This window comes from Herpailurus yagouaroundi, unplaced genomic scaffold (genome assembly GCF_014898765.1).
Source record: "Herpailurus yagouaroundi ecotype Mexico unplaced genomic scaffold, PumYag 141, whole genome shotgun sequence".
NCBI lineage: Eukaryota > Metazoa > Chordata > Mammalia > Carnivora > Felidae > Herpailurus > Herpailurus yagouaroundi.
Genome location: NW_024412396.1, coordinates 62,460,223 through 62,532,311, shown reverse-complemented (window position 1 = coordinate 62,532,311; position 72,089 = coordinate 62,460,223). Strand labels below are relative to the sequence as shown.

Sequence of the window (72,089 nt, the reverse complement as noted above, 5' to 3'; positions counted from 1 at the left end):
GGACGCCTTTGAAGCACACGGTACGCGAAGCGGTTGACTAAAGGGTTTCTGATCGCTGCATCAGTGCAGGCTTTCTCATGGGCCATTTCCCTTCATATAGCATCCCAGCCTCCCGCTTCTCAGCGGCCCCTTCTTCGTGCTCTCTCTTTTATCTGGCTTGTCATGCCCTTCCACCCCGAGGGTCCTCAGTTGTTCGTGCTGAGTTACACAGAACAGCTCAGCTCTCCTGAGTCTCTGCTCCACAAGTCAGTCCCTTTTGCATTTCAGAAACAAGCCAGCCGGAAGGCCTTTAATTTAGCTGGACCGACATTTCTGGAAAGCCGTTATTGTTGTTAACAGCATTTATTTTCCCCTCATACATCCGCAGGAGCCTTATTAATTCCTTTGAAAAGCCAGTTCTGAGATCAAAACTTATATACTCGTCTGCATCCGTGTCCTCATGTCTGGTGAAGAGCTACCACATAGCTGGATTCAAGTGCCCAGGCTTCGGCTCTCGGGCAGGGTAGACTCAGACGAGACAGGTGTCTGCCTCAGTTTCCAATGTCTTGCTCTATATCTGTCTCTGTATTGTTCAGCCCGACACTCAAGGGACTCCTTCCATCCGTGTTCTGCTCTGCAGTCTCATTTTCCAAAATTTGTCTCTCGCTTGGTCTCTCTTGTACCTAGTCAGTGTTCACAAAATGCGATTGGGCGTGGAGACCGTAACTGACTCTCGCTTACGGGTCCCTGAGGAGTGGTTCCTGGGGGCCTTCTGCGGTGTGTATTCTTTCTCTGGGTAGTTTCCAGACTCCATAAAAACAATGATGAGGTGCTCTCTTTCTTTGACCCCCACCCCCCACCCCAGCCCCCTCCCGGGAGGTAGTAGATATTTCATAATGTTGTCAACTCTTGCTCCAGATTCATTGGTTCCACAAATTCTTCCACCCTGCAGACATTTGTTGTCTCCCCTGGGCTGAGAGGTGGGGACACGGCCAGAAACCAGAGAAAGTTCTCCCCGTCCCTGAGTTCATTTCGAGTTGGTGGAGGATTTTAGCGCGACATGTTGTGCGGCTGACGAAGAGACGGCACCCTCGCCTCTCAGAACTAGAGGGAACTGTTGAGGGTGAATGCAGTGAACGGAAATGGTGCAACTTGGTACCTAATGACGTCTCCTCGTCTCAGTGCACACTACTTCTACCCACCAGCCATATCTGCCCTTCTGTCACGCCATGATTCAAGTGTGGGTGCTGTGAAACCTTCCCTCTTCAGAGTAATTCCGCCTGCAATGAAAAACAGTATATTTTAGCTTTTCTTTTTTTTTTTAATTTTTTTTTCAACGTTTTTTATTTATTTTTGGGACAGAGAGAGACAGAGCATGAACGGGGGAGGGGCAGAGAGAGACGGAGACACAGAATCGGAAACAGGCTCCAGGCTCCGAGCCATCAGCCCAGAGCCTGACGCGGGGCTCGAACTCACGGACCACGAGATCGTGACCTGGCTGAAGTCGGACGCTTAACCGACTGTGCCACCCAGGCGCCCCTATTTTAGCTTTTCAAATTATAGCTCTGAAATGTGAATTTCCTCTTCCCTCTCCTTGAGACAGCCAGCCCTCTCTTATATTATATTATATTATATTATATTATATTATATTATATTATATTATATTTACATATGTATATACGTGTGTGTGTGTGTGTGTATATATATATATATATATATATATATATATATATATAAAAGTATATGAGGAGGAGGAAAAGTCAGAAGATAGAAAGTATTGTACCATGTCTCATTACAAATATAAACATAACATTCCTCCATTCATTACGTGAATAAAATGCCACCACAGACCTTGTGAGTAAACATTTCCATTTTAACACTTCTTGGTTACACTATGTCCGTTTTCTGCTGGGAAGCTTTGGCAAACGCAGCGAGGAAAATAAGTTAATGTAATCACAATGAAGGTTGTTCACTGAGAAAAATCAGTTAAAGGGATTCCCTTTTCTGCAAGCATTCAGCATATGGGTAAGTGAATAAACACACCAAAAAAAAAATTATATATATATATATATATATATTTTTTTTTTTTTTTCTCGGAAGCAGTTTATCCTAAACATTACTTTTCTAGGTCGTCCTCTTAACTCACCCTCCGAGATTTATAGTGCAACCATACCAGTTCAGAGTGGAAAGAAAAAAGGCCAGTTATCTAATCCAATTCCTTGGGGGAAATACTTAGGCAATATTAAGAAATCTTCAATTATCTAATTTAATAAAAGTGATGGTTGCTATTCCATAGTCAGCCACATGTGATACTGATTATTTCTAATCCCTTAGAAGAGAGCTGACATTCTGCTTTTGGTCCTGTATAGCGTGAAATCATCATGTGTATGTTACCAAAAGGAGTCGCAAGTATAATGGCGTCTGCAGTCTGTAGTCATTTTATACTAACACACTGCAACATGGTTCTGCCCTGGGGCAGAGAAGTAGGGATTTTCTCTACTTCAAAAGAATGAAAAATTATCATCACTACCCAGAACCATTATAGACTTCAGAGACTTTGGCATGAAATATTCAGAAAGTTTATTTTAGAATTCAATATTTTAAAAGCCTGCTTTAAAACTATTACAGTGATTAGTGGCTCTGTTACTTGGGCCAGTCTTTGCTGTAAAACGCCCTCTGTCGTGGTGGATGTCAACAAAACGGACTTTGCATCAACTACAAATGCTCCACGTAAGGAATGTAATGCCTTGTTTTCGAATGCCATCCCCCCTGCCCCCAACCAGGAACTGTGACCACTACTCATCAGGTATCCTCTCAAACATACTTCTTAAATAAACGTTACTTGTCCCGGTAATGGTCGAAATGTGTCGCTAATGCCGTGCGATGTGAGTTCTCTTACCCTGTGGTGTGGACGCTATTTCTGTCCCTGTCGAGGGAGCGATGGTCCTGTCTCAGCAGTTCTAGGGACACACAGCTGAGGCCACCCACACTCTCAGCCAACCAGGCAGAAGCTCACATCTTCACGGCTTCTCATGGTCAGTCAGCAAAGCTTCCTAGGTGTTTGTGCGGATTTAACAGAACTTCCGAGGCCACAAGTGAAGCCAGTAGAAACATCGGCAGCTAGAGTTAGCCACGTGAAATTGCAACACAACCACTTTTCTCTGGAATATTCTATATAAGTAGAGAGGCAACGTGCAATAGAGTGCATAGAGAGCCTTGGTTTGGGAATGTAATGGTCTTTTTTTTTCTTAATGTTTGTTTATTTTTGAGAGAGAGACAGAGACAGAGCACAAGTGGGGGAGGGCAGAGAGAGAGGGAGTCACAGAATCCAAAGCAGACTCCAGGCTCCGAGCTGTCGGCATAAAGCCTGATGCAGGGCTTGAACCCACAAACCATGAGATCATGACCTGAGCCCAAGGTGGATGCCTAACCAACTGAGCCACCCAGGCGCCCCTGGAAATGCACCCGTCTTGATCTGAGGTCCGAGTCTGCTCCTTGAGTAGCAGTGTGGTCTTGTGAAACTGGTGTACCGCTCTCAGCTCAGTGTTTCTGTCTGTAAAGTGGACCCATCTGCATCATGCAGACATTCAATGAGACGAGGAGCGTAAAGGCAGTACAGGGCAGGTATCAATCACTCCCATTATCGCCGCTCGTTGGTTTTAATCAATACCTTTTCCTTTCCGTCCCACCTTAGGTATATCGATGTAGGAAAAAAACAAATAGGCATCACCTTTTGCCTTCAAGTAGGGGCCTCTCCCAAATAGACATGCAAAGCAATAAAGATTCTGGAGTGCTCTTGATGCGTAAGTTTGACAAAAATAACTTGTAAATAGCTAAATAACTTTGCATTTCATTTTCCAGGGAAGTAGATCAAGACTCAGACTATCTTGTGAGCTTTAAAGACTTTGAATATGCCATGAACTGTGGACGAAATGAAGCCTAACTATGGTGAACTGCGTTTGGCAACTTCTGGGGAGACAAAGAGATTGTAATGTATATTTCCATGTCAGGCTCCACCCCTCTGCTCTGCTAATGATGTAATAATAAGGTTGCATGCTTGTGATTAAACTCTTGGTCGTGGTTTGCAGATGCTGATACTGCTTGTTTTTTTGTTTTGGTTTGTTTTTTTAATGTTTTTATTTATTTTTGAGAGAGAGAGAGAGAGACAGAGCGTGAGTAGGGGAGGGGCAGAGAGAGAGAGGCACAGGATCTGAAGGAGGCTCCAGGCTCTGAGCTGTCAGCACGGAGCCTGACTTGGGGCTCGAACCTACGAACGGTGAGATCATGACCTGAGCCAAAGTCGAATGCTTAACCGACTGAGCCACCCAGGCGCCCCGATGCGGACACTACTTGTGTCTCAGAATCCTAGAGGGGGTCATGACAGATCATCTTCCATGCGGCCAGCAGCCCTGAGCCACCTTCCCCTTCACTCTCAACCCCCCACACCCACCCACACTACAGGCTCCACTCACTAGTCCTCCCCACTCCACACACGTGCTCCCTGATTCTCAGTGGTTCCTACTGTCTGGAGAGAGGTCACTTTTTTCTGCCAATGGTACCCATTTCCTTCACACATTCAGCTTTGGTCAAACAAGGAATAGCACCCGTGTGTACTGAGCACAAAGCATGGAGAAAACAAAGACTTAAGATTTCTTTAAGATCTTGTACCCGGTGTCAGAATCATCACTGCAAAGTGTCCCCAGTGGCACTCGCTGTACAAGATAAAAAAAAAACCAGATTGGGCTGACACAAGCAAGCCTTCTCCAGCTCTATGCAGAGGAAGACCAGAGTGTAGGAAGGAAGGATATTGGAGGCCAAAGGTTTATTTGCACAGCCCTCTCGGATGACTTGGGCCTGGGGTTCCTGCAGGGACCCAGCTGCCCCGTGCGGCACACTTCCCGGGTCTGGGTGGCTCTGCCTGCGTCAGGGGCCTTAGCCATCTGTGTTCACACACTCCGTCTCCGGCCCGTCCGTATGTGGGATCCGATAATTGCTGCACTGGAACAAAAACTGCGACACTGGACCTTCAGCGCTTTTAAATAAATACTGGTATCAGTGCCGGTATTTTGTCTGTAAGTGTTCAGAAATCATAGCATGAACGTTAGGAAAACATCGAATATAATTCCCAGTTTAAAAGTAGTACGTGTTTAAAGATCAAGTAAAACCGTACATTTGCAAAATAGAAACATTAAACACGCATCGATCTATCACACACTATTAGCAAATACACTTAACAACCGGGTCTTAAACTGTTATAAGTCAAAGGAGCCCAAGGAGACAAAACAATATAATGTGATGTTCTTGGAATAGAAAAAAAGGACATTAGGTAAACACTGATAATGAATGGACTTTCGTTAATAATAAGTACTATCTTCACAATTTTTCTGTGAAGCTAAAACTGTTCCACAATAAAAAGGTTGTTTAAAAAATCTTATTCTGGGGCACCTGGGTGGCTTAGTCCGTTAAGCATCCGACTTCAGCTCAGGTCATGATCTCGCGGCCTGTGAGTTCAAGCCCCGTGTCGGGCTCTGTGTTGACAGCTTGGAGCCTGGAGCCTGCTTCGGATTCTGTGTCTCCCTCTCTCTCTGCCCCTCCCCTAATCGCTCTCTGTCTGCCTCTCTCTCTCTCAAAAGTAAATAAACATTAAAAAAAAATAAAAGATCTTATTCAGAAATTAACAAACTAAACATTATCAAAAATGAAGAAAATTTTGAAAATCATTGAGAAGTACAAATGAAATGTTGTTTCAAAAACAAAGAGGATCCAGGGTATCTTCGAGTATTATGTGTGTTTTAATTTTTTTTTTTAATGTTTGTTGAGAGAGAGAGACAGAGAGAGAGAGAGAGCTTGCGTGGGGGAGGGACAGAGAGAGAGGGAGACACAGAATCCGAAGCAGGCTCCAGGCTCTGAGCCATCAGCACAGAGCCCGACGCGGGGCTTGAATTCATGAACCGTGAGATCATGACCTGAACTAAAGTCGGATGTTTAACCGACTCTGCCACCCAGGCACCCCTAGTATCGTGTGTTTTAGTACACATTGTTCCAGCTGATGGCAAGTCCTCTCTTGACTCTGGATAAGAGTTTTGTTCAGGAAGTCTTTTCATCATAACTTAAATGGTTGAGTCATTGGTCTTCATCTCCATATATAAGTGATACTGATTTTTAGATTTTTTCAATATCAAAATTAGAGTAACCCACCAACAAAGCACCAGTATTTCAGTAATTGTCAGAACACCACAACCTCGTATTGCAGTCTATTTGGACCTCATTTCTCCTGGGAAACATGACAACAGAAAGAGAGGATTCACTTTCTCCAGTTGCTTTGGGAGGCAAGAGGCCAGGCTGGGAATAGCTATCAGGCAACTCCCTTGACCCTGGATTAGTCCAGGCTTTTTTCGGTCTCAATGACAGAAACCTAGTCAAACTAGCTTAGATGGAAAGGGAACTTACTGGGAAATACTGGGCTAACTTAGGGAGGGCAGTGGTACAGCTGAGTTTCGAGATAACTAGAACCTGCAGTGCGAGTACCTCCGGACTCTGCCTCTGTGCCATAAGCACCGTCGGCTTCACACTGTTCCAAAAAGCAGTCGTCCCGTGATCTGGCCAGTTCCAAGTCCAAAGAGCTCAGAAAGGAGATCTGGTTGGCCTCTGGATCAGTCAACTCTGGTTCCTCTAGAGGGTATAGACATGGTCACTGGGCACTCCCAGGTGTACTGAGGGCTGGTCACAGGGAGCAGAAGTTGATAAAAGCTAGACAGCCATTGCATTTTCTTTCTTAGAAGAATTTGCACCTAGTCTAGGATGGAGAGCCCCCCCCCCCCCCCAAGGATTTGCTGCTTAGGAGGATCCAGGCTCTGGGAGCAAAGACCAAAAAGAAAGGGGAGGTGAGAAGCTGCTCATGTCACCTCCCCCTCCTTATCACCCCCCCTAGGCCCAATCCAAGTCATCCTGTAAGCTTTCCCCTCAGCTTCTCACTTCCAGGCCCCAGTCCTGACCCTCATCCCCAGGCCACAGGATGCTGTCTGTCTAGTGTGACCTTGTTGGTCTACCCTCCGTTGAATGGTCCAAGGGTGGGCATTTATGCAAGTTGATCAACTCTGTTCCTTCCCTTAGAAGACATCAAGAGCGAGAGTGAGTGATACATAGCTGTGCTCCTCTGAGTGGCTGAGCGGGTGGTTATGACTCAGGAGCAAATGGCAGACATGTTTTCCACCACGTGGCCTGGAAAACTGAGGCAGCTGGTTTGCAATGGGGGCAGAAAATGAACTAGTGAGAAGAGAACAAGAAAGAAGCTGGGGAAACCCTTTGATACTTGGTTTCTGGTGAAAGCTTGTGTGCAAAGCCCAGTCATAACCCTTTGGGTCCTGTGAGGTAACGCTGTATCCCTCCAATAAATCTTTCTCCTCAAGCCAGCTGGAGTTGCTTTCTGTTATTTGAAACCAAGAGAACCCTAACTGTTGTAAGCATAGAGCCAAGGACAGAGTCCTAGGTGACATCAACATTTACTGGGGCAGCAGAGAAAAGAGTCTTCTAAAGAGACTAGGAAGAAATAGTTGAAGATGGAAGAGGAAGCTGTTTGCACTTCTCTCTCCAACACCCAAGCCTCGACTTGACCTATCACCATAATCAGTTTCAGTCTTCCCCTGTGAGAACACTTCTCAAAGAGCTCACTGGTGATCTCCTAAAGGCCGAATCCACCGGCACCTCTCAGACCTCACTGTACTCGTCCCTTCTCCTGGGCCCCTCTCTCTTCAGTCTCCATGACATCACCCTCTTGTGGTAGCTCTGTGCCCATTTTTCCTACTGTCTTTTACTGATCCTTCTATGGCCTCCCGTAAGTGTTTATATTCTCCGTTCTCCTGTAATTGGCCAGTCTTCCTGACCAACATTCTCCAAGGATCATTTCATTTGCTCTCAAGACTTCAGCTAACACCGTGATGGCTGTGACTCCACAAACAAATCTTCATCATTAGTCTTGACCTCTGCTCAGCCCAGACCTGTGTTTTCATTTGCCTGTTGGACATTTCCACCTCAATTACAAACTCATTGAACTAAAACCAGACTTGTTGTTTCCTCTAATTTTCAAAATTGGTTTCTCACTCTGCTTTTTCTATTTCTGTTCATGGCAACCACCCGGCCACCCACCCGAGCTGTCATCCAAGCCAGCTGCCTCGGGGTTCTTTTCAAGTCTCCCCCATCTTCCTCCGCTCTGACACTCAGCCAGTCGCTGAACCCATCTGTGTCTGTGTCTGCAGTAACTCCATGCCATTGTCTCCTATCCCATCACGGTCTCCCCCACTGCGTTCTGATTCCCACCCCCATTCGTTGCTCTTGTCATCGGTATAAAGAAGAGTAAAGGATGTGCTGATAAGTAAGAAACAGACCCGGCTGTCAGGAAATTTTGTCTAGCATGTCCATTATCTTCCCAAAGCACAGACAATATTATTTTTTTCTCCTCTCAAAAGCTTTTAGTAGCCACCTTTTCTACTGGATAATGTCTCTACCTTTAATATGTCATCCAAAGCCCTCTATAGTCAGGTCTCAACTTACACATTCAGCTTCATCTTTCCCAATACCTCTATCCTCCCATCTCACAACTGGATGACTCGCACATGCATAGTCCCTTGGCCCCCAAACACCAAAATGGCCCCGAATAGGAAAGTAACAGATAGCCTTAGAATTAATCTCTGATGAGAATATAGGAAAATGCAACTATAAAATAATAAGATTCAGTTAAGGAAACATTGAGCCACCTTCATCCTAATGAGTATTTCTCCCTCACAGTTGTCACCTTCAGAAGAGGGATGGGGACTAATTATGCTAACTATATTGTATTTTTAAAAATTGTATTCCTGAAAATTTATTGAGATGGATATCAGTCATCTTCTTTTACAAATGAGGAAACAGTCTCTGAGAGTCTAAGTGACTTGACTCAGGCCAAGTGATGAGGGTAGGTGGAGGGTGTCAGGGTGACCATTCAAACCAGTCAGCCTGACTAAATGCAAATACCTTCCTACCATGCTTCATTGCCTCCAGTGGGAAAATCGTGACATTGGCCCATATTCTATATTTATATTTTGGTTTTGACCCAAACTGAGTCTATCCAGATTCACTGGCCACCCCAAGTCAAGCATCTAGCACATAATAGGTATTAAATATTAATTCCCATCTTACGCATCACCAGGCTCAACCCAAACTCCATTGGGTAATTAATCAAATGCACTTTCCATTGGGTTATTAATCAAAGATTTGCCACCAGAGACAATCTCTTTTAAAGTGTGCTGCAGGCTTTAAAGACAATTTTCAAAGAAGAGTTCTAGAAATGCTCTAAACAATGGAAACATTTTTAAAAATAGATGTGTAGTATGTTTCTCCAATCACCCTACTTGGTGTTCACACTTCACTTACAGAAGTATAATTCAGGATTAATAACAAAACATTGGTTACTTTACTTTTTCTTGTAACTTTTGAGAAATCTGTTTAGAACTGCCGAATTAATTAAAATAACACATGAATTGAAATTTAATGGCATGAGAGTAGCCACTCACAAAGTGACCTTTCTTACACACAAATTTAAATTGACTTAGCCCCATGGATTGAAAAGTGGCTTAAAGCAATTTAACACAAAACAGTTGAAGTGCTCAATCTAAATTCCTTAGATTACTAAATTGGTAAAATACTCAGAAATGTGAATCAAAAAGAACATTATTGTAACTTCACAGAAATTGCAGATTAATTTACATGAAAACATAAAGTGAAATACAAATCAACTATGGTATGTGACTTGAAGGTGAACAGTTTCAATAAATATTGGAAAACAGTTGACCAAGGGTCTAAAAACACATAGTGTCATAGGAACAGTAACAGGCACTGTAAAGTAGAAGGTCAGGTTTGGCCGTCATCTTCATTTCATCTTCATTTCAAAGAAAGAAGCTGACCTTGCTTTCGAATGTTTCGAAGGTCAAACATGGCAGCAATAGTCAATTTGTTTACTAAGCTTTCCCTACTGCTATCTGTATCGGACTGCTCATCAGATGAAGTTTGTTTATTCGTGTCTTTTTTCCTCTTTTTCCTTCCCTCTTCTTTCTTTTGTTTTTACTGTCCCTCTCACATTGATAAATAGAATTAAATACATCGGGCCATCCAAGATTCAATCTGACCTGCTTTTTTGGCTGATATGCAGACTTAGATCAACAGGTTTTTTTCCCCCTTATTGTAAATAGAAAACAAAATTCCAGGGTACTTTGTGTCTTTCATTAAATATGGAAACTTCTCGGGGCGCCTGGGTGGCTCAGTCGGTTGAGCGTCCGACTTCGCTCAGGTCACGATCTCACGGTCCATGAGTTCGAGCCCCGCATCGGGCTCTGTGCCGACGGCTCGGAGCCTGGAGCCTGCTTCAGATTCTGTGTCTCCCTCTCTCTCTGGCCCTCCCCCCATTCATGCTCTGTCTCTCTCTGTCTCAAAAATAAATAAATGTTAAAAAATAAATAAATAAATATGGAAACTTCTTGACCATTATCTCTTCAAATACATCTTTTACCACATTCTTGAAGAAATGTCCTCTCAGGCTCCAGTTATACATACATTATACTGATGATATTATCTGAAATGTCTCTCTGTTCTACTCCTTCCCCTTCCCTCCTCCTCCACCTTCTTCCCCTTTCTCCTCCTCCTCCTTCTTCTCCTCCTCCTTTTCCTGCTCTTCCTATCTCTCTTAGTTTCACTTTCCATTTAGTAATTTTTACTCTCATTTATTGCTGGTGGGAATGCACAATGGTACAGCCGCTTTGGAAGACAGTTTGACAGTTTCTTACAAAGCTAAGTGTAGTCTCACCATATGATCCAGGAATCATAATACTCCTACATATTTACTCAACTGACTTGAAAACTTCTCTCCACACAAAACCTTGCACAGGAGTGTTTATAGCAGCTTCCTTTATAGTCACCAAAAACTAGAAGCTACCAAGATGTCCTTCAGGAAGTGAATGGATAAACAAAATGTGGTACAGCCATGCAATGGAATTATTATCCAGATAGCAAGTACACAAATTGAGCTATCAAACCACAAAAAGACATAGATCTATCTTAAAATGCATGGCGAGTAAAAAAAGCCAGTGTGAAAAACTATGATACCAATAGGACATTCTGGAAAAGGCAAAACTATAGTGACGACTAAAAGGTCAGTGATTATCAGGGTTTTTGTCAGAGTGTCGGTATAATAAATGGAGCACAGGGAAGTTTTTTTTAGTGTGGCAGAAATACAAGATAAGCCTGGAGCATCTTGTTGTGCTAGAAAGTAAGGAAGTGCTCAAAAAGCAAACAAAAAAACCACATAAACAAGAGCCCCTTTGTTGACAGGGGGGATGACAAAGGTTTGTAGGCACCAACAGAAAGAGCTCCCAATGGCCACAGCTGGAATAATGTGAGCAACAACATTGATAAAGCGGTATTGAATTGCAATCCAAAGTATAAAATAAATGTCCATGAGGCCACACTGATTGAGTGAAGAAATACTGATAAACGATTGAGTCAAGAAATAAATAGAAGAGTAGAGACAAATCTCCTTTGCAGAAGAATTCCAAATAATCAATGTAAGTACTCAGCCCTCAAAGAGAGAGAGCATAACTCTCCATTCCTTAAGCGTGGACTGAATATAGTGACGTTCTCCCAAAGAGTACAGTACAGAAGCAGGGCGGGGGCTGGGGGGAGGGTGGGGGGGGGAGTGGCACAGAGTTAACAGTGGAGAAACCTGACAATCACTACCCCAGCCGGGTGATCAAGGTCAATATTAACAGTAATAAACCGTGCTGATACTATAAACCCTTACATAGGTGATGAAAATGGCATTTTACCTCTCTAGATTTTCTCCCCCAAACCCACAACCCCAGTCTAATCATGAGGAGAACATCAAACTTCAGCTTGGAGACATTCTACAAGATGCCTGACTAATAATACTCCTCAAAAATGTCGCGATCGTCAAAAACAAGGAATGCCTGAGAAACTGTCACAGCCAGGAGGAGACTAAGGAGATGTGACAACTAAATGTAACGTGATCTCCAGGATGGGATCCTGGCATAGGAAAAAGAAATTAGGTAAAAATTCAGTAAATCTGAGTAAAATAAGGACTTTAGTTAATATTTTTGTATCAATATTGTTTCATTCATTATAACGAGGTATAATAGGGTAAACTGGGTTTGAGATACTTGGGAACTCTGTACTATTTCATAATTTTTCTGTAAATTAAAACTTCTAAAATCAAAAGCTTATTTAAAAAATTTCATATTTTACTGTATGGCAGAAATTATATCCCATGCTACTGTCTAAATTCCTAATCAAAGTGTAGATAGATATCAATTAAAAATAGGCAAAGGAGGGATGCCTGTGTGGCTCATTAGATTGAGTGTCCGACTCCAGCTCAGGTCACGATCTCATGGTTCACGGGTTCAAGCCCCACGTCGGGTTCTGTGCTGACAGCTTAGAGTTGGGAGCCTGCCTCAGATTCTGTGTCTTCTTCTCTCTCTGTCCCTCTCCCACTTGTACTCTGTCTCTCTCACTCTCTCAAAAATAAATAAAACATTCGAAAAAACTTTTTTAATATGCAAAGGAATACATAACTTTTTGATATAATGTTATGGGATACATTAGCAAAAAACTTTGAAGACCACCACTCTATATGGTACCTTTAGAGGACTCTTTGAACTCTCAAGGGTCAAGCCTTTGCCATAGGGAAGTATATTCACAGCCTCTTATATGATCTGGGTTGGTTTCTGACAAAGAAGAGACCTCATGTAGTTTAAAGTACCTGCTTTTGAGTTGCATTTGGAGAACCTTCAAAAAAACTAAGAAAAAAGTCCCCAGCTTTCCTATTATATGACTTTCAATATACATTTCAAGGAAAGAAATCCCTTAGCTTTGGACCTATTGAAAAGAAAGCCCTTTATTCTTCTTTTGAACTTCATAATTCCTCACAACACTGAGAAAACTGTAAGGGGTCATCCCCCCACAAGATATGCCTGTGTCGTCTCAAAAGGCCTGTTAATATGGCCAACACATGGAAACAACTTCAATGTCCATTGATGGATTCATGGATAATATATATATGGGTAATATATTTTATAAATATAAATATATATATATATATAACAACTTCTGTATCCATGAATCCATCAATGGACTGCAAATATTACATATATATGTAATATTGTAGAATAATGGAATATTATTGTGTTTTATATACATAACATGCGTTTTATATATACATAACACACCTTCAAAAAAAATTTTTTTTAATGTTTATTTTTTGAGAGAGGGAGAGAGACGGAGCGTGAGCAGGGGGCGGGGATGCAGAGAGAGAGGGAGACAGAATAGGAAGCAGGCTCCAGGCTCTGAGCTGTCAGCACAGAGCCTGATGTGGGGCTCGATCCGACGAGCTGTGAGATCATGACCTGAGCCGAAGTCAGACACTTAACTGACTGAGCCACCCAGGTGCCCCCATAACATACCTTCTTTAACCATGACTCCATTAATGGATTAGATAGATAGATAGATATAGATATAGATATGTAGATATGTAATATTATGGAAGAGTGGAATATTATTATTCCACTGAATATTATTCAGCGATAAAAAAAAAAGAAAGAAATCTTGCCATTTGCGACAACAGGATGGACCTTGAGAGCATTATGTAAGTAAAATAAGTCAGAGAAGGCAAAAATCCTGTGTGATTTCAGTTATACATGGAATCTCAAAAAGCCAAATGCATAGAAACAGAAAATAGAAGAAGGGTGGTTGCCAGGGCCTGGGGACTGGGGAAAACGGAGAGGTGTTGGTCCAAGGGTACAAATTTCCAGTTATAAGAGGAATTCGTTCTGGGGATCTAATATAATGCATGGTGGCTAGAGATAACAATACTCTACTATATACTTGAAAGTCGCTAAGAAAGTTGATTCCGAACGTTCATACCACGACTTAAAAAAAAAAAAAAAGTAATTATGTCAGGTGATGGAGATATTAACCAACCCGATTGCGCTGGTGATCGTTTCACAGTATAGAAGCGTATCAGGTCCTCGCATTGTATACCTGAACCTTCCATAGTGTTATCTGTCAATTGTATCTCAGTAAAGCTGGGGGAAGCAGCCTGTTAACGGATGGAGCCCACCAGCACGTTGTGACCAGCTCTCCTTTGTGCTTCCCGAACTCTCGGCAGCTTGGCCTCAGCGTGGATGGCCGTTGCGAGATGACTCAGAGACAAGTTTGGTTTTACAAAGTTTGTATTTTCTTCATTCAAGGTGTAACGGTGTCTCCGTTCTGTTCAAGCTGCTGTAACAAGAAGACCATAGACTGGGTGGTTAATAACCAAAAATCGTTTCTTTCTCAGTTCTGGAAGCTGAAAGTCTGAGATGCTGGTGCTGGCAGACTGAGACTGGTGAGAGCCTACTTCCTCATAGCCGCTCATCTTCTGTTACCTTCCTTCCCTGAGGGCTCTCAGTCCCCGTTAAAAGGGCATTAATCCCCTTCATGATGGCTAAAGCCTCAAGACCTAATCACTTCCCGAAGGCCCCACCTCCTAGCAGCAACACCTGGGGGTTAGGATTTTAACACGTGAATGGGGGGTGGGTAACAAACTTTCAGACCAGAGCATTCTTTTTACAAGTGTCCAAATTTTTATTTATCACTTTAAGGTGGCTTTTATAATTCTCTTACATTTCCTTACGTTTTAACTGCTTGTATAAAATAACATATTGTTGTCTTTTCTTTTTTTTAATGTTTATTTATTTGTGAGAGAGAGAGAGAGAGAGAGAGACAGATCGTGAATGGGGGAGGAGCAGAGCAAGAGGGAGACACAGAATCCGAAGCAGGGTCCGTGCTCTGAGCCGTCAGCCCAGAGCCCGACGTGGGGCTCGAACCCACGAACCAGGAGATCATGCCCTGAGCTGAAGTCGGACGCTTCACCGACTGAGCCACCCAGGTACCCCAATGTCGTCTTTTCTTGATTGGTCTTTGTAGGTATTTATCAATTTTATTAATCTTATCAAACATCGACTTTCAGGTTTGTGTCTTTATTTTTGTTCCATTGCTTCTGTCCTTATTTTTTTTTCTCTTCTACCTTCCCATTTGCTTTTTCCCCCCTACCTACTTGAGAGGCTAAGATCATTGATTTTCAGCCTTTTGTCTTTTCTTATACTTACATTTAAAGCCACAAATGTCCTAAACCACTGCTTTTGCTACGTCTCACAAGTTTTACTGTGTCTTATCTTCCATATCCTTATCCTCAAAGTATTTGCTAATTTTTGTTGTGATTTCTCCTTTGGTACCTGGGCTCCTCAGAAACGATTTGCTAAATTTTCAAAAAGAATTCTGGTTTTCTAGCTTTCATTATTGATTTCTAGCTAATTGTATTGTGGGCAGAGGACTTCTTTTGAATATTTTCAATCCTTGAATCAATTCTCTTTTAAGTCCTTTAACTTTCCAATGAGCAAAGACATCGTTCCATGTATTTAAATAACTGTTTAAGTATAATTAATTAAACTCTATAATCTGATCAATCTTAATTTTCATGAATGTTCCAATACTACTTGTGAACCTGGACTTCAACATAAAATTACACATCTAAATCAACTTGTATTTTAACTTAGAAACACAGAGTGGATCTATTCGTCAGTCTAAAATTCTATCTAATGCAGCAGTCACCAGGAACAGGTGGCTACTTAAATTTAATTGTTAACTAATCAAAATTAGATAAAATTTGAAATTCGGTTCCTCATTGAATAGCTGTATTCAGGAGCCATATTACAAGTGTTCAATGGCTGCATATGATAAGCAGCTACCATATTGCACAGTGACAAATAGAACATTTTTCTATCATTGCTCGGAGTTCGATTGGGCAGTGCTCCCTACACACTCTTATAGGGTGCTGGCCAGCCTTTAGATTGGCAGCTCTGAGCCCTGATCCTGGTTCAATCAGGTGACAGTCATGTGGCACCAGCATGGTAATTTATGCAGAAATGACCCCCATATGAGAGACTCCTGTGAGAACTTAAAAAGCGATTGTGGGGGTGGGGAGGAGGTGCCGGGGTGGCTCAGTCTGACTCTTGGTTTCTGCTCAGGTCATGATCTCACCGTTTGTGAGTCTGAGCCTTGCATCGGGCCCCGCGCTGTCAGCTTGGGATTCTCTCTCTCCCTCTATCTCTGCCCCTGGTCCGTTCACTTTCTCTCTCTCTCTCAAATAAATAAACTTAAAACAAAGAAGAAGAAACTGATTGAGGGAAACATTCTGAGGCTAACTCCTGATCAAGTCCCACGACAGCACCACCTCCTGTATGCCAATTCTCCTTACTCCTTTAAAAGAAAGACTAGTCACACTTTCTTCTAGACGCACTGCAGTCTCTTCAGAGTTCTGCCTGTGTTGCGGTGTAATTGGTACATTTCATATCTGTCTCCAATTTTGGATTGTGAGCTTCCTGAAGCCAGGACTCTGTGTCTATTTTTTTTTTTTAATTTTTTTTTTCAACGTTTATTTATTTTTGGGACAGAGAGAGACAGAGCATGAACGGGGGAGGGGCAGAGAGAGAGGGAGACACAGAATCGGAAACAGGCTCCAGGCTCTGAGCCATCAGCCCAGAGCCCGACGCGGGGCTCGAACCCACGGACCGCGAGATCGTGACCTGGCTGAAGTCCGATGCTTAACCGACTGCGCCACCCAGGTGCCCCTATTTTTTTTTTAACGTTTATTTTATTATTTTTGAGAGTGGGGGAGGGGCAGAGACAGAGGAAGACACAGAATCCGAAGTAGGCTCCAGGCTCTGAGCTGTCAGCCCAGAGCCCGACGTGGGGCTCGAACTCACAAACCGCGAGATCCTGACCTGAGCCAAAGTCAGATGCTTAACCGACTGAGCCACCCAGGTGCCCCTGGACTATGTGTCTTTTTGACGTTTGTGTCCTTAGTGTTGACCAGGCCTGCTATATGACGGGATTGGGTACATTGAAGAATGGGGGCAATATCTCTGAGAGGCCGTGTGATTTGGAGCTAAGAATCAGAAGATCTGAATTCTACTCTCCACTCAGTGCATGTGCTCTCCGGCAAGTCAACCACTTTTCCCGGACCTGTTTCCTCTTTCTTATCAATTTTACTGTAAAGGTTGACTTAGATAAAGTTCCTCATTGCCCATTCTACCTAAGTAAGTGCTATATGAAACAAAGAGCGCTATGGCTAAGGAAGCTTGGGGATACTTGACCAAAGATGATACACAGGTATTCTTTTTACTGTAAGAGTCCCCCAAACTTTAAAATGCTAAGGTCCCTTTATGGCACTCCAAGAAACAGGTAGAATGCACAGAGTTTCTCAGACTCATTTGATGACATTGGAACTGTGTGCATGTGTGTGTCCAGAGAGAGAGAGAGAAAGCCATCTTCAAGGACTAATGTTCCACGGATCATACCTTGGGAAACGGTGGGTTAGTTGGTCTCTAAGGAATCTTCTTCCAGTTCCATAGCTTTATGGCTTTTACAAAGATGCTGCCCAGTTTCACTGTTCCTGATGCCCAACGTGGATAATGGTATGGCTGTGAACTCCCAGAACCCCACCCTTAATCTTCACTCCCAAAGCCCCAGCATCCTCAAGCTGTTGCAGCCCTTGACCTCCCCAGGAGAACAAACTGGAATGACTGTACTTGAAATGCCCGTCGGGAAGGCAGGGGCTGAGGTGCAGGCATTGAACTTTGGACCTCTGATCGTGAGGTAGTGTCAGTCCTCATCTAGAAGAGTAGCTGCTTTGCAAATTAAAGCGTAAGACAGAGAGAATGATTTTATTTTAATTTAAAATTGATTTTCCCAGTTCTACCACATTTTTTTCATATCACAGGTGTCGCTGTTTAATGTATCCAATTTGAGCCATAACTTAATATACCAGGCTTTCCTGCCCATGAATTCTTAGAGCAGCAACAGATTATGAATGTTATGTTAATAAGAAAGCAATAATGAAATATTATACAGAGTTCGTACTCCATATATTATTAATGAAGACCTTTGTGTTTTGGTGGGCCTGATACTTTACGATGTGGTTGCCGAATAGATTAGAAAATGTTTTGCCATCTCAGCAAAAAGGCCCCAAATCAGGTTACGTGACTAGAAAGTATTAGCGACAGGTAGCAAAAGGGGCTATGAGGCATTGTGGGATAGGAGGCAATGAACTTCTTTCAATCTGAGGTGCCAGGAATAGGAATATTCTTGTTACTCAGGAGTGAAATGAACTGTTCTATCAGCTGCCTTGGAAAAAAAAAAAATGGAAGAAAAAAAATAGAAAACAATAGGGCTACTGTTTAGTCCTGTGCTGTGCTAAATTGCCACATGCACTGAAACTTAGTAGCACTGATCGTGAAAAACAATGTTTATTGTATGCCGGCCCTGGGCTGACACTGTTCGAAGTACTTCTCTGTGTTGTCATATTGAATCCTTGTGGCAACTTTAAGAGGGGGGCATTATCTTTATTCTCATGACGGGGAATAAGCACAGAGATGTGAAAACAGTCTCTAGTAGTAAGTGGCAGACGTGGGATTTGAACCTGGACAGTCTGTCTGAGCCTATCCTCATAACCTCAGCGTGGAGAATGGAGACCTGTCCTGTCGGGTCTGAGCTCCGGGGAAGCACTGCGGGCCTCTGGCCTATCCAGAGGAGCTTCAAGTATGTCCAGTAACAGACTCCTTTGCCTGCATCTCAGAGGTCACTTCGGGTCTCACAGTGACCCCCCCCCCGCCCCCACCTGCCACAGGCCTGCTATTATGTTAGTATGGGGGTAGTGGTCCAGAAAGATCTTCCAATTGCATCGTGACGCTATACTAGAGATGTCCACAGTCACATGCTCACCTAAAAGGCCATTTTGTTCTTCACGAGACCAACATCACCAGGGGATGGGTGACCCATCAGAAATTACACACATACACCCCCCCCCACCTCCTCCCCACCTGCCCGGTGTGCCAGTCATATACTCAGGTGGGTGAGATGCACCCGGTCTCACCCCCCTCAGACCCTTAGGAGGAAGAGATTGCGTGACCCACAGATTCCCAAATCCCAACAACCCTGTCGCCATCTTGGCTTCTCCCCACCGCCACCAACCCCCCACCCTCATTGGGCTTTGCCAGACACATGGAAATTCTGAAAAGCAAAGTGCCGTTTTCTTCAATCATTTGATTTTGAAAATGGAAGAGATGATACAAAGTTGACTTAGCCAATGCCCTTTCTGTGCAGATACGAAGCCCATTGTAGCTGTGATTTAAATACTAATTATATGCCAGTTTTCATTTTAAGGGCTTTTTTTTGTTTGTTCCTTTACAGAAGCAGTCAGGGGAGTGACTAAAAGCTTATTCATTGGCAGGATTTTTCTTTTGGAAATGAACATGCTGGCACAATTTTAATTGGGTTTTAGTTGTTGTTGTTTTAATTCTCACAGTGATGGCTTGGCTATGTCTTTTGGGACTGCAGAGGGAAACTGGCATCTGGTGTTTGAGGATTCTGGGGATTTGCACCATATTTATGTGTAATAACTATACAGTAAATAAACAGAATGAATAATTAAGTGAATAATGAGTTTCGCGGAAAAGACGATTCTTCTGAAGACTTTGACAGAAATTCTCACGTGTGTCCCCCCCTCCCTCCTGTGTGGCGATTCCATGCTGCTTGCACTGTGTCACTGCCCCCACGGAAACCAGCAAGGACACTTTCCGAGCTGAAATCAAGCATGCCGTTAATCAACGTGGTTTGAGAGAAACAAGATATTTTCTTCCAATTGCAAGGATGTGGGATCTATGTCTCTTAGAATTATCTTTCTTACTCTAGAGAGAGATATTTGCCTCTTTAAAAATAAAATCCATGAGATTAAATTTCATTGAACAGTTTCTCTCGGAGGGACTAAAAACCTGAAATTCCAGGAATTCGCCGTATCTGGTGAAATTACCTAAATGCATGTTAATACCCATATTAGCCAATACAAGGTGCCCTTGCTTCTAGATGCATCCCAGGCCCAAAGTGAATCTTCCCAGAGGTAAAACCACTGTGTAATTACTGCTATTTCATGTGCATGTTCATGCATTCACTCGTTCAGAAGTTTTTACATTCATTCATTCATTCATTCATTCATTCATTCAGCAATCCATTCAGCAATCCATTCATTACTGAGCACCTATTACATGCCCGACACCGTGCAAGGCTCCGGGGACACCGTGGTGAGCAACACCAGACCTAGTTCTAGTCCTTAGGGAGCCTGCCTCCTTATCAGGGAGACGGAAATCAAATGACGAAACGAAAGGTAAGTTGCAACTACGACAGGTTCTACGAAGGAGGCTGCGTTCAGCACTCTCAGGCCCCCGTAACAAAATACCACCGACCTGTGGCCTAAACAGCAGGAACTTATTTTCTCACCGTTCTGGAAGCTGAAAGCCCAAGGTCGCAGAATCAGCAGATCTGGTTTCATCCGAGGCCTCTCTCCTTGGCTTGCCAATGGCCACCTTCTCTCCTATCGTCTTCCCCTCTGTGCACGTACAGATCTTTATCCAAATTTCCTCTTACAGATATTAGTCTGATTGGATTAGCACCCCCCCCCCCCTCGCCAATGGCCCTATCTCCAAATACAGTCGAATTCTGAGGTATTGGAGGTCAGGGATTCAACAGATGAATTTTGGAGGACACAATTCAGCCATAACAGAGAGGTATCCGGTGCGTATGGAGACATTAACAGGGACAGGTCAGATTCCCAAGCAGGGACATAGGGTGGGCTTGCTAAGGATTAAGGGGAGATCTCAGAGATGACGAGGAGGTAACTAAACAAAGAGGAGGAGAAGGGTATTTCGGGAAGAGGGAGGATCACGCGCCTAAGCCCTCCAAAGAGAGAGCATGGCAAGTAGCAGAGACCAAGGGGAGGCAGACCATGGTGGCTGAGGAGCCCTGAGGCAGGGCATGGGCCTTGGATAGTGCTGACATTATAGACGGGGGCTGAGCCATGCAGGGCCTTGTAGACCAGAGCAGTGACTTTTGTCCTTTTCCCAAGACCTGTGGGAAATCATTGAAGGCTTCTAAGCAAGGACAGAAGTGCCATGACCACATTTGCCCTTTGGAAGTGTCAGTCTGCCTGCAGTGTGGACGACAGATGGGAGAAGTTCTGGAGGGCATTCAGACAGGCACTGGCTACGGGAATACGCTGTAGGCATCCCAGCAAGAAATGAAAGTGGCTGGATCCAGGAGCTAGGGTAGGATCGGGAAGAAATGAGTGAGTTTGCAAGAGGCAGGGGGGCAGTGGATTAAACATGGTGAGGCACTGGGTGACAGGAATTGGTGACAGGTTACACACATGGGGCACGGGGGAGGAGGAAGATGACAGGTTGTCTCCTGCATTTCTGACTCCCATAACTAGGTAAACAAGGTACAAGCTAATGGAATCGAGAACACCTGGAGGAGGCCCATGTTCGAGTAGAGTTTTGATCGTATTGACATCAGCAGACACCTTGGCCATTTGTGTGCCTCAGTTACAGACACCCCTTTCCTCTACAAATGCTGCTCTCCCTGGAACATTCTTTCTTGCTTCTACTTTACCACGTAACCACTTCACCTCTCAGCCCAAGGGCCAACTTCCTCAGCAGTAAGGCCTTCCTGAATTCCTCAGATTAGGTTACGCGTCGCTTTCACACACTTCTAACCCCTGTATTTTACCTTCAAAGCAATGGTTAGAGCTAAAATTACATAGTTAGCTGCTTCACTTCTGTTCCTATCACTAGAACGGAAGGCCTCTGAAGACCAAAGTGATATCTGTGTAATTGATACAACAGACTGGTGGTTCGAGAACCAGACTTAATAGGTTTGAATCCTGACTTCCCTACTTCCTGGTGGTATGAATTGGGGCAAGGTCTTTAACCTTGCTGTGCCTCAGTTGCTTTATCTATGAAGTGTGGATTATGACAGCACATCCCTCACAGAGTTGTTGGGATGATTAAATGAGTTAATTAGCAAAAAAAGTGTTTATAACAATACTTGACATCTAATGAACACTAATAAATGTTAGCTATTCTTTTTCATCGCTGTATCCCTAAGTATTTGACTGACAGATGATCAGAAAAATGGGTGGACCAACGAATAGGCGGATTGAGGAACAGGTAAGGTGGCAAGAAATAAAACACGATCCATATTAAGCTATGGTGAATGAGCGCAGTGGAAAAGCAAGAAAGTCCAAATGGATATTGTAAAAAGAGGGGCTCACACTTCAAGACTTAGCTAACTCCCAAGATCTTGGGCCCCATCAAGGTAAACTTCTCCTGTATGCTCACTTTTTTAGGCAGGGCCTTAGGGAATCTCCATCAAGCATTCTTCAACAGTAAACCAACTTACTTGTTTCTTGACTTCAATCGATGGGGGGAAATCATCACAACCCAACCATCCCCTTCTTAATTAAATTGAATGCACATTTCCCAACTTCCCTGTGAATTTTTTTAAAAGATAAAATAAAAAAACAAGTACAATGATTTAAACAGTAAATTGAGGGGCACCTGGGTGGCTGAGTCAGTTAAGCGTCCGACTTCGGCTCAGGTCATGATCTCGAGGTCCGTGAGTTCGATCCCCATGTCGGGCTCTGTGCTGACAACTCGGAGCCTGGAGCCTGCTTCGGATTCTGTGTCTTCCTCTCTCTCTGCCCCTAACCCACTCATGGTGTCTCTCTCTCTCTCTCTCTCTGAAAAATAAACATTAAAAAAATATAAAAATATAAAAATAAACAATAAATTGAAGTCTTAATTCATTCTTGTGTTCCTCCCTCAAACATTTATGGAATTCCTATTACATGTCAAGCACTGTGATGGGTATGAGTTTGTTACCAAGTCAAATCAGATACTGTCCCTGTCCTTGAGAAGCTGGAGTCCTGATAAACTTTATAAAGAGATTTTAATTTTTCTTTTTAGTTTATTTATTGAGAGAGAGAGAGAGAGCACGTGGGAGGGGCAGAGAGACGGAGAGAGAGAATCCCACGCAGGCTCTACTCTGTCCGTTCGAGCCCAATGCAGGGCTCGAACCCATGAAACGTGGGACCATGACCTGAGCCGAAACCAAGGGTCAGACCTTGTAATTCTTGTTTACCCCCATCTACTGGGTCTCCAATGGCAAAGCCACCAGGTAGAAGAGCTGAGGCTACTTTGTCCCAGCCGGAAGGTATTTTCATTGCTGTCGCTCTGTTTATGAAAGCAACTCGTGTCTCGTGGCTTCTTTTTTGCCCAGAGGATTCTCTTTCTGTAATTTATTACAAAATTCGAGGCCATTTCATTAGGGGGAAATGCGCCATATCATTATTATAACAACTCTCCCTATTTTTGTTCAATTTTGAAACTGACAAGCTAAAGACTATTTTTAGCTCAGTCATGTGAGATTATTTGTTTCCTTCTGAGAAGTTTTTCCTTCGGACTAGTTAACATGAATTTTATGCTCACTTATTATGTCACATGCTCCAATTCAATTTATTTTAAAGCAGATTCTTTGGGGAAAACTGTAAAGCTAATTTGAATTGATTCTTCAGAGATTCCATTTTAAATGACGCGCTATAAAATTGGCAGACAAAGTGAAAAAATGGAATTGAATTTTCTTCTTCAGCTACTCATTGGATTCAGAAATCTTGCCTTTCGACACTGCCAAGGGTTTTGATATAATGTTTTATGCAATTTTCATAACATTTATCTTAAACTCAACCGCCTTTGGTTTGGTTGTTCAACTCAAAATGGTTTCCTGATATTTCCACGGAAAAAAAGCAGAGTTCTTGCTAAAGGAAGCACTTGGTGCTTTGCTACCAACTCCTGCCGTCCACAGCGGTGCCCGTCTATAAAACATCTGGTGTAATGCAGGTGTTTTCATTCTGGAATCGGTATGGAGCATTTGTGGGCAAGCTTGCCGAGGGAGGCGTGGAGAACAACAGCATCCCCCACTTTCTCCCACCTTGCACAATTTATATTTCTCCCTTTCATATTTGATGGATTTACAGTTTGAGGAAAGCGTGGGAATAATAGGCAACTGCCCGATGGCTTAATTTCCTGTCCCTCACGGACCCCGAGAGACGCCCATCGTTCACCAGGGCGGCGGGCTCCAGGCTAATCAGAAACAGCCGTCAGCGGGTGGGGAAAAGGACCCTGGGTTTGGTACATCTGATTCCACTCGATGATTTATATCCGATTATTAACAATCTAATGGAAAATACATGGAAAACACATGTCTACAATTTCACCTTGGGACACGCATGTTTTCTTTGATGTGTTTTTAAGAAGGAGTTTCATTTCACACTCCTCTTTCTCTCGAATTCCCCAAATCGCAACTATCGTTGCCGTGGACCCAGCCGGTAGACTCAAAAGGAGACCCACGGAGGGTCTTCCCCCAGTTTTGCTCTGCAGCGTGAAACACTTGGGGTTGTTTTCCTCAACTCAGGTGGGTCTTAAGAGAAGCAAATCGTTGCTGCCTGTGTTTTTGTTCCGATTACAAAGGAGGTAATTGTGTGAAGTGAGTGCACCTGTCAGTGTGTGAAGGAAAAAGCAGACCTGGGGCCCACGTACCCATGAGACACACGATGCTTAGGGCTCACGATACTTGTGGGCCCACCAAAGTTTTAATTAAAGTAAAACGCGTGTAATAACGAATAGATAATGAAGCCAGCCTAGATATTTGTTTTTATACTAAAAGAGCCTTAAAATATCAACTTTAATATATATATTTTTAATTTTTTTTAATGTGTATTTATTTTTGAGACAGAGAGAGACAGAGCATGAATGGGGGAGGGTCAGAGAGAGAGGGAGACACAGAATCTGAAACGGTCTCCAGGCTCTGAGCGGTCAGCACAGAGCCCGACGCGGGGCTCGAACTCACGGACTGTGAGATCATGACCTGAGCCAAAGTCGGACGCTTAACCGACGGAGCCGCTCAGGCGCCCCATATGTTTTTTTTTTAAGGGAGGAAGGGGGTCCATGAAAGCAAAGTATCTTGGGCCCACGAAAATCGTAACACACCCCTGAGCAGAACAGCTAAGAGGAGCAGGGAGGCAAGAGATTGATTATAGGGTCAGACCCTCTATGACTGTGGAAGGCTGGTGGAGAGGTCGGAGCAAGCCTGGGCAGGTCTCTACATGTGAAATTGTACCTGAACACACTGTCGGTCACAAGGTCAGCGTTTAGAAAGAAGAGCTGGCTGTGAAGGCGGGGTTCTTCTCAACCAGGGGTGACTCCCACCCCGCCCCCCCATTCAGAAGACTTTGGCAACGTCTGGAGGCAATCCGGCCTGTCACAACTAGGGGAAAGTTGGCTGCTGGTATCCAGGGGCGCCGCTAAACATCCCACAAGGCACAGGACAGCCCCCGCACAACAAAGAATCATCCAGAATTATCAAAAACAGCAGTAGTGCTGAGGTTGAGCCACCTCGAGGTTAACGGCAGCTGCAGGGCCCGTTAGAACCCATGTCTGTCTCTCTCCCACGACCACCAACTTTCATGCTGAGGGCAGGGCGACCTGCAGAGGGATCAGGCCCTTCGCCCCTGGAGCTAGGCTTGCACCCGGCCGAGGACTTGGAGAAGCCGAGGAAGGAGATCGGGCAGCTGGAGGCCTGTCCGCGGCCCGGAGCCACGAGGTGAGCCAGCCGCTGACCAGAAACGCCCTGGAGCTGCGGCAGTGGTCGCTCCTGCGTCAGCCTGCGGGGCCGCTGCTTCACTGCAGGTAAATTCCCAGAATCCCACGCTAATTTCCCTCGTGGCCGAGCCATGCAAGGAAGGGGACTCCAGGGAATGTGATCCCCGCTAAGGTGGCATGGCACACGGCCTCCCTGGTAGACCGCACAGAGTTCTGCTCCCGAGCGCTTTTCGCCAGCACAGCGGCTTTTTCCTCACCGCATTCCCAACCTTGCGAGCATTGACCTTGCCCGCGGGGCGGGGCGCCTGGGTGGTTCACTCGGTTTGGCGTTCTGCTTCGGCTCAGGGCCTGATCTCGCGGTTCACGAGTTCAACCCCCGCGTCGGGCTGTGTGCGGACAACGCAAAGCCTGGAGCCTGCTTCTGGTTGTGTCTCCCTCGCTCTCTGCCCCTCCCCCGCTCACACTCTGTCTCTCTCTCAAAAATAAATATCAAAAAAATTTTTTAATAAAAAGAAGTTGCATCTGGTGTAAAACCGACTTAATCTGGAGCACCTGCTGTGCATTAGGCTGATGGTAGAGTCCCGGCTGGAGACGCAGCTGCCCGGACAGACCACAAGTCCCAGCTTCCCCTGAAGTTAGATGTGGCCGTGTCACATGACGCTGAGGGCAAGCAGCTGTGCCCAGCTCCAGAGCTGGGCCTCCAGACACCAGCTGTGCCCCCCTCTGTGTGTTTCTTCCCCCTTCCCACTAGCTGGGACCCGGGCATGCAGGCGATCCTGCTTCAACCATACAGGGACAAACACAGCACAAGATGGGAAGATTCCGTGGTCCAGAGAATCCTCACCTTAAGCACCTTTTTCTCTTAAGAAGTTCTGGGTGAGTATGTTAGTTACTTAGGTTGTAGATGATAAAAGCCAACTGAAATTCACTTAATCCAAAAAGGGATCGTATTTGCTCACATAATTGGGAAGTCTGGGGTAAGAGTTTCAGGCATAGCTGGATCTAGGGGTTCAAGGGATGTCATTAGGCTCTCCATCCCTCAACACTGGCTTTCTGCTGAAGTTCAAAGAAGAGGCCATGGAGAGATCCCAAGCTTATAATTTCCTTATAGCTCATGACCCAGGAGAAGACAGGAACTCCTCCCTTTCAGTGTGTGTGTGTGTGTGTGTGTGTGTGTGTGTGTGTGTGTGTGTGTGGTTTAATTTTTTAAATGTGTATTTTTGAGAGAGAGAGAGCACAATTGGGGGAAGGACAAGGAGGGGAACAGAGCATCCGAAGTGGGCTCTGTGCCAACAGCAGAGAGGCTGATGTGGGGCCTGAACTCACGAACTGTGAGATCATGACCTGAGCCAAAGTTGGACATTCAACCAACTGAGCCACCCAGGCGCCCCTCATTGTGTATTTTTAATTATGCAGAGCAAATGCTGAACAGTCCCGCTGGGGTCACAGACTCACCCCTGAACCACTTACTATGAACCCCAGAAGAAAGGAGGTTGGAATAAATCTGTAAAATCAGTAGCTGCTACAATCCACTCAGGAACGCAGCCAACATCACCAGGAGTGAAGACAGCGCTGATGAGGGGTAAGGTCAGCGAATATCAACTGGGGTTCAAGGGAGGGAAAATCATGCTCACCTGGGGTAGGAAAGGCTTCACAGCAGAGGTGGCATTTGAGCTGGGCGTTGAAAGACTAAGACTTTAGAGACGGATAAAGAAGAAAATACTGTACTTTCATTCCTGACCATTTTCAAAAGCTCAGGCAAACTCAGTAACCCTGTGGGATGAAAAGGATCGTGTTGTTTTTCTTCCCTTTGCCGTTGGTTCAGGATGAGAAGGGTTTCCCTTTGAGCACGGAGTCCTTCCAGAGACCGACCAAAGAGGGGGGAGAGTCTGGATGTTGGAACCCAAATCTCTAACACAGGCACTCACACGTACGGCAGGAAGAAACATTTGGTTCTCCGTCACCTGAAGAAAGGATGGTAAGTGTGACTGGCAGTTCCCTTAATCACTCCAGAAAGGCTTGTTATATAAATAAATGATTCAGATACGAAGTGACTTACCTTAGGAAACACGCATTTCTTTTTTTGTTTGTTTGTTTTTCATGTTCTAGCCTGGTTTCTTTCAGGCTCGGAGTGGAATAAGCTTGTAATTTTAATATACCCTTATTAGTTCCCAAACCGTCTCATGTTGGGATTTTAGGAATACATATTTATGAGGTTTCAGGTAGCTTAGTGACTTCCCAAACAGTCAGGCAACCAGAGCCTGTGGATGATTTCTCAGCCTTTGGGATGAAAATGACCCTCCGGCCAACCAGGGTGCTATTGGCTGGATCAAGCCAGCTGCCTTAAAAGATGGTGGTGGTGGTGGTGGTGGTGGTGATGATGATGATGATGATGATGATGATGATGATGATGATGATAGCGGCAACTGTTGACCTTACAAGTGACACAGCCAGGATATAAACCCCATTCTCCCCTGTTCCGGAGAGACTGTTGCGCTGTCTTTCCTAAATAATTCAGGTACCTTTCACTTGTTCCAGGGCTGTAAGAGCATCCAGGGACATATTGTTTCCTCGCTGTTTTGATGATGAAACGATTCCTTGGGATACAAAGCCCTTCTTGTTGGCAAGTTTGCATCTTCACGCCAGGAGTAGGAGGTGCACTCATATTTGCGCTAAACTGAGTCTCTCTGGACCAGTTTGTCCTTAAGAGCGCACTGACAGCAGGTCAGCCACTCAGCATCCGTCATCTGTTCCCTTAGGGGGCTGGAGCCATAACACTCCTGTAAGGACTCTGAGTCCTGTAGGATTCCCGACTTCAGGCGGATGGAGCCACGTGAACCAGTTTCACTTAATCGGGTTGACTTCACGGGTGGGGTAGATTATAGTAGCGTTCTCGATCACGTGCCCCCCATCTCAGTTCGCACGCACTGTCGTGTGACTTGCGGTGTCCCTGGTGGCTGGAGTATACTTCCCCACCCCCTCGATATTGCGTGTGGCGCCATGACTTGCTTCCTCAGGAGCCAACCGAGATGCGAGCCGAAGAGACAAGGAGCCAGGGAGGAGCAGAGGCCTTAAGAGACTTTCCTCTTCCTCCCTTGCTCGTCCGCCTCCCTTCCTTCCTGTCTGTCGTGAGAATGGCGTGTCTCTGTCATGTACGCTCTTTCCGCCTAGGCTGTTGTGTGTAATGTGAGAAATACACGTTTGTTGCTGTAAGCCCCTGAGATGTAGGCTTACTTGTTACAATGGCATTAACTAAATGAAAGCTGACTGGTGCAAACGGTCCCTTACTGGGCTAAACCTTTCAGTGAAAACCGGTCCACCTCTCTCTCTGTGTATGGATATGGACTGAGGTTGTGGCAAATCTGTCCTGGAAAAATTAATCCTAAATATAGGCAAACTCAGGAACTACAGTCAGATTAAAGAAAAAAATAACAAGAAGCCAGTTTTGCCTGTGAAATTTGCAAAGGCTATAAAAATAAGAGTATTGGAGAGAGGGCACTGCAAACAGGCATTCTGCAACATTGTTAAAAAGGGCATAAGTGGGGCGCCTGGGTGGCTCAGTCGGTTGGGCATCCGACTTCGGCTCAGGTCATGATCTCGCGGTGTGTGAGTTTGAGCCCCGCGTCAGGCTCTGGGCTGACAGCTCAGAGCCTGGAGCCTGTTTCAGATTCCGTGTCTCCCTCTCTCTCTGAACCTCCCCCATTCATGCTGTCTGTCCCTGTCTCAAAAATAAATAAACGTTAAAAAAATTTTTTTTAAAAAAAGGGCATAAGCTAATATAATGGTGCTAAGAATGAATCCAGAAAGAATGCTAATAATAGTAGATGCCATTGGGGTGCCTGGGTGGCGCAGTCGGTTGAGCGTCCGACTTCAGCCAGGTCACGATCTCGCGGTCCGTGGGTTCGAGCCCCGCGTCGGGCTCTGGGCTGATGGCCCGGAGCCTGGAGCCCGTTTCCGATTCTGTGTCTCCCTCTCTCTCTGCCCCTCGCCCGTTCATGCTCTGTCTCTCTCTGTCCCCCAAAAAATAAATAAACGTTGAAAAAATAAATAAATAAATAAACAAACAAACAAATAAATAAATAAATAAATAACAAACAATGATTTATGTTTAAGGTGTACAACCTAACGTTGTATATACAATAATGTTTGGATACACATATATGTATCCACAGCAAACTGATTACTGTGGTCAAGCTAATTGACATGCCCATCTCCTCACATCGCTCCTCTTTTGTGTGATGAGAATGCCTGGAAATCTACTCTTAACAAATTTCTAGTGCACAATGCGGTATTATTAACTACAGTCACCACGCGGTGCATTAGATCTCTATGTTCAATCATCCTACATAATTGCGGCTCCTCTCACCAGCGTCTCCCCATTTTCCTCCCCTCCCTGGTGACCACTATTCCATTCTCTGCTTCTATGTATTCGACTTTGTTAGATTCCACATATAAGTGAGATCATGAAATATTTTTCTTTGCGGGTCTGGCTGACTTCGTGTAGCAAAATGTCTTCCAGGTTTATCCGTATCATTGCCAATGGCAAGATCTCTTTTTTTTTTTTTTAATTTTTTTTTTCAACGTTTCTTTATTTTTGGGACAGAGAGAGACAGAGCATGAACGGGGGAGGGGCGGAGAGAGAGGGAGACACAGAATCGGAAACAGGCTCTGGGCTCCGAGCTGTCAGCCCAGAGCCCGACGCGGGGCTCGAACTTACGGACCGCAAGATCGTGACCCGAGCTGAAGTCGGACCCTTAACCGACTGCGCCACCCAGGCGCCCCTTCTGTAGTATTTTTTGAATCCTATACAGGTATTACTTTCAAATTTTGAAAAATAGTGTAATTTAAAAATCACCAGGCAAAGTTCAATTATCGATCAGAAGGTTTCTTGGCAGGTATAGACTCGGTGCGACTCAGGGGACAAGTCTCCTACACTGTGGGAAAGCCCGGTGAAATTCCCCTCCCCGGCAATGCAGAACGTGTCTTGGGTGTTCCCCCAACTTCTGGGCCTGTCCCCCTCCCCCAGAAAGAACTGGCATATTTTGATGTGCTGGATTCCATTTTCTTTACTTACCCCTCCTTTGTGTCCCGATGCCGAGGGCCACCGTGAGAGTCGTCTGAGTCCCCCCAGAACTAACACGTTTCAATCCTTTGTTGCTCAAAATAGGGACTTAACTGGGACAGGGGTTCGCAGCTGTGGCCCCATGTGAGCCTCCCTCCTGGAGCTTTAAAAACCCACCCTTGTCCAGGCCCCACACCAGACCCATTACGTCTATGGCCCAAGCTTTGATAGTAACATCCACAACCAAAAAGCTCCCCGAGCTGAGAATCTCTGGCCCAGTCCTCCGTGTGGAGACTCTGTTCATTCGGGTGTTGAAGCAAGTTCACCTCGAGGTCGTGCAAGCTTCCTTCATCATCACGGTCCTTGCAACCACGGTCATAATTTTTTCTTCTGAGCGCTGCATTTGACACCTCCTCCTACCTTTAAGCTTTCTCCCTCAGTTTCTTTGACTCCCCTCTCTTCCTGCTTCTCTTCCCTTCCGTCGGTTCGTGGGGGCACCCCTCCTCTGCCTTCTTGGGACTCTTCTTCCTGGTCACACTCTCTCAGGGGTTTCAACTACCTTCTTGACCACCACGGTCCTCATACTGAGGACGGCTTCCAGATCTTCACCTCCATCCCGGATCTCTCCCCGGAGCCCCAGGACCGGATGTCCAGTCGCCTACCGGACATTTCCACTTGGATATTTCAGATTCTTCATCCAAAACCTGCCCCACGTGGCACACATTATCTACTGCCACAAATCCTTTCTCCCATCTTCTTTGCTGTGTTGAATGGCACCAGTTACCCAATCTCCTTCAATCAAACCCAAATTCTAGGAATCCCCTAGACACTTCCTTTTCCCTCCACCAACCAACGTTCAGTTCATCCTGCCTTTTTTTGTAATTTTTTTTTAACGTTAATTTACTATTGAGAGACAGAGCATGAGCATGAGCAGGGGAGGGGCAGCGAGAGGGGGAGATAGAATTTGAAGCAGGCTCCAGGCTCTGAGCTGTCGGCACAGAGCCCGATGCAGGGCTCGAACCCGTGAACTGTGAGATCATGACCTGAGCACAGAACCTCATGGGGGGCTTGAACTCAAACCGCAAGATCATGACCTGAGCCGAAGTCAGACGCTTACCCGACTGAGCCACCGAGGCACCCCTCGGTTCATCCCCTCTTAGTTAACCCCCCTGCTACATCTCTGTGGCCTGGCACCAGTCAGTCCATCATCATCCGTTTCTTGGATGTCTGTGACAATCTCGTACCCAGTCTCGCTGCCCTAATTATGTCCCCTTCCGGTGCCCACCTTGGCCAGAGCGATCGTTCCAAAGCACAAATGTGATTGTGGCAATCTCCAGCTTAAAACCCTTCCATCACTTCCTCGGGGTGTTCCAAGTCCAAACTTAGAAAGGTCCACAAGGCACGCAGTAACTCTCTCCTCTGTGCCTCTCCAGTTTCAACACCTGCCCCCACTAACAGATGCCCCATGCGTCTTGCCACGCTGAGTGCCCCCACCCCACCCGCAGGCCCCCTAATCTGCCGGCCGGCTTCCTCCGTGCTTTCCCCTGTGGACTCTGGGCCTGGACCGCGCTCCCTGACTCTCAGCTGTCTCCTGCTTGGGCTTGAAAACTTTGCTCAGGCCTTGCCATCTCCAAGCCATCTCCTTCTCCTTGGTGCCTATCCCAGGGCCTGGAAAACATTCAGGAAGTGTTTCCAGAGTGAGCGAATACATATGTTCTTAATTTCAGAGAGGCAATAGAATTTCTATGTGAAGAAAGTGAAAAAGATGTGTAATTTGTCTCTACCTCTCAAATGCATTGATTTAAAAAAAAATTTTTTTTTAATGTTTATTTTTGAGAGAAAGAGACAGAGTGTTGAGTGGGGGAGGGGCAGAGAGTGAGGGAGACAGAATCTGAAACAGGCTCCAGGCTCTGAGCTGTCAGAACCCATGAACCGTGAGATCATGACCTGAGCCAGCAAAGTCAGTCACTCAACTGACTGAGCCACCCAGGTGCTCCTCAAATGCATTGATTTTTAAAAGAAGGCTATCAATGTATTCTAAAGAGTCTTAGGGGTCCCACGGAGCCTTCTCAAAGGCTCCCAGAGGAGCTATTTGTTTAAAAAAATTTTTTTTGGGGGGGGGGGAAGAGTGTGAGAGCCTGGGTGTGGTGCAGAAGGAGAGAAGGAATCCTAAATAGGCCCCATGCTAAGCTCGTGGACTCAGGGCTCAATCCCATGATCCTGGGATCATGACCTGAGCCGAAATCAAGAGTCAGACACTTAACTGACTGGGCCACCCAGGCACCAGGCAGAGTTCTTTAAATAAAACTACTCTTGGGGAGCCTGGCTGGCCCAGTCAGTTAAGCATCGACTTCAGCTCAGGTCATGATCTCACGGTTCATGGGTTTGAGCCCCATGTCCGGCTCTGTGCTGACAGCTAGGGCCTGGAGGCTGCTTCGGATTCTGTATCTCCCTCTGTCTCTCTGTCCATCCCCCACTCGGGCTGTCTCTCTGTCTCTCAAAAATAAATAAATGTTGGGGCATTTGAGTGGCTCAGTCAGTTAAGTGTCCAACTTTGGCTCAGGTCATGATCTCATAGTTCGTGGGTTCGAGCCCCGTGTTGGGCTCTGTGCTGACAGCTCAGAGCCTGGAACTTGCTTCAGATTCCTGTGTCTCCCTCTCTCCCTGTCCCTCCCCTGCTCATACTCTGTCTCTCCCGCTCTCTCTGTCTCTCAAAAATAAATAAGACATTAAAAAGTTAATAAATAAATGTTAGAAAAAAAGTGTTAATTAAAAAAATAATACATAAATAAATAAACAAATACATAAATAAATAGAACTATTCTATTTATTTCATGCTATTCATTTCATTTATTTTATATGGTGGTCTTCTGAGAAAGGTCTAGTTTGAACAAAGTGTTTTGTGGCCAAGACATATTTGAAAACCAATGGTCTAAATTATTCAGATAGTAAGATGAAGTGCAATTTCTGTTTGAATTACTCCCCCCAAAAGTTCTCATCTCTCTGTTTCTTTTTAAAGAGATGTTTAAAATATCTCCTGGTTTCATTTTGTGTCTTAGTGACATATTGCTTTTTCTTTTCCTTTTTTTTTTTTTTTTTGGTTTTAAATAGAAATTGTTATTTTTAATTGATAGTATGATGAATATGGTCACAAAAAGGAATTCAGTGAAAAATCAGCCTCCCCACATACACTCATCTTCGATCGTTGAGACAAACCATAGCCAGCCTCAGCACGTAATTCCAGTGACTTCCATGCAGGGGTCACTGCTCTGGTGGACAGGGGCCCATGCTAGGCACAACAGAAGGATAAGCTGTCTGCATACCACTGATGGCTTAATCATTAAGAACTTAGACTGGCCTTGGAAAGACACCTGGCCCTCCTATCCAATGCCTGTCAGGAAGAAAGACGTAATATCAGCTCTCCCAATATCAAAACCACTTTTTGATAGACAGCTTCTAGCATTTGCTTGGCTCACATCCAAATACCCGTTTCAGTCAGCTTATTAATTTATCTCGGGGTACATTTTCCCCCTAATACATTTTGGAGATGTCATCAGGAAATTACACTTCTTAAAATGCGACTCTCTATGGGTGCTTTACTGAGATTTTTTTTTTTTTTACCTGATTAGAGTATTTGATATATCAATAGATAGTGTTGGGATGATTGACTCTCAAAAGGGAAACAAAAGGGAAAAAAAAAATCCTACTTATGCCCATCACAGAAATGAATTAAAGATGTACTAAAGATTGGGATGTTCGGCTGGCTCTGTGGGTAGAGCACACGACTCTGGATCTTGGGGTTTTGAGTTCAAGCCCCATGTTGGGTATAAAGATTACTTAAAAATAAAATCTTTAGGGGCTCCTGGATGGTGCAGTCAGTTAAGCGTTGGCTCTTGATTTCCACTCAGGTCATGATCTAACGGTTCGTGGGTTCAGGCCCCACGTTGGGCCTTGAGCTGACAGTGCAGAGCCTGCTTGGGATTCTCTCTCTTCCTCCCTCTCTGCCCCTCCCCCAGTTACTCACTCTCTCTCTCTCTTTCAAAGTAAATAAACATTTAAAAATAAATAAATGAAAACATTTTAAAAAAGATGTATCGAAGATCTAAGCATGGGAAAATTCCTCTAAAACTATTAGAAGAAAATAGAACACCTCGAAAAACTCTGGAGAAGCAAAGTGGTGGGTTTTGTTTTTTTAAGACGACACACAAGAAGGCAAATAATGAACAGAGGTACATCTGATTACACCTAATGAAAAATCTTCTGTCAACATAACACCACAAACAAGATTAAAAGACAAGCGGTAGCCTTCGAGAAGGTCAGAAGAGCTAGCAGACGGATCTGTTATTATCTAGAATGCATATGATTCCCACCAACGCGGCAGAACAAGACATACGACAAACGGAGGAGGAGGCAAAGGATCTAAGCTGAGAATGTAGAGACGGGGAAGTAATGGACGATGGCTGTATGAAAAGACATCCCACTTCATATATAATTAGGGAAATGCAATTGAGACAACAAGATTTTTTTTTTTTTTTTTTTTTTTTTGCCAATCGTACTGGCACAAATTTTAAAGTTCGAGAACATGAAACGTTGGCAAGGCTGTGGGGAAGCTGGCGTGCTCCCTCACTATTGTGGACAGTATAGACAGATACAGACGCTTGAGGAGGCAAATTGGCAGCATGTTGCAAATTTGAAAATGTGCCTCCCCTGTAACACAGCCATTCCCTTCCTAGGTATTACCCTAGAGATACTCCCACACATGTGCACACAGAGCCATGTGCTTAGTTTCCATCTAAATGTCCACCAGTAGGGGAACGGCTGAAAATACCGTGGTGTTGGCATCCCGTGCTGCCTGTATTCGTCTGCCAGGGCTGCCGTAGCAAGTGCCAGAGACCAGGTGGCTCACACGACAGAAATTTGTTATCTCACAGATCTGGAGCCGAAGAGTCGGAGAGCAAGGTATGGGCCGGATTGGTTCTTCTCTGAGGCCTCTCTCCTTGGCTTGTAGACGACCACCCTCTCTCTGTGTGTCTTATGGTTTTCCCTCTGTTATGCACCTGAGTCCTAATCTCTTCTTACAAAGACAGCAGTCATATGGGATTAGGCATACTGACCTCATTTTAATCTATTCAAAGACCGTGTCTCCAAATACAGTCACTTTCTGAGGCACTGGGGCTCAGGATGTCGACATACAAATTGTAGGGGGACAAAATTCATCCCATAGCACCGTCCTTCCAAGGAACTAGCAAGATCCACGTGTGACAATGCAACCTCATCTCAGAAAACAATGTTGAGTTGAGAGAGTGTGATACATAATGGTACATATCATATGATACCACTCCTCACTTACAAAACACACACGTGAACCGACACAAATATCTCCTGCATGTGTGTCAACATTTAATGTTCTGGAAGGATCATTCAGATGCATTAGAAGTTGCCTCTCAAGGGGCGCCTGGGTGGCGCAGTCGGTTAAGCGTCCGACTTCAGCCAGGTCACGATCTCACGGTCTGTGAGTTCGAGCCCCGCGTCAGGCTCTGGGCTGATGGCTCAGAGCCTGGAGCCTGTTTCCGATTCTGTGTCTCCCTCTCTCTCTGTCCCTCCCCCGTTCATGCTCTGTCTCTCTCTGTCCCAAAAATAAATAAACGTTGAAAAAAAAATTAAAAAAAAAAAAAGAAGTTGCCTCTCTGTTAGTCAAACATGACTTCAGTTGTAGTATTTTATTTCCTTAAGAAATATTGCCAACAAATACAGTGAAATGGGAATGGTTTCTAATTCTGAGTAGCAGAATATGAGAGTTTAGTTACAATATTCTTTGACTTTTCTGTATCTCTTGTATTTTTAAAGCAGTTTAAAAAATCAAAAATGGATGACCAACTCATCCATCCTTCAAGATACTTTGAATGTATTTTTGCGTGAAGTGAAGACCATGAAGGAGCCGCACATTAAGACTTCTTTCCACCTCTGCCTTTCTAGAAAAACATTGCTCTTTCTCGCTGCATTTTGAGGCCACACAACTACAGGACGCTTTAGGGATCAGCTCTATGGGCTTCCTTTTGAATTTGGTATAGGAAGGTGGTCGATGATCTTGTCTACTATCTCACACTATTTATCCCTTGTGAGGACTAATTTATTCTGGAGATATTTTTCTGAGCTGACTAAAATCCTTTTAGATTGAAGAGGGGCATAAATAAATAAATGAGTATAATATCAAATGCAATAAACATTTCTCTGCTGGTGAATAACAGGCTTGTCCCTTTAGAAGGATGAAAGCAACCTTTACTGAACTCCTACCATGTGCCAAGCACTCTGCTGGAGGCTTTAAATAATCGTCATTTAAATATTAATTTTTATGACCTTAGGAAGCAGGTTATGAGGAACGATGAGTTTAAGTAACTTGTCCAAAGTCATAGTGAGTGACTAAACCAGACTAATTTCAAACTGTAATAGAATATTTTGAGGAAAAACTATTTGGAAAGCCAAGGCATTTCATGATTGTAGAGGGGATGGAAGAGGTAGGAGACAATTTCATGTTAACTCATGGAGACTCTATTTCTAGTGCAACAGTCCAACGGTCCTATGATCCCAAGATTTGTTATCCCAGTATTGACATGAGGCAACTGAAGTTCAAAAAAGTTACATATATCAAAATGCTCAAGGTGACATAACAAATGAATCGATGAGATAGGTCTATTTTGCAGATTAAGAGCAAAGGTTCAAGGTGAGGATCGTCCATGGGAAATGCTTATGCTGGCCCTACTTCCTTTGTCCCATTCATTTGGTCACCTGGGGCTGCCATAATAAAGTACCACAGACCGGAGGGCTTAAACAGCAGAAATCTGTTGTCTCCCAGATCTGGAGAGTAGAAGTCTGAAGTCAACAGATATTGGCAGGATTCGTTTCTTCTGAAACCTCTCTCCTTGGCTTGTAGACGGTTGCTTTCTGCCTGTGTCGTCACATGATCTTTCCTCTGTGTATGTGCCTATGTCTGGATCTCCTCTTCTTATAAGAGCACCAGTCATATTGGATTAGGGCCCATACTGATGACCCCCTTTTAACTTAATTACTTCTGTAAACACCCTATCTCCATTATGTGAGGGTGATCTGGCCGTGACATCTGTCACCCCTCTGATGACCAGGTTTGATTCGGCTGATCTGGCTGGCTAGGCAGGTGTCCTCCTCCTTCCTCACCACACCCTGTGCGCTTGGTCCAAGAGAACGACCTTCCCCAGTAGAGGAGAATTGTTCTTCGGTCACGGGTATACAGGTAGCTGCACAACCCTGCTAGAATCTCCAAGCAGGCTCTCCAGGTCCATTTGTAGGAGAAGGAAGGGAAATCAAGCTCCCAAGACTCCACACACATCCAGACACTGCATGTAGCAGTCTGCTTTTCTAAAAAAAAAAAGAAAAAAAGAAAAAAAAAAACCCTACCTCCAAACACAGTCATATTCTTAGGCATCTGGGTTTAGGGCTTCAATATATGCATTTCAGGGGACCACAATTCAGCTCATAATACCCATGATTCATGGTTAGGCTCACTCCATGCTACTGAAGAACAGGATATTTTTAGGAAGCTTCTATGGTCTGGAGAGCTGGTAGTCCAAAAATGAATGAATGAATGAATGAATGAATGAATAAATAAATGGAAGGAAGGAAGGAAGGAAGGAAGGAAGGAAGGAAGGAAGGAAGGAAGGAGAAAAAAAAAAGAGCCCTACGTTTAAATCTCTAGAGGGATGATGATTAGGGCAAAAGCTGCCCTTTTCTTAATGAATAATTCCTTATGAACTGGTCTAATTTCATTTGATTCACATTGCGTCTTCCTTTAGTTATTCCACTGTTAATGTGTTCAAACACAGCTGAGAAGAGAGAAACCATTTCTTCTCTGCGTGAACGAACTCCTCTAATACCCAGATGAAAGCACCTTGGGGTTCCCGCCCAAATTTACCACCAGACTTGAAAGGGTAAAGCAAACGTCTGCTTGGATTGGGGATTCTCTTTGTTAGCATTTCCAAAACGGTCTTTTTGGGAAGGGGCAGTGGTCTCCCCAAACCCCTCGAAATGACCGATTTTTCCCCGGGAGAGAAGTCTTCCAGGAAATCTCCTCTTACCTTGCCCAACCGTCGAGTGATTTGGCAATTGTCTGCAAAGGATAAGAGTTTTTCTGACAAGTGATCTGTATCTGTTTTGAGATCATCCACAAGGAAAGGAAATCTTGCCCCCACTGTCTTATTTTTAAAAATCTCCATTGCAGAAATGACACGTGGCTCGGGACACTGTTTTCCTCATTTTTATTGACTTTCTCTCGGCGTGTATTGAGCCTCACAGCTTTAATTATCACTTATATACAGATGATATTCAAATTTACACTTCATTTCCAGCCCCTTCAGATGATGTCACCCTTCGCCTCGCCCCAGACTTGGCTCATGTCTTGTCTTGGATGAGCCACAATTTTCTCTGATTGAATATGGATGAGACAGAGGCTTTGCAGTTTTGTTGTAAATAAACTCTAAATGCATTGAAGTTAATTTACCTCATTGATAGCCCAGTCTTCCAGTTAAGAGCCAGGGGGTTCAGTGACTGACTCTGAATTATCCTCCTTCATTCATCAGAGACTACTCGGCCAAGGGATTAATCTCCACAAAATATCCCAGAGACATGTGACAGTTTCCATCACTCCTAATTTTGGCCAGAATTCTGGTTATCTCACGGCTGAAATTCTGCCATGATCTTTGGAAAGGCGTCCAACAAACCTCCTGTTTACGGTCTATTTGGAATATGGCTGCCCTTTGGCCTTGCTCTGTGTACACAATCCCAGGATACATTTTCCTTCAGGCAGCTGTGCTAGCTTCTTGTGCACTGAATAAAATGTAATTTGTCGAGATCTTGGCCAGATTGTCTGCCTTCACATAAACTAGCTTTTGAAATGACTTAAAATTACGGTCTCGCTTTTTCAAGAGTCGCTTGCTATTTTGTTTCATCATGTGGTTGGAGATGTACCATGCATAGCACCCCGACACTCTCTAGAACATGCTAGCTTGAACAAAAATGTGTATTTGAAAACACCAGGAATGAGCATTAGCCTATGAAGGCCTGGCACGTAATAAGCCATAAGTCCCCGATAAATACTCGACGGAATAAAGACCGAGTGAATGAATTTGTAATCCTTTGACCCATTTGTGGGTGGTTTTTTGCTGCTGTAGTTATGTATAATATATTTTTATCTACTTTTAGATTATTATGTAACTGTGCCTGTGTAATTATTATTTCAACTAGAACATATTCGAAATCTCCATTAACATGACTGAAGGGTATAAAATAGAATCCTTGGAGTTGTCAATTAGCTGATTTGTCTTGTGTTGCTTTTCTTCATTATTTCAGTGCAGCTAACGGTTCATTCAGCACATTTTAATTAAAAACAAACATATGTGGGTCTGCTAAGAACTCAAGTGTAGTGCAGTTAGACAGGGATGGCAAATATTTCTAGCAGTGACCATATGATATCTTCCATTCATCTCAGCAATAATCTTCCAAATCTAATTATTGGGAGGACGGCAGCTGCAGCCAGTTAGGCTTTTCTTTATTTTTACAGAGATGTGGGTTTTTTTTTCAGCCCGTTGCGTTGTAGAACATCAGCTGCTGCCGGAGTCCCTTCCAAGGCTGACATCCCAGCATCTACAAGACTTTCCTCCATCGAGACACTTCCCATTTGTTCCTGTCCACGTGCCTTCTGGCCTAAAGATGTTCCAGGGAAATGGCTAGCCCTCCGACAAGATCTCTTTCGCTTTGTACGGATATGTTAGGTCTATTACTGTGACCCGAAGGTTCTAACCATGGAGGATGTGTCACCAGGGAAGCCTCGGCAATAGATACGGCGTCACCTACATGAGAGCCGCCGCGTGCCAGGGGCTGGTCTGGAGCTTTGCAGACTCAAGCATGATTCCGTCAGCTTAGTCGCTGACTGAGGGCGCAGAGGAGAACGTATTCATTTAAAATGAGAATGATAACGGGGCGCCCGAGTGGCTCAGTCAGTTAAGTGTCTGACTCTTGATTTGGGCTCAGGTCATGACCGGAGAGTTCAAGCCCCTCATAGAGCTCTTTGCTGGGTGTGGAGCCCGCTTGAGATCGTCTCTCTCCTCTCTCTGTCTTTCCCACGCTTGTGCATGCTCTCTGTCTCTCAAGATAAATAGATAGATAGATAGATAGATAGATAGATAGATAGATAAGAATTATAACAATTAAGAAATATTCACTCCTATGGAGTGTCCCTCTAGTGTAATAATTGAGAACGGGGACTCTGGAGTCAGACTGCTGGAGGTCTAAAACTGTTTGTGCTGCCCACTAGCTGTGTGACCAGGGGGACATTGCTCAACTTCGCTGTGTGTGGCAGACTGACTTTAGGGTGGCCCCACGATCTCTGCTCCTAGGAGTCACGACCCTGTGTCATTCCCCTCCCCGCAAGTGTGGGTGGGACCCGTGATGTGCTTCTAACCAATGGAAGGTGGCAAAGGTAATGAATGGGATGTACATGATGAAGTTTATGTGATTATGTAAGAGCACAGCACCCATTCTGCTAGAGTCTCTCTCTGTCTCTCTGTCTCTCTCTCTCTCTCCTGGGACCTGTGCTTTTGGGGTGCTGAGATGCCACGTAAAAAGTCCAGCTACTCTGAAGCCACCATAGTGGAATGACCACATAGAGAGACCTCATCGAAATAGAGAAAGATGTCCAGGGAACCATCTGTCTTCCAGCCCTAGCTTCCAGCTCTTTGGATCTCTCCAGTCCGGGCCCCGAACAAGTGTGTGAAGTGGACTTCCAGATGATTCCAGCTCCACTCACATGCTGATTGCAACTGTAAAGAGATCCTGGTGAGAATCGCCCGGCGGAGCTCAGTCAACTCCCAGAACTGTGTGAGAGAAAAAGAAATGATGATTATTGTTTTAAGCCACGGTTTCAAGGTAGCTTTTAAAAAGATACACGTACCAAAACTCACATTAGAGTGTGTCTATGTGTGTGTGTGCGTGTGTGTGTCTATATAATCATACAGACGTATATTCTGTTTGACACACATATAGTCACACAGCTTGGTAACAAAAGGTATCAATGCTATTGTCACATTTACGATTATATCGCAGACGCTTGCCATCCTACAGTCAGCACACATGGTTTTGGTTATTTTGCAACTCCAGGATCCACGATGTGTGGTCATTTGTAATTTTGCTGAGCCATGAATTTGAGACTCAGGTTTGTGAGGGAGAGCATTTCTCACTGGTGAATGGTGCTAGCTAATTACCAGCACAAACAGGATTTTGTTTTCTGCTGGTCGTTCTTACGCAATACATCTTATGATGTGAGTTTTAAAACATGCTTTGGTGAAACAAAAGGCCCTGAAACATCTCTTAGTGGTGAAAATGAGGAAACAAAGAGGCCTGAGAGATCTACCCGCACCCCAGTAACAAGAATTTCGAAGAGTGGAGTGTCAAAGGTGACGGCAGTGTGGCTTATGATACGAAAGCAGTTGGAGGGGAGCAGGCCCCAAACCAGGAGCATAATGGATTAAGCCATTTTGGTGAGAAGTCTGATCAGAACATCGTAGTTTACAAAGTCATTAGAAGCCTGAAATCATCGTTCGTATTTTTCAGTTAAAATATAGTGCCTTTGGGGAGGAAATTATATGCTGTTTATATTCACCAGTTTGTGGGATATTTGAAGGCGTAGGGACATGTGTGTCCAGAATTTCAACAGAATGTAGTCCTGAAACTTCATATGTGACAGGCTTGTGCAGCGTTGAGGAAAGTGTAAGTCATGGTCCTTGTCCTTGAGACCCATACAGTTTAACCAGGTGATGGGTGAGGAGAGAAGAGGGGAAATAAGCTAACAATGTCAAGTTAAATATGATCATTCTCATGTATGCTGGTGAATGTCACCCATGCTAAGGTGGCATAGAGAATAGGGGCTTTTAGTTCAGAGGAGAAAGACGGAGAACTTTAGATCTCTCATAGGATAAAGTCCAAGCTCCTCGGCCTGGCATTCAAGGCCTTCCATAATCTCTCCCCAACCTTATCTCCGACTTTCTCTCTTAATATCCGCCATATAAAACAGCCGTCAAGTCAGTTTGGCTGATTCATTAAGAAATACACCTTGGGGCGCCTGGGTAGCGCAGTCGGTTAAGCGTCCGACTTCGGCCAGGTCACGATCTCGCGGTCCGGGAGTTCGAGCCCCGCGTCGGGCTCTGGGCTGATGGCTCCGAGCCTGGAGCCTGTTTCCAATTCTGTGTCTCCCTCTCTCTCTGCCCCTCCCCCGTTCATGCTCTGTCTCTCTCTGTCCCCAAAATAAATAAACGTTGAAAAAAAAAAAGAAAGAAAGAAATACACCTGCATCTGATTTACGCCCTCTTAAGTAGTTTGAAATAAAATAAAAGGGAAATGAGCGGCACACACACATAAAATAATTTTAGAATAGTACAATTTATGTCGCCTGTCAATTTTTTTTTTTTTTTAAACAGAAAACTCCTTAGCAGTACTAAGTGAAAAACCTCTCATGCATGACCTACCCTGCCCCTGCCCCTTCCCCTTCTGGCTGACTGGAGCAGAGTCAAGCCCCAAGGTCACCTTGGAAGCCACATGTTGAAGGTGACAGAGCCTCCAGGTCCCTGAATCGGTGTGTGCAGGAAGGTCACCTAGCAACCGGGAAGGCCCTCGTCATCTCTCACGTAAAGTGAGAAGTAAGCATCTGCTGTCGTTGGCCTTGGCAATCTCGGGTTTGTTTCTTACAGCAGCTAGCTTCTGGGGTAGTCTGCATCGTCTTAAGTGACATGGTCAGTGACTATGAAAGAGTGGGAGAAAGCTATCACTACCAGCGTCAAAACAGAGGTTACCAGGGGTGCCTGGGGAGCTCAGTCGGTTAAGCGTCTGACTTCGGCTCAGGTCATGATCTCATGGGCCGTGACTTCGAGCCCCGCGTCGGGCTCTGTGCTGACAGTTCACAGCCTGGAGCCTGCTTCGGATTCTATGTCTCCCACTCTCTCTGCCCCTCCCCTGCTCATGCTCTCTCAAAAAATGAATAAACGTTAAAAAAATTAAAACAAGCAAACAAACAAAAAAACCCAGAGGTTACCACCTGCACTGAGAAAAGGCTCACAGGACAGTTCCCATCAAGAGTATGGATTCTGGCACCAGACTGCAGTACTGGAAGCCATTTCTACCTTTCACTGGGTATGTAACCTTACGCAAGTAAGTGTGTTAGGTGGGGACATGGGGTTCTCCAGGGAAACAAAACCAATAGGATTTGATGGAGGGAGAGAGAAAGCGAGAGAGAGAGAGAGAGAGATTTATTTTAAGCAATCTGCTTATGTGATCGCGGTGGGTTAGCAAGTCCAAAATCTGATAGGGGAGGCTGGCAGGCTGCAGACACAGGAAAGAATGGCGGTTCAAGTTCAAAGGCAGTCTGCTGGCGGAATTTCTTCTTGCTCTTGGAAAGGTCAGCCTTTTGTTCTATTCAAGCTTTCAGTTGATTGGATAAGGCCTCCCCAGCATCATGGAGGGCAATCTGCTTTACTCAAAGTCCACAGATTTAAATGTAAATCTCATCCAGAAACACCCTCATAGAAACATCCAGAATAATGTTTAACCAACTATGTGGGTTCTGTGGCCCAGCCACTTAGGCCAGTTGGCCCAACCAAATGGACACGTAAAAGTAACCATCATAGGAAGTTACTCAGTCTCTCGGTGCCTCAGTTCCCTCATCTGCAAAATGGGGATAATAAAGAAGCTATCCTATTGGATGAACCTGAAGACCCAGTGAAGAAAGGCCTGTGTTTAGAATAGTGTCTGCACGTAGCACTCTTGACTATTATTAATAATTAGTAGTAGTTACTATTTCCACAGGCTTCAGCCATATGTTTTGCTCTGATGAAAAAGCTAAGAAAATAGTTAAGCAGGGCCACCAAGAATAATGGGTGTTCAGCTGAGAATACCACTGACATGAAGAAAGTCTTTATACATTAGAATTCTTACAGTGTAGAAACTCCAGACTTGTATACCAGCCTTTTGAGGCTGTATTGGCCACTCCTCCATTAGTGAGTGGCTATTTTTTTTCTCGTTGTTATTCCATGAATAAATTTTAATATATTCAATTTCCCCCATAAACTGTTTCTTTACTGCTCACATTAATGCAATATGGTGAAGACATTTGCATGACTAGAATCTTTTGCAATCTGCTGGAGCATTTCTCCTGCTTCGCTTTTCCTTCATTTCTGGTAAGAAAATTCATTTTTGCTTCACATGGTTTTGAATTAGCTGTCACTTCTCAGGAATGCAACGTCAGCATAAATCAAAAAGCTGATGGAGAGTGGAATGATTAAGAATCTGGCTTGGGGTTAGCCAGAATTGGGTGCAAGCCTTTCCAAGCCCTCGCTTCTTCACAAAGGACTATTGTGAGGGTTGAATGTGCAGTGCCCGGCACTCAAGAAGCACTAGGCAATTGGGAACTAGGATGGTTTTTTCCATTAGTAATTCTCCGTGTTGTGACAAGATCCCTCCTTGTGCTGGGGAGACCTAACATCCTGGGGCCTTGAATGACCATGTGGAAGAAATCACCTACCAACCAGGATTACCCCTGTTAATCTATTATATATGCAGGGAGTAAACTCCTATTATCATTAGTTTCCTGGGGCACCTGGGTGGCTGAGTCAGTTAGGCGTCTGACTTCAGCTCAGATCATGATCTCACTGTTCATGAATTTGAGCCCCTCGTCGGGCTCTGTGCTGACAGCTTAGAGCCTGGAGCCTGCTTTGGATTCTCTGTGTGTCTCTCTCTCTGCCCCACCCTCGCTTGTGCTCTGTCTCTCTCTGTCTCTCAAAAATGAGTAAACATTAAAAAAAATTCATTTGGGGTTTCCTTATTATAGCACCCGGTTTGTTGGGCACTATGCCTCACCTTAACCACTCTGGTCGGTTAATATTGCAAGAAGGCTGCCGCCATCCATGATGTTCTCTCCACCTCTGTGGGCTGCAGAAGCCTTGAATTTCTGTAGAAAGTGTCTGCTATGTAGCTTATTTACTCCCCGTATCTACTAGCCAATGACAGTGCCTCTCTTTTTATGGAAATGTCCTGCTTCCCCAGTTGGGCAATATTGTAGGTATTGATTTCAGGGTGCAAGAAATGTGATTTTTTAAATTTAATTTCTTTCTTGAGTTTCCATGCTACTGGCACAGCAGAATAGGAATTCTAGTTAATTTGAGGTTTTCCTAATTTCCTTAGGAGTTGTGTCTAAGTTCTGGGCTGTGGAGCTGAGCTTCTGGTCTTCAAGACCATCGTCTGGTGAGGACATCTTCGTTTCTGCTTGGCATTTCATTGGTAGTTAAGTGTGTAGTTTTCTCTCATTCTTGATTGTAAGGCTTCCCGCCGTTGGTCCCAGCCTCAGCATTTGCATGTTGCTTTCATGTGTGTGACGATAAAGAGGCTTGTGTGAGAGTCCACGGTGTATGGAAAGCCATCTGTGGGGCAATGGGTAGAAGAAGGGACTGAGCACACATAAAAAATCAGTTAATACTTTATAATATTTCAAAAATAGAATTCCACGACAAAAAGAAAGGCCCTCGAGGGCCAGAACTGTATCCTAACCGTATCCTGGTACACTATCCAGCAAATCAAATTTACCTCATTAAATATTTGCTGCTGGCATTAAATGATAAAGGATAGCCAATGGACCATAGAAGCAGAGGGAGGAAATTTGCCCAATCTTTTTGGAAACCAGTAACTTCTGTGGAAAGCTCTGTTATGGCCTGACTACATGTCCCTCCTAGTCTAGTCACACTGGAATAACCAATCTCCTTGTTTTCCTCTTGCCAGAAACAAGTAGACACACTCATAAAACATATGATATAGTTATTTCCAGACCCTGGACAGCAGGCCTATAATCCCTGAGAGAAGAGGAACAAAACAAGGGGGAAAGAACTATCGGGGAGCTATAAACTGAACGTTTCTCAGCATTCGCAATTATCTGGGAGACAATGATCTGAGTTCCATCTAGTCAAGGTGGAGAAAGCTCACTGACCACTCTCTTTGTTTTCTATGGCTACTGTAAAAAAGTGTTATACATTGAGTGACTTCAAACAGCATAAATTCATTATCTTACAGTTCTGTAAGTCAGAAGTCTGATGCAGATCTCACTGGCATAAAATCAAAGTGTTGGCATGGTGCATTCCTCTCTGGAGGATCTAAGGAAGAATTCACATCTTTGCGTCTTTCACCTGCTTCAGCCCACCTGCTTTCCTTGATTCACAGCCCCCTTTTTCCACCTCCAAAGTCAACAACACTGAGCTGAATCCTCACACTCTCTCCCTCTCTAGTTCTGTCCTCTGCCTCCCTCTTCAGTGTTTAAAAACTGTTGGATAAGCCAAGACAATCTTCCCATTTTAAAGTCAGCTGGTTAGGAAACTTAATTCTGGCTGCTCCCTTAATTCCCCCCTTGTCATGTATCCTAATATATTCCCGGGTTCCAGGGATCAAGATGTGGACATTTCAGGAGGGCTTTATTCTGCTTACTGCAACCACCGAGGGACTTATTAGAGACCTCAGAAGTCATGCCATAGTACTAGAGATAAACTAGCTCTAAGGTAATGGATACTTTAGATCCAACCTAACAAAGCTGTAAAATAAGTTAAAATGAATTAAGTTAATCTACAAGTAAATTAACACTTGCCAAAATAAATTCCAAACCTCTTTAAAGAAAGACAACACGATCCAGACACAAAATAGTGAGATGTTTATAATCACAATCAAAAGTTACTAGACATTCAAAGAAGCAGGAAGAGATGATTCATAACCAGAGGAAAAATAATCAATAGGAACAGACCCCGAAATGATAGCAATGATAGAATTATCAAACAAGGACTTTAAAATAGTTCTTATAAATACAGTCAAGAGGAAGTGAAATGAGGTAAGAAATGCAAACTATATAAAAGATGAATAGAATTTCAGTGGAACCAAATGAAATGACAAATTCAATGGATAAGTTTAATAAGGGATTGGACACTGCAGAAGAAAAGATCAGTGAACTTGAAGAAACAATAAAAGAAACTAGACTGAAACACAGAGGAAAAAATAATCTGAAAAAAATAAAAATAACGTTAGTGACCTGCAGGGTAAGATCAATAGTGAAATGGGAGCCCTAGAAAAGGGGCAACAGAAAATCTACTGGAAGAAATAATGGCCAAAAGTTACTCAAATTTAATAAGTAGAAACATAGGTCAAAGGGGGTCAATAAATACTAAGCAGAAAAAATACAAATAAAAGCACATCACGGGGCGCCTGGGTGACTCAGTCGGTTAAGCGTCCAGCTTCGGCTCAGGTCGTGATCTCGTGGTTCGTGAATTCGAGCTCCGCGTCGGGCTCTGTGCTGACAGCTCAGAACCTAGAACCTGCTTCGGATTCTGTGTCTCCCTCTTTCTCCGCCCCTCCCCTGCCCACACTGTCTCTCTCTGTGTCTCAAAAATAAATAAATGTTAAAAAAACATTTTTTTTTAAAAAGCACATCACAACACATCACAATCAAGTTGCTGAAAACCAGTGATGAAAATGTTCTTAAAAGAAGCCAGAGAAAGACACATTATAAACAGGGCTCAAGGACAAGAATATCCACAGACTTCTTGTCAGGAACAATGCAAGCCAGAAGACAATGAAAATGCATGGTCACAGTGCTGGAAGGAAAAAAAGGTCAAAGTAGAATTCTATATCTAGAAAAACTAACCTACAAAAATGAAAGCAAACAAAGGCTTTTCCTCTAGGAGACCTATACCATAAGAGATGTTAAGGTAAGCTTTTCAGGCAGACGAAAGTGATACCAGTTCGAATCTGGATCTGTACAAAGGAATGAACATTGGAAGTGGACAATGTGTGTATAAAGAGAAAGTATGTGTTTGGCAACAGTTGCATAAGGGACCCAAAGAGTGAAATGGAAGTATATTATTGTAAGATTCTTGGGTTGTACAGTGCAAGATATATCACGATTCGAAAGTAGACCATGATGTTAAAGCTGAATATTGTGAACTCTATACCCTACTCCACCGAAAAATAAAGCAGGTAGATATTGATAATAAGCCAGTAGAGAGAAAAACACTCAATCCAACAGAAAGCAAATGAAAGACAGGGTGTGTGTGGAAATAATAGATAACCAAGTAAAAAACAAAATAGCAAGATGGCAAACTTAAATCCAACCATATCAGTAACTACATTAAATGGAAACATTTTAATTAAAAGTCAGAGATTGTCAGGCTGGATAAGAAAGCAAGACCCAATTAAACATTGCCCACAAGAGATCTAATTTACATATAACAAAGATTAACAGAAAGGAATGGAAAAAGATATACTATGCAAATAATAACAAGAAATCTGAAGTGGCTATATTAATATCAGACAAGGTGAACTTAAGGATAAAGAATATAACCAAAGAAAGAGAGGGACAATTCACAATGATAAAAGATCAATTCAATAAGACAGCATAACAATACTAAATGTTTATTCACAGAGCTTCAAAATACACAGAACAAAACTGAAAGACCTGAGAAAATATTTTAAAATCCACAGTTATGAGTGATTTTGAAAATAAACATAGTGCGGTTTTCTTTTTCAACAATTGGTGATGGGGAAACTGGATGGCCATATGCAAAAGAATGAAGTTGAACCTGACACCACATACAAAAATTAACTCAAAATGGATCAAAGACCTCCCAAAAAAATCAAAGACCTAAATATAAGAGTTAAAACTATAGAACTTTGAAGAATGCACAGAGACATGACATAAAATAGGCAATGATTTTATGGATATGATACCTAAAGCATAGGTGACCAAAGACAAAATAAAGAGGTCTACATCAAAATTTAAAACTTCTGTACATAGAAGGATACTATCAACAGAGCAAAAAGGCAACATACGAGGGGCACCTGGGTGGCTCAGTCGGTTGAGCGTCTGGCTTCCGCTCACGTCATGATCTTGTGGTTTGTGGGTTTGAGCTCCGCATTGGGTTCTGTGCTGACAGCTCAGAGCCTGGAGCTTGTTTCAGATTCTGTGTCTCCCTGTCTCTCTGCCCCTCCCCTGCTCATGCTCTGTCTCTCAAAAAAAATAAATATTTTAAAAAATGATAAAAAATAAAGGCAACATATGAAATGGGAGAAAATACTTGTAAATTATATATCTGATAAGGGGGTTGATAACCACGATATATAAAGAACTCTTACAACTCAACAGTAAAAAAACCCAACAACCTGATTAAAAATGAGCAAAGAGGGGCCTGGGTGACTCAGTCGGTTGAGCGTCCAACTTCAGGTCAGGTCATGAACTCGTGATTTGTGGGTTCGAGCCCCGCATCGGGCTCTGTGCTGACAGCTCAGAGCCTGGAGCCTGCTTTGGATTCGGTGTCACCCTCTCTCTCTACCCCTCCCCTGCTCACGCTCTGTCTCTCTCTCCTTCAAAGATAAACATTAAAAAAAGTAAAAAACGGAAAATAACCAATGTTGGTGAAGATGTGGACACATTGAAACCACTCTGCATTGCTGGTGGCAATGTTAAATAGTCCAACTGCTGTGGAAAACAATATGATGGCTCCTCCAGTAATTAAACATAGAATTACCCTATGACCCAGCCAGCAATGTCATTGTGGGGTACACACACACAAGAATGGAAAGCAGGGACTTGAACAGATATTTGTACACCCATGTTCATAGGAACGCTATTCACAATAGCTGAAACGTAGAAGCAGTCTAAGTGTCCATCTCTAGATATGGGTAAACAGAATGTAGTCAGCATGGTACATAGAATATTATTGAGCCTTAAGAAAGAGGGAAAGTCTGACAGGTGCTACAACATGAACAGACCTTGAAGATATCCCACTAAGTGACATAAAGCCAGTGGCAAAAATACAAATACTCTGCGACCCCTCTAACATGAGGTCCCTAGACTAATCAAATTCGTAGAAGCGGAATGTAGAATGGTGGTGTTCAGGGTGGGAGGGGGGGTAGGGGGGAGGGTGGATGGGAAGTTGCTATTTAATGGGTAGAAAGTTTCAGTTTGGGAAGATGAAAAGCTCTGGAGAGGGAGTGGGTGCCGGTTGCACAACATGGTGAATCTACTAATGTCCAGGGGAGTGTATGCTTTCCAATGTTTAAGATGGAAAATTGTTTACTGTGTATATTACTACAATAAACAAAGAGGAAGGGGGGGAGGGGAGAGTTAAAAGGTTTGAAAAGAGAACCTCCATATGTTTTTGACTTTTTTCTTTCTTTCCTTCCTTCCTTCCTTCCTCCTTCCTTCCTTCCTTCCTTCCTCCTTCCTTCCTTCCTTCCTTCCTTCTTCCTTCCTTCCTTCCTTCCTTCCTTCCTTCCTTCCTTCCTTCCTTCCTTCCTTCCTTCCTCCTTTCCTCCTTCCTTTTCCTGTTTTTCCACATCAGAGGGAAATTCATATATTGCAGCCTGGCCCGGGTCCCCCAACTCTGCTCTAAGAGAACTTCCGTGTGCTAGAAATCTTCGGCCAAGGGGGCCTGTGGGTCTGTCGGTATGCTGGCGTGTGAATGTGTTTTTTTCTTACTTCCCAGTTTCATTTAGGGGACGGCACCTCACCAAGTGCTTAAACAGGAAGGAGAAATTGCCGACTCTGTTATTTTCTTTTACAACAGCTTCAAGATTCATGCTAAAGCTACCATTATCCTTTTTCCCCATTGGATTCTGAGGAGAGGGGACCTTTGGCTGGTTCTTGCGGCTGCAGACAGAGCCCCAGGCCTCCTGGTCCTTACAGGCTCTTTCAGTTATATGTAACCTGTCCTAAGGGGCGCCTGAGTGGCTCGGTCTGTTAAGTGTTGGGCTTCGGCTCAGGTCACGATCTCACGGTTTGTGGGTTCCAGCCCCGCGTCACACTCTGTGCTGACAGCTCGGAGCCTGGAGCTGCTTCAAATTCGGTGTCTCCCTCTCTCTCTGCCCCTCTGCCGCTCACGCTCTGTCTCTCTCTCTCTCAAAAATAAATAAACACTAAAAAAAAAAAAAAAGTAACCTGTCCTCCAGGGACCCTCTGTTTATCCATGGTTGCTCAAGTGAATTCAAGTGTTAGGCCAAATCCCAGACCTGGACACAGGCTTCCTTTCTGAATGACTGAATAAATGATTATTTTACCCAATAATTAATAGCCCCATGGATAGTTCATTCAACTTGGTAACAGTTCAAATCTGATGCCAAAGTGGTGCCTTTACATAGAGCAACAGAACTCTGGCATTGACATAATAAAATGGGAATAACAATAATAATGATATTGGCTAATATTTGGGGTACTATTCACGTACTGATTTACTTAATCCTCCACAATAAGGCAGGTTTTATGACTATTCCCATTTCACAGATGAGAAACCTCAGGCACGGAGTGGGGAGGTCCCTTTCACTGTTATGCGCTCATCCCTAAACTTGAATTCCTTTCTCGTGACACCCACTTTCACCAGGGAATGTCCCACTGGGAGTCAGACTAGTGTGAGGCTTGCTCTGCATTGCTGTCCTATTCAAGTTATTTTGCTAGGAAGCCATGGGAAACCGCCTCAAATTTGCTGAGGTAAGCATGGGAACTTGTTGGTGACCATGGGGTATAGCCAGTTGCAGGCACAGCTGTATCCAGGTGACCAAATGGCGGTTAATCTGTCTGTCTGTCTTTCTCTCACACACATGCACACACACGCTTTTTTGCACCTCTAGAGTCTGCTTACCTCTCTGCTGACAAAGTTAAAATGTCTAGCATCAAACCTACATCCAAAAGTTTAAATTCTGGTAGGAAGACAGAGCTTTTCCCCACCTTAGTAGTCCCAGCATGAATCCTGAATTTTGCAATTGTGTCTCATAAGCCTATCTTGAGTCACCCAATATACCTAAACCAATCACTGTGGTCAAGTGGAAGGAAACCCTGCATTGTCCTGACCCGAGCCAATTGTTCATCTTCGTGTCTGGGGGTTAGCGAGGGGCTTGGCTCAACTGTGTGAACCCAGGGTGGAAAAAATGCCAACTTAGATGCTATTATCCAAAGAAGGAGGGTGTGCGTGCGTGCAGGGCCGACCGATGTAACATTCGCTATTGAGGCCAGTAAATCAGTCAACGGTAGATAGACCCTGAATATCATCTGATTTCAAGCTGGAGTGCAGGGAATCTCCATTTTATTGGATTGGATATCCAGCATCCTGTGTTTTCCCTACAAAGCTTGCTGACCAAAGTTCTCCTAAAGATTCTAACAGCTTTAAATTCATGACTCATGGATCACCTAAGACACCGAGTCACTGCCATATTTTTACTTTCATTTTGATATTCATTCAACAGATACAGACGGAGCCCTAACTATACGTGGGGATCTTAAAACACAGAAGTGAATCAGTGTCAGGGCCCTCGCTTAACATTTCGGCCAGAGGCTTATGTCCGTTGCCATTTACTGTGGGTTTGCTTGACTTTGTAAATCACATGAAGCTTTTGCATTTAATGTTGGATTTTCCTATAACACCATGGACAGAATTTTAAGTAGTAGCAGGTAGTCAATACATGCTTGCTGATTGATTATATGACAGTGAAGATCCATCCTTCTGTATGTATTATTTCTTCTCTGTTGTTTATCTGCCCCTAGACCAACCAGGTCACGAGTGATGGAAACCTCAGCGATTTTTCAGGGGACAGTGATGTAATGCTATTCCCTATAGGTGGTGAAAGTGGAAATTACTTGCTGTGGGAACCCCACGTTTATTAAGCATTTGTGTGGTGGTAAACGTGTGTGGGAACAGGAAGTCTCACAACTGTCTTCCTTCCCTTTCTGTATTTTTGCTAACTTTGATCTGGAATTTTAATCTTATTGGGTGAAGTTATTTCTGGGGAGGGGTTCAAAGACTTTCCAGGATCTCTGCCTTTTTGAACATTAGCTTCTTTGTGGTGTGTTTTTTCCTAATTATTCCAAGTATAGTACAATGACCATGAAAGCAGGAAAAAAACATTTTATGTTCTTGAATTTGATTGCATATACACAGCTTCCATCTAGTACCTCTCTGGTTCTCAGGTTCATTTCAATGTCATTTTCTTTTTTTTTTTTTTTTCATATATGAAATTTATTGTCAAATTGGTTTCCATACAACACCCAGTGCTCATCCCAAAAGGTGCCCTCCTCAATACCCATCACCCACCCTCCCCTCCCTCCCACCCCCCATCAACCCTCAGTTTGTTCTCAGTTTTTAACAGTCTCTTATGCTTTGGCTCTCTCCCACTCTAACCTCTTTTTTTTTTTTTTTTCTTTTTTCCTCCCCCTCCCCCATGGGTTCCTGTTAAGTTTCTCAGGATCCACATAAGAGTGAAACCATATGGTATCTGTCTTTCTCTGTATGGCTTATTTCACTTAGCATAACACTCTCCAGTTCCATCCACGTTGCTACAAAAGGTCATATTTCATTTTTTCTCATTGCCACTTAGTACTCCATTGTGTATATAAACCACAATTTCTTTATCCATTCATCAGTTGATGGACATTTAGGCTCTTTCCATAATTTGGCTATTGTTGAGAGTGCTGCTATGAACATTGGGGTACAAGTGCCCCTCTGCATCGGTACTCCTGTATCCCTTGGATAAATTCCTAGCAGTGCTATTGCTGGGTCATAGGGTAGGTCTATTTTTAATTTTCTGAGGAACCTCCACACTGCTTTCCAGAGCGGCTGTACCAGTTTGCATTCCCACCAACAGTGCAAGAGGGTTCCCGTTTCTCCACATCCTCTCCAGCATCTATAGTCTCCTGATTTGTTCATTTTGGCCACTTTGACTGGCGTGAGGTGATATCTGAGTGTGGTTTTGATTTGTATTTCCCTGATAAGGAGCGACGCTGAACATCTTTTCATGTGCCTGTTGGCCATCCGGATGTCTTCTTTAGAGAAGTGTCTGTTCATGTTTTCTGCCCATTTCTTCACTGGGTTATTTGTTTTTCGGGTGTGGAGTTTGGTGAGCTCTGTATAGATTTTGGATACTAGCCCTTTGTCCGATATGTCATTTGCGAATATCTTTTCCCATTCCGTTGGTTGCCTTTTAGTTTTGTTGGTTGTTTCCTTTGCTGTGCAGAAGCTTTTTATCTTCATAAGGTCCCCGTAATTCACTTTTGCTTTTAATTCCCTTGCCTTTGGGGATGCGTCGAGTAAGAGATTGCTACGGCTGAGGTCAGAGAGGTCTTTTCCTGCTTTCTCCTCTAGGGTTTTGATGGTTTCCTGTCTCACATTCAGGTCCTTTATCCATTTTGAGTTTATTTTTGTGAGTGGTGTGAGAAAGTGGTCTAGTTTCAATCTTCTGCATGTTGCTGTCCAGTTCTCCCAGCACCATTTGTTAAAGAGGCTGTCTTTTTTCCATTGGATGTTCTTTCCTGCTTTGTCAAAGATGAGTTGGCCATACATTTGTGGGTCTAGTTCTGGGGTTTCTATTCTATTCCATTGGTCTATGTGTCTGTTTTTGTGCCATCAATGTCATTTTCAAGGTGCCTGCCAAAATTATAGTCATTCCAATCCAAGTTAATATACATTTAGGAAGTAAGTTGGTTCATTTTGATTTAAACACAGGACTTCAATATCCATGTTTACACGACTCAACACTTCTAGTATAGCTATTGGAGAGTTAGGCTACTGCACGTTATTTAATATATTTATTAATTCATTTATCAAGTATTTACTGAACACCTCTCATACATGAAGGTGGTCAAAGGTACAAACTTCCAGGTATAATATAAAATAAGCAAGTCTTGGGTTGTAATGTACAGCCTGGTGATGGCAATTAATTAATAACATGTATACTTGAAAGTTTCTCTGGTGCCTGAGTAGCACAGTCGGTTAAGCGTCCGACTCTTGATTTCGGTTCAGGTCCTGATCTCATGGGTTCCTGAGTTCAAGCCCCACATCGGCTCCAGGCTGATAGTGTGGGACATGCTTAGAATTCTCTCTCTCCCTCTCTCTCTCTGCTCCTCCCTGCTTGTGCTCTCTCTCTCTGTCTCTCTCAAAAATAAATAAATACACTTAAAAAAAAGTTTCTAAGAGAGTGGATCTCAGAAGTTCTCACTGTAAGAAAAAAAAAATGTCATTACGTGTGTCATTATGTGTGGGACAGATGTTAACTAGACTTCTTGTGGTGATCATTTGGCAAAATATACATACCTGTCAAATCATTACGTTGTGCATCTGAAACTAATATAATGTTATATGTCAATTATATCTCAAAATAAAGAAATATATTCATTAATTAATAGGGTCATACGTCACGTTCTATGAAGAAATGTAAAGCAGGGTGTGGGGCAGAGTCGGGGGAGGGCTCTTAGATTGGCCAGCGCATCAGTCAGCGGGGCCTGCTGTAACAAAGTATCACAGACTAGGGGGCTTAAACCACACAAATGTACTTTCTCATAGTTCTAGAGGTTGGAAGTCCAAGATCAAGGTATAGGCAGGTTTGGTTTCTTCTGAAGCCTCCCTTTGGAGGACAGATGGCCGTCTCCTTGCTCTGTGTTCACTTGGTTTCCTCCCTGCACGTGCGTGTCTGGTGTCTCGGTCTGTGCCAATCTCCTGTTCTTCTAAGGACACTGGTCATGTTGGATTAGTGTCACCCTTACAAACCCATGTTAACGTCATCACATTTTTAAAGGCGTTGTCACCAAATAAAGTCACATGCTGAGATATTGAGAGAGAGAGAGCTTCAACACATGAGTTTTGGGAGGACACAACTCAGCCCAGAGCAGGGGCCTCAGGGAAGACCTCTCTGAGAAGAGGAGACATCTGAACAGAGACCTGAATGAGGAACAAGTCATAGCTGTTGGGTGAGCCTTCCTGGGGGGACAGCGCCCCTGGCAGGGGGGACAGTGAGTGCACAGGTTCGAGGCTGGAATGTCAAGGCAGGGATGATGGCCAGAGCTCAGTGAGGGAGCGCAAGTTTGTCACAGGTTCAGGCAGAGGCCAGCTCATGAGGAACCTTGGAGGCGAGGCGAGAACTTAATTTTTTTCTTTTCTTCTCACTGTCATAGGAAGTCATGGGAGCATTTTGAGCAAGTCGGAGGCATAATCTCACATATGTTTTTAAAGGATTATTTTAAAATTCACAACAGATTTTCTGTAGACTCCCAAGAATTCAGTGGGAAAGATTATACTAATCATGAAACCCAGCAAAGTTCTCAGAATAGTTAAGATGCAGACCCCAGAGGTTACTCTCCACTGATTTTTTTTTTTTTTTTTTTTTTTTTAGCAATTCCTTCTCTCAAGGGTTAAGGTATCAGCTAAGAATTGTTTGGAATACTGGATTACTGCCAAGACTTCTACTGCTACATTCACTGATGCTGAATTTATAACAAGGGAAATATCTGGCTCGATTTGTATATATGAAAGAATACTCTTTTCTTGAAGAAAAACGTGGGTTAAGATGATCTGGTCTGTATTTATTCATAAGGAGTGATGTTAAATTGATATCACTTGGGACAGCTCGAGTCAGGGGAAACTCTGAGGTGTCCCTTCTCTGTTTGACAAAGGTACAAGAGAGCGAATAGCAATTACTTTGGAAGTTTTGAGCAACTTGTTGCCCCAAAATAAGGGATGTCCACAAAGCACTTCCTATGCACCATACATACGCAGACCTTCTCCTGAATTAATCAGACTGGGCATTCTCAAGCCCCACGTACAGGGGCCAGGACACTGGATTATACTACAAACCATCAAGGTATTTCTTAAGGTGCTTAAAATGGCCACATCCATTTTTAGAGCGCATTTATGTTGTACTCAGATGCAAGCCCAATACTCAGTAGAAAACATATCCATTGAATAGATTAGTAGCCATTTTCATGGGAACTTGTAAACACCAAGCATCAATCTTCACTCTATCTCCGCTGAACTTTGTGACTGAGGGCTGCCTTCCAGGATCCGTAAAAAGTTTCCTCATGTATAAAGATATCACACACACACACACACACACACACACACACACAGAAACTTCCTACTGAAAGAACCTAATTAGAGTTAGTAAAATTTTAGCTGAGGTCAGTTACATTTCAAAAATAACACTCGATCACTTTTTCAGTCTTTCTTCTCTTTGAAACTCAGTATCTGTTTTATGAAGGGGGGCATGGTAAGTATGACCTAAGCATGAACAAAGGTAACCTGTCAATGCCGTGAAAATCATTAGAGATCATTGGAAACAACTTTAATACGAATATGAAACCTTCCCTCACCGCCTTCCGCCCCCAGGGACAGAAAACGGACTAACCTGTTCTGGCCAAATAATGAGAATCATATATGTGTGAATAAAGTCCTTAGTCCTTGGATTCCTGTATCTAAAGTGTGTTTGAACATTCCCCTAAAGACTGTCTTCAGACACCCGAAGAAACCAAATGCACAAAGGACCACAATACCTTTTCCACGGTCTTGGTACCAAAGGATAGAACGCAGAGCATAAGCCAGCAGGCTTCGGTCAAGTTCTCAGTCAAGGATTCGGAGGCGATCCTCGGTGGCTGACTTAGAAGGACGGTTGCAGCAGTAATGTTGCTTCATTTGCTTTAATAAGCAGAGTTCGAGATTATTTATGATAACACAATCAGTGGAATGTGTCCCGTGCATTCCGAAAACGCGAAGCCTCACTTTTGAGTCTGGCTATTAAGTCCTTGCTGTGAAAGGGTGGCAAGTGTTATTAAACTGTTAGATTAGCAAGGTTCTACTGCATTTTCACTTTAAGCCAGAGTGCTTTCACAGCTGAGCTATAATGCTCTGAAAATGCCTACATAACAAGATCCAGACCTGGAGCTGAATCCCAAATGGTAGACGGCCAACGGCATTTATACACTATTACCTTGCTGAAGCCATAAAAAGTCAGCGCGTCTGAAAAGACACTGCGCCTAAATCCAAAGACATAGAGGAAGCCAACGCAGGAAATAGGGGCTCTTTCCATAATAACATACCTTTACAGGGCGGGAAGTCACTTCCATTTTCTAGAGAATACCAGCATGAACTCCAATCCCTTCTTAAGAAGGCAAGTAGAAAGAATGAGCCTAAATTATCCTATTGATGACTAAATGTTACATTTAGCTCCCTGGCGTCCATGGAACAGAATTTCAAGGAATCGCATGTAGCCTGCTGGCCAAGTGGACTTCTCGCATACTTGAGTAAACACGAGGTTTCCTAATAAGCTGCCTTTCTGAGAAATCTAAAGTATTAAGTGCTTAAGTTCCCGAAAACTTGAATTTATCAGGCAGGAAAAGGCATCCAATTATAAAACAATAGGGCTAGAAAGAAAACCCAAATGCACCTTACGGCAGATAGCTAAAGGAGTTTGAGAAATCACATTTCAGAAAACTACATCACAGTTGCCAGTTCAGGCTCTACTTTGCTAAGGTGCCCGGATCCACGAATAGGTTGAGTCTTGCACAAGCCCCATTTGCCTGGCTTGATTCAAAGTAGTCCGTGACTTCCAGTCCTCGCGTGATTACTGCGGTTGACAGGCGTGACCCTGGCCGCTGGCTGGGAAACAAAGAACAACGAGACCTGGCCTTGGGCTTAGGGCGTCGGAAGTGAATGTGTGCACTTGCAGCAAAGGTGAGAAATGGTGGTGGGATTTTAGGGGTAGGTTTAACTATAAAGTTAGGAAGAGTTTAGGGACTTGTGACCTAGGACAGAAAACTAATTTTTTCCCTTTGCTTCATTACTTGAGATAGCTTCTCAGGAGAGTTTAGGGCAGGGCCAGTGTGGCAGCCGCGTTCCTGAGTCACATTATCAAGAATGTGGCGTCTAAAAAGATGAATGAGGGACGCCTGGGTGGCTCCGTCGGTTAAGGGCCCGACTCTTGATTTCGGCTCAGGTCATGATCTCATGGTTCGTGGGATTGTGCCCCACGTCAGGCTCTGTGTTGAGCGCGGAGGCTGCTTGGGGTTCTCTCTCTCTCCCTCTCTCTCTGCCTCACCCCCTTCTCTCTCTCTCTCTCAAAATAAATAAATAAACTTTTTAACAAAATAAAAAGAGGAATGAAATCTATCAGTAACTGCCTGGGCGGCATCCAAAGTGACTTAGGGGGAAGCTACTCCTGTTTCCTAGGCGGATGAATGGTGACATTTCATTGGCTATCTTTGCGAACTTTTGAGATGCTAAAATGAAATGAAACCTTTGCCCATGACCCGAAGCCACAGTCATTGTTTGGATAATATGTACAAGCTCCAAGAATTCTTTGGATGCTAATGGTTCCGTTATTTCACAAACTGACATTTTAGTACATTGATGTCCTTGAGTGTATTGCCTAGAAATGTTTTAAAATGAGGAAAGCCTGAAAAAAATAGAATGAATGTCGTATCGTAAAGAGAATAAATAAAAATAAGTTTCTGGCTGGGTATCTGTTATCACATCACCAAGGAATGACTGGGTAGATTTTTCACTGTATTGGGCGACTTGTATAACTAATTTTAATGAGGGCTCCCTGACTTGCACAGGGTTTGCCTGGCAGTTAGGTCCTTGAGGGCTACCTCAGAGTGAATGACAATCGTCCCTCAAAAAAAGTGGAAGCTGGTAGAGTGTGTAGGCAGGGGCCATGACTGCCAATGGCCAATGGAGAGACGCACCATAGGTATTACCTTACGTCAGTTCGCCCAGAAATGAACTTGGAGAGGCGTATTCATGTGCGAGGAGCTGTTCCCTGGGGCAAATCAGTGTGGGGGGGTAGGGAAAGGTGGGAAGGACAGACAGGCAGGACAGAGAACAAGAAGAAGCCAAGCCAGGAGCCATTCAGACCAAGTCCCCGCCTTGGCCTGCCCCTGGGAGAGTCGTGGAATACAAGTTATGCCTCAGACCTTGTCCTCACTCTGGGCCAAGAACTGGACTTTCACGGTGGGCACCAGTCAGTCATTGATCAAGGCGCCCCCCCCCCCACGCCGCCCAAGGAAAGTGTAAGTTTCCGGGCACTTCTGAGTGGAGTCTTCTGAAGGGTCCCTCACGGGTGCCAGCTGCTGGAAGCAAACATATAAGCCAGGAACAGGGCATCTAAGAATGGAAAAAGGATTTTGAGGGGGGCAGGTGGAGCCCCAGCGCTGCTCACCACATGTACTAAAGCCTGTGGACGGGAGAAGAAATCGATGTTTCAGAGATGAGCCCAAGGGTCTAAGGGAGACACCAAATTGCAGAAGCCGGTTTACAATTGAGCTGCTTCTCACCAGGGCAGCTCTGTTTCCAAACCATGGCTGGCAATTCCCCTGAGCGATGCTTGGAGGCCAGCGCCTCTAGGATCTGTGTCTGCTGAACTTGTCCGTCTTGGGTGGGGACGGGGGCGCTGTGTGTGGGACTGCTCCAAAGACTTTGAAGACCCGTCTGACCTGAAGCAGCTAGCAAGCTTCTTTCTTACTCCACCCGTGTCTGGCGGAACCCCCTTTCCCTTTGAGGACTGGAGGCACGGAGACGATTCTCATCAAAAAGACCACATGATCAAGGGGGTAGGTTCGGTGATGCAAAAACAGTCAAGGTGTCACAAAGACGGTGGCTGACTAGGACTAGACGAGCCGTGGAAGGCTTTTCGGAGGTGACGAAATGTCCTTCTGGCCTTGAACGCCAGCAAAACTCAGGTGGCAGAGAGAAGGCAGGGCGGCCCAGCAGAGGGGGACACACTGGGCAAAGGCACAGACGTGCCCCCGACGTGCACTCTTACGGGGCAAGTTGCAGATGGGCTTAGCTGAGGTCAAGAGTCAAAGGCCAGAAGGCTGACTGTTGGTAGCGCCCTGGGTCTGAAAACTGGGTCACGGTCTGAAGCCGTCTCCCCGTTCGTTCGCTTCAGCTTCTTTCTGATTCTCTGCCCAAGTCCCCGCTCAGACTTGCTTTCCATCAAGCTGTGTCGAGCACCGGACCATCCTCCTAATTAATACGTGCCAGGTTCCGCGAGCTGACAAGCTTTCAATACAAAGAAACAAACGATACGAGCCAGGACAAAAAAACAGAACAAAATAAAGACGGCAGGGGGTGTTTTGAGTGAACAGCATCACAGAACAGGCAAATTTCAGAGACTTTTTGGAACAGGGGAAACCTGATGTGTTAATTAGGAGTCTATTTCAGTAATAAGACTGCTCAGAGGAAGGCGATGAAAGAAATAGAAGGGGCCGCAGAGGGAACCGCTCGGGCAGAAAGGGAGTGACGGTGTAAGAGGGGAGGCAGCTCATTATTCTCTGTTGTCTTCCGTGCGTCTGTGGTCTGTTGGCTTCGAAGACAGAGGACTTAGCCTTTTGTGTTTTGTAAAGCACCTCAAATAAAGAGCTTCGGGTATAAATAGCAATGTGGTTTCTGCCCCCAGGACCCAATTCAACAGGAAGTATTGGAGCCCTCCCAGCTCCAGCTGGTGGTGGATTTGGGCTTTTCAGAGCACATTCTACTCAGAGGAACTGTTTGCTGCTGAGATGGGCCAATAGGAAGGTTCAAAACCACAGGAAGGGCGGCAGAGGAACACCGTGCCAGGGCGCCCCTGATGAGGAAAGGGGGCTTGTGGAGCCAGAAGCCTTCATCCAGCCTCAGTCGGCCTGCCTTCTGGGATTTGAGCCCCAGCCCAGCCGTCGGACCGACGTGGTCCTAACCTCGGCTCTGCACTTGCTGGCTCCGTGGTCAGGTCTTCCAGCTGATGCTTCTGAGCCGAGAAAAGACAGTCTATCTTCCCTGCTGCTGCCAGACCGATTTTCCAAAAGCGCAGCTTCGAACGTATCTTTCCGCTGTTCATAACTGGCAGTGGCTCCCAACTGCTTCGTAGAGTCCCTGTGCGGCTGGTTTTGGGGACGGAGTGAGTTACACTTCCTAGACCGCACTCTCTTCTTCTGTCACTGCGTTGTTGGGCTGCTGTAAAAACTAAAGAAGGTGATCCATATAAAGCACTTGGGGCATAATAAGTGCTCAACTAATAATACTTTTCATTGTTGGTCAGGGGATTGCTTGATGCAAAACCCAGCTCTCCGATCCCCCAGAGAGATGGTGTTGGGCCGATTTCTTAATTTCTCTAGGCCTCAGCTCTGATCTTCAGAGAGTTGGATGTGTTGATGCATCTACAGCATCTTGACCAGTACTTAGTGCTCAGTAAATTTTAGTTTTATATTATGATATCACTATCACAGCATCAGCATCACCCTCATCATTTAGATCTGGGAGGGAAAAAAAAGTGCATTGGGAATATGCTTATTGAAAAGAATCTCTGAGCGGTGCCGGGTTGGCTCGGTCAGTTGGGCATCAGACTTCAGCTCAGGTCACCATCTCACAGTTTGTGGGTTCAAGCCCCGCATCGGGCTCTGGGCTGACCACTCAAAGCCTGGAGCCTGCTTTGAATTCTGTGTCTCCCTCTGTCTCTCTGCCCCTCCCTTGCTTGCACTCTCTCTCTCTCTCTGTCTCTCTCTCTCTGTCTCTCTCTCTCTCTCTCTGTCTCTCTCTCTCTCTTTCTCCAAAATAAACATTAAAAAAAAGAGTCCCCGAAGTTGCTCTGAGAGTCAAGGAGAGGAAAAGGGGACTGGGCTCTCTTTGCCCTCCTCTCCACAGAGATTTCTGACAAACCCCTAGGTGGCTGGGACATTTATGACCAGGGAGGGAGAGAGAGAGAGAGAGTTGGATTGATTTTGAGGAATTGGCTCACATGATTGCAAAGGCTGGCAAGTCCAAAATCTGCAGGGTAGGCCAACAGGCTAGAGACCCAGAGAAGAGTTGCAGCTCAAGTCTGAAGGCCAAGTCTGCTGGCAGGATTCCCTCTTCCTCTGGAGAGGCCAGTTTTCTATTATGGCCTTTAACTCACAATGTCGGGAGGGTTATCTGCTTTATTCAAAGTATACTCATTAAAATTTTAATCTTATCTTTAAAATGTCTTCAAAAAAGCATCTAGAATAATGTTTCACAGAATAGCTGGGTACCATGACCAAAGCAAATGGACACATGAAATTGACTACCACACTTCCTCAAATGGTTTTTGGGCCATCGACTTCCCAAATGGGCCCTAGCGGGGAGCACGAGCAGAGTTGCTGCGGGAGGACTATGACGCACCCCCAGCAAAGCACAAAACCTCAGGTCCCTGTGTTGGGGGCTTCCTAAAATTACCAGCATGAGGACGTTGAATTCCCAGGATAGCAGCTGGGAAACTTCCATCAAGGAGAGTTGGGTCTTTATATTAAAATAACTCTGCGTCCACAACCTGGGTAGGCCTGGGGACATTTAGGTTACAGTTTCTTCTTAACTAGGTAGATCCTGAAGACTTATCTAGCCATCTCTCTATCCAGTGGCCAGCATATGCTGGGACAGCGTGCCAGTATTCAATAATTGCTCAATGAATAAGTCTTTACAAATGTGTATCTGGTAGAGGCATACATAAGTGGCTTATTCATTAGTAGTTAAACTGGAAAGAGACACTTGACTCATGTTAGTCCAGTGGTCCATGCACAAGACCTTGACAGCAGCCCCCCGCGGTAAGGGAAGGAGCCCCACGTGGGGTCTCAGCTCCACATCTGTCCATGGGACCTTGGGAGAGCCTGCCACCCTCTGCAGGGCTCTCTTTCTTGATCTGTAAAATTAGGACGTTAGACGAGAGGATGGGTGGGGTTTTTTTAGCGCTCACATCTACAATTCAATAAGATCACCCACATGGTGGCCAAACACCAGGACATTGTGCATGGAATTCATAGTGGTAAAAAGAGATCAGGGAGAGACACCAACGGACTCCTGTTCCGCCTTCTCTACTTGGTTTCAGTGCAGTTGCCTCTGGGAAAGAGAAGACCAGGTGGATGACTCTTTGCCATCATGAGATCTCATTATCTTTTAATAAACTGTTAGTTCTAATGTTTAAAGAGGTGTTTTTAAGTTACCTAAAATTATAAAAATGTAAAGACACATAAAGAAGAAATTTTAAGATTCCATAACCTCCAACCCCCCACATAAGCCTCTCTGCTGCCTTTTTGGGATACATCCTTCCAGAAATTTTCTATGAATATATGTGCAATTTTGCGTTGTCAAAAAATGAGACCGTGTTATATATCAGTTGTTCCATATTTTGATCTCCTAGGATTTTAGGACCAGTCTTCCTTCCTGGTTTGTGTCTTAGTTATTTTTCTCTTCTTCAACCTCTAAAGTATCCTCACCGTGGTATCTCAGATTCTGTTTTTATTGAAGCAAGGGGTTTAAGCTTTTAAGAAGCAGGTGTTTGGGGCACCTGGGTGGCTCAGTCGGTTCGGCGTCCGACTTCAGCTCAGGTCATGATCTCATGGTTCGTGGGTTCGAGCCCCGTGTCCGTCTCTGTGCTGACAGCTCAGAGCCTGGAGCCTGCTTCGGATTCTGTGTCTCCCTCTCTCTCTGCTCCTCCCCCACTCACGCTCTGTCTCTGTCTCTCTCTCTCTCTCAAAAATAAATAAACATTAAAAAAAAAAAAGAAGAAGAAGCAGGGGTTTGCCTCTGTGGCTGAAGGAGAGTCCAGGTCAAAATATGGAGCGCTTTTAGGAGAACCAAAGCAGGAAGGAGTTTTCCCAGGTGAATTCTCTTCGGTCATGGGTGGAATTATGGCTCCCTCCCCACAAAATATGTTCAAGTCCTAGCCCCTGGTACCTGCACTGTGACCTTATTTGGGAATAGGACCCTTGCAGATGTAACTACATTAAGGATCTTAAGGGCATTCTGGATACAATATTTGCATATTGGCAGAAGGGTGGGCCCTAAATCCAGTGGCTGGTATCCTTATAAGAGAAAGGAGAGGGAGTTTGAAACACAGACACCGGAACACACAGAGGGAAAGGCCAGGTCTTCATATGGAGCAGAGGTTGAAGGGATGTGTCTACCAGCCAAAAAACACCAGGGATTGCTTTCAACTACCAGAAACCAGGAGAAAGGTATGGAACGATTCTCCCTCAGAAACTCTGGAAGGAACCAATCCTACTGACACCTTGATGTTGAACTTCTGGCCTGCAGAATAATGAAAGAATAGGTTTCTGTTGTTGGAAGTCACCACATTAGAGGTAATTTCTTCTGACAGCCCTTAGAAGCCAATATACTCTCTACATCGTATGCTCTTTTCTTTCATTTTGTCCTTGTTTCCTGACTTCCTTGTAAGCCATTGAATGCCTTTCCAGCAGACCCACGAAGTCAGTCCTGGAAAGTAGGGTCAGGCCTTCTTCAATTTCCTGAACAAGAATGTCATTGGAGTGTTCCCCCAGAATAAGAACTACGTGATACACAAAGAGGGCCCTGGCTCCAAAAATCCAAACTGATAAAGACAGCGTAAGGCTCTGAGCAAAACTTCAAAAGTGATTTACAGTTTACAAAGTATTTAGTTCAAAGCCCGGTGAAATCCCTCAGTAAAAATAAAGCCACGACTTCGTCAATTCCCGGGGCCAGCTTTAAATTCACCTGTATCCAGGAGAGCACTGGGGTCTGATTAGGAACACACCCAAATGATTAAATCTCGTCTCTTCTCTTCGGTCAGACTGTTATTACTGCTGGTAACAGGTGCGGAGGTAACAAAGGCAATCGTGTAAACCGCACAGAGAAAACTCTGTTCTAAATGAGCATCATTTCGGCTCATAAATACTGTATGTTAGAAGAGTTCTTCAGATCCTCTTAGCTATTTTTCTGTCCTGTACTAGCACTACAAGGAGCAAATCTCACTATATCTACCCTGCCTTGTGTTATTATGCCAGCAGAAAAAATGCACGTCACACTTTCTAAGCAAAGTTGCAAAACAGGGTGAGGGGTAACACCACTGAGCCCGTTACTCCCGTATAATGACAAGGGTCTGTAAGAATTGAGAATCGATTGACTTGGGGCGCCTGCATCACTCACTTAAGCGTCTGACTCTTGACTTCAGCTCAGATCGCCATCTCATGGTTCGTGAGTTCGAGGCCCACATCAGGCTCTGCGCTGACCTTGTGGAACCTGCTTGGGATTCTCTCTCTTTTCCTCTCTCTCTGCCCCTCCCCTGCTCGCTCTCTCTCTCTCTCTCTCTCTCTCTCTCAAAATAAATAAATAAATAAACTTTTAAAAAAAGTAAGAAAATCGATTGACTTGGAATAAGGACGATCTCAAAGTTTTGCTTTAAATTATAGCAATGAGTTACATGTGATATAAATTGCAAAAGTTAATTTATTTTGAGGACATTTTCCATTGTGCCAACAGCTTTTATTTTACTTAAACTGTCATTCATGGTGAATGAAATTTACAAACTGTACAAATTGCGATTTGGATCCGCCCAGAGCGGAGAAACGAAGGTTAACAGGAGAGAAGGATTCATTCAACGGATTTTTATTTTATGTGTTTCTCATTTCTTCCACAAACCAGGCCCCTGGGCTGGGTGCTGAGACGCCAGAGAGGAATCGGAGAGTGCCAAGGTCAATGCCTTTGGAGGTCATAGAAAATCTGAGACACAGAAAAGTGCAGAAGTGTAGGAATATGGAGGCTGGAGGGCAGGGAAGACTTTGAGCTGAAGTCAGTCAGAGGACTAGGAAATGGATGATAGAGGCCTTGGGTTTCAGGCCTTGGATCTTTCGAGGGACCTACAGAGGCAGTGAAAAGTTTTCAGCACATGTAATCAACAAGATTTGTGTGGCACGGCCAGGACGGAGTTGAAGAGAGGAGAAAGGCAAAAGGAAACGCTATGGAAATAAAGCTACGTCACACCAGCCTTATCAGGGAGCAAAACTACCGCCTACAGTGTCGGAGTCCACTTTTATTGGGTAAAAGACGGCCACGTATAGTTGCTGGAATTCTCCCAGACACATTTGGTCTGTGTTACAAGAAACCAAAGCAACTTCATCATCGAAACTGGTCATAAATAATCTCTTATTCTGACTCTAGTCCCTGAAAACAATGAAAAATGACGCAAGACATTAGCTGCTTCCCTTACTTTGAAATCATCGCGTGGCTAAGGTCCGTGGCCTTGAAAGACACCGTCTTTCATTTCCCGTGCTTGTAGCAGGGAGGCCTAATGACAGGTGATGTTTGAACATTTCCAACCAAATTCCCTCGGCTGAGGGTGGTAAGCAACTTGTGATTTTAAGCGATTTAGCCGTATTTGCATATACGAGCAAGCACATTCTTTGAACTAGCCCACTATATAACCTCACTTATCCCTGCAGGTAATAAACAGCTACAAATACGGAATTAGATATAATCCAGGGTTCTCTGTGCGTGCATGTGTAGCCAGACCAATAAGAAATAGACGCACTTATTAGGGACAATAGCTGCCTTCTGCTTCACTTACCTCTTATGAATGATTTCTGCTCTCAATTCCAAGTCAAGAAAAACACACATTTCCTACCTCGTGCTATCCAATAAGCACCCAGAAGGGCTAATATTGACAGCAGTGATATAGAAATGTGTTGGTAGATGTGTGAGTCTGCTGTTGTAACATCCAGAAAGAGCATTCTATATGTCTTTTTTTTTTTTTTTGTCTCCACATGCTATTCAAAGGCCTCTCATTCATTCCTTCTTTCATTCACTTACTCCTTCGACCAGCTTTTTAAGGCTCCTATTGTAGCTATGTTTTAAACATTCAAGGTGGGATTTCACATCGGCTAAGATACGTTCCTGCCCTCCAACCGTTGACAAGTGGCCGAGGAGTTAGAATGTTCTATGGTGCTTCAGAAAAGGACAGTGTTTGCGTGGCACTGGGCTCCTTCTCTTCCCAGTTCTGAGAGGCAATGTGGGGCTCTGGAGCCAGAGGATCCCAGCCGCGTCACTCACAAGTGTCAGGCCTTGGCGAGTTATGTGTTGTCCCCGAGACTCATTTTCCTCAGCTACAGTGGCAATCCTAACAGAGCCTAACTAATACGATTGCCGTGGGGATTACATAAATGAAGATTTGTAAAGTGCCTAGAACAAGGCCTGGCACGTAGCAAGAGCCCAGGCAGTTTTTGTTATGGTCGTAACAATCTTTGTTATTGTCGTTCCTGCCTAGGACACATTTGCTGTAAGCCTACTGTGTGCAGGGCAAACCCTAGCTGCTGTAGGGGACCCAAAAGCGGGCATCGCATTCTAGCAGGTAGATAAAACCTGCACACAGATAGCCATCCACAGGACAGATGTGCCCAAGCCTACCGGCCAGCTGCACAACGCTCGTATTAGTTAATGTATTGCTGTGCGACAAATTGCCCCAAACTTAGTGGCTTAAACCAACATATGTTGATTATGGCACAGTTCCCAGGGGTCAGGGATCTATACATGGCTTAGTTGGGTCCTCTCTTCAGCTCTCTCACAGGCTGCAATCAAAGTATTGGCCAGGGCTGGGTTCTCCTGTGAAGGTTCAAGCAGGAAACGATCCTCTTTGTAATGCGTGGTGGCAGAGTTCAGTTCCTTGAGGGTTGTTGGGCTGAGGGCCTCAGTTCCTTTCTGGCTATTGGCCGGAGGACTCCCTCAGTTCCTGGCCATGAAAACATGCGATCCAAAGACATGGTAGAGAGAGAGTCTACCAGCAAGACGGAAATCACGGATTTGATATAACCTAATCACGGCAGGTAACGATCTGCTCGGGGCAGTGAGGGAACCAAAACTCTCTTTAGCACTCATCTTCCTGAGGCTCTAAGGCATGCACTGTGCCCTCCGTCAACACACAAATGGAAACCCAGCCTCTCCATATCTCCCCAGTGGTGTCTTCGGAGTTCCATTCTGGTTGGAGGCAGAAAGAAGCTCGGCTTAATTTATCGTCTTGTCAGCAACCAGAAACTTTAAGTCACTTGTTCATATATGAATCTTTGTTTCTTTAGCAGTTGTGGTTCTCTGTCTAGACTCTCTCAAATCCTCCTTGTTGGTTCAGCATAGCCAGCCCCTAGTTTCTATAAGCTTTGCTCCAAAAAATTCGTACCTGTAACTTTCTATAGAGAGCTAACCCGTGGTACCCTGGAACCACGGTACTCAGACGGCTCCAGAACCCAGAGAGCCTGGGCACTTACAAATGGCCATGGGGTCCTGTGGCTACTGACTGACTGGTACAGACTGGATCCCTTAGTTTTTGGTGAGATAAACTCCACTTGGTAATTTACTCTCAAAAGCCCCTCGAGGGTTAAGACTGAGTCTGGAACTTTATTTGAAATCACAACCATGCCTGGCTAATTTTTGTTCCCTGTTCTGCTTCTCCTACCCCCTTACAATTTCTCCTGGGGTAAATTGCTTCCTTACTTGCACGCAAATCCTCTCTTTGGGTTCTGCATCTGGGGAGCCTGCCTAAGACATCTGGCACCACAAGTCCCAGGAAGCTGACTCTTAGGATTCTAGGTGCAGCTCATTTGCCAGCAAGAGGAAAATGGGGGTCCCATGCCCAGTGGTAGGAGGCATTCTGTATTTTTTTTTATTTGTCAGAAATTCAACATATTTTACACAAAAGAAAATTGCATATGATAATATCTCATTTTACTTAAATTTAAGGACACATATACAAACCAAACTTTAATTAGTAATGTATGATAAAGCATCAAAGCAGTCAAACAAAAAGGGGGGGTGGGATTCCTGGGTGGCTCAGTTCAGTTAAGCATCTGACTCTTGATTTTGGCTCAGGTCATGGTCTCATGGTTTGTGAGATCAAGTCCCACGTAGGGCTCTGTGCTTGGGATTCTCTCTCTCCCTCGCTCATGCTTGCTCTCTCGCTCTCTCTCTAAATAAATAAACATGGAAAAAAAGCAAAAAACAAATTTGTACCTCATATTAATTGTGGCATTCTGTATCTTTGTACCATGGCAGTTACTGAGAATTCCACTCTTGGTAAATTGTGACGGGATACAGATCGGGGGGGGGGGGGGGGGGGGTATCTGATGGTGCGATATCTCTCGCTTTCAAGAAAAACAGAGAAAATAACAATTATAAGGACCATGGAATTGGGTGGAATTGGGCTTGAGCAATTCCAGAACATATGGGTAAACACCAAGTGGAGTCCCAGGCCTCCGTGTCAGCTCCCAACAAATTCATCTCTATTGGCTCACACCCGTGGCCTCACAAGGTATCCTCCGTGACCAGCTGAGAGAAGAAAGATCCCAAGCTGGGCTCCTAAATAGTCCGACTCACTACCTCGGTGCACACCGAAAATGGACAGATGCTGTCGTATAGCCCCACTGATGGGGGGCTCTGGAGAGACCAGTGAGGCTAGTTTGCAAGACGCCCAGCTTTGGACACTGCACCTGGTGATCCAAGTTGTATGAAGAGAGAGGTGGCCTAAGGGAAGGAGATGGGTTTAGAGGCGTAGCAAATGACTCCACTGGTTTGGTCCTGGGACCGGAAGAAGCATCATTGGAAGATGGGGACCAGGAGGTTTGAGGGAGAAGGACCAGTAGTAGTGAAGATCTTGGTATCGCACACCGGTGCCTCCCGGAGGGCGTCCGTGGCAGAAGAGGCCTTAAGCAACCGGGTGGGCAAAGCGACTCACCCGGTAAATGTCAGCCAGCCTTTGTCCGTAGCTACTGTAGCTCCTTGGGCAATAGACACAGGCCTATGGAGGTACTAGCTAGAGAGACGGACGGGCTGCCTGAGTCAAAAAAAACACGGGCTCCTTATCACCAAAGCTGATGCAGGGCCTGCCACTGGGAACGTTTGACCTGTGAGAACAGAGACTGACTCTGTGTCCCCAGCCTGGCGCTCTTCCTTCAGGACACCAACCCGAGACACGGTGGCAAGTTAACTGCGTAGGATGCCTTTCACCTTGGAAATGGCAGCATTTTGTTCTGACTGGGATGGGTATAAATTAGCGTGTGAATTCGCCTGTCCTACCCGCAGTGCCTTGGCAAGATCCGCCACGTGAAGAGTCGGAATGTCTGATTTACTGACAGGGGATCCCCTAAAATTTTCTGCCCATTTTTTTGGCAAAGGGGGTACGATCATGGGCACATGTCTGTGACACCGCCGATCCACGATACGCCATTCGGAAGCTTCTAGCGTGACAGATTGTAACCCCATTTTGAAGGCATAAGTAGGCACTAACTTCAAAATGATACTCTGTGAGGTTGGGCATTCATTCAGAATGCAGTATATACCTTACGCTGAGAGCCATTATTTTGCTTTGTGTCTCCAGTGACTTGAATACGTGGGTCTGGAAACCAAGGGGTGGAAAGAGGAGGCGTCTGGCTCACTCTCACTCTCAGTGACCTTTTTGGGCAATGCATCCTTCCCGTCCTCATAACTCTAGGGCATTGGGTCTAGAAGTTCTAGTTCCCAGAGGGAGAACACCTCAGCTGATCAACTGGCGTCTCTCTTGCTGCTCCCACACCCCGTGTTAACTGAAAACAGATCATTGCAGGAGCCACTGCCTGATAAAGACACGGTGGCAAGGAGCTCAGACCCCTCAAGGATGAAGATTTGGGCCACCCTACCAGGCAAGCCACCGAGTCTGGCAGAGGGCTAGTTGAGGGTGAGGGGAATCTAGAATGGATGGTAGAGAAAAAAGGACGGGTGTTCACTATAATCAAGGCACCAGCTATAGCCCCG

At 44.5% G+C, this 72,089-nt stretch overlaps 1 protein-coding gene and 1 long non-coding RNA gene across 2 annotated transcripts in view; one reads left to right on the top strand and one right to left on the bottom strand.

The window, feature by feature from the left end:
• EFCAB11 (EF-hand calcium binding domain 11) overlaps nucleotides 1–4,068 on the top strand; it is a 160,837-nt gene extending 156,769 nt beyond the window's left edge. Inside the window, exon 6 of the mRNA XM_040477985.1 lies at nucleotides 3,841–4,068. Coding sequence (XP_040333919.1) covers nucleotides 3,841–3,922 — 82 coding nt within the window. The 3' untranslated portion in view covers nucleotides 3,923–4,068. The remainder of the gene's footprint in view (nucleotides 1–3,840) is intronic.
• Nucleotides 4,069–40,828: 36,760 nt separating this feature from the next.
• LOC121032173 (uncharacterized) lies at nucleotides 40,829–59,488 on the bottom strand. Its single transcript, XR_005791129.1, has 3 exons — nucleotides 58,616–59,488; nucleotides 45,572–46,157; nucleotides 40,829–41,567 (listed from the first exon to the last, which is right to left on the bottom strand). It is a non-coding gene; the product is annotated as an uncharacterized LOC121032173 (long non-coding RNA).
• Nucleotides 59,489–72,089: the final 12,601 nt, after the last annotated feature.